General features: G+C 41.8%; 1 protein-coding gene across 1 annotated transcript; it reads left to right on the top strand.

Moving 5' to 3' along the window:
* Positions 1-12348: 12348 nt before the first annotated feature.
* Positions 12349-65558, top strand: SMC3 (structural maintenance of chromosomes 3). Its single transcript, XM_062213991.1, has 29 exons — positions 12349-12707; positions 13596-13671; positions 22332-22370; positions 30092-30159; positions 31831-31902; positions 32529-32608; positions 32848-32926; positions 34686-34803; positions 38184-38359; positions 39191-39271; positions 39484-39648; positions 39943-40064; positions 43394-43607; positions 46398-46501; positions 46666-46765; positions 47200-47360; positions 49037-49178; positions 51387-51537; positions 54711-54863; positions 56864-57015; positions 58215-58373; positions 59285-59392; positions 59877-59985; positions 60572-60819; positions 60907-61119; positions 61370-61561; positions 61715-61892; positions 63544-63650; positions 65182-65558. The coding sequence occupies exons 1-29, from the start codon at positions 12693-12695 to the stop codon at positions 65251-65253; spliced, it is 3654 nt and encodes a 1217-aa protein (XP_062069975.1). The 5' UTR covers positions 12349-12692; the 3' UTR covers positions 65254-65558.
* Positions 65559-72089: the final 6531 nt, after the last annotated feature.

Below are 72089 nucleotides of genomic sequence, written 5' to 3'. Positions count from 1 at the left end.
AGAAGCATATACATATATATATATATATATATATAGAGAGAGAGAGAGAGAGAGAGAGAGATACATCCTCCATCCGCTGGTTCACTCCACCAATGGCTACAACAGCTGTGGTGGGCCAGACCGAATGTAAGGCTGCCACAAAACACTGCAAACACCGGAGTAAGGGAAATAGTTTACTAGGGGAAACCAGACAGACCAGAGGGAAGGGCAAAAAGAGAAAAGAGGCAGAATGAGAGTGTAAGAGAGACAGAGACAGAGGTCAGGAGATGGAGAGAAAGAACAGGAACAAGTCCTTTTAAAACTTTGCCAAGGGGGCGGGCAGGGAAGTAGGAGCAGCAAATCCCATTAGGATGGGGGAGGGGCTGACACCAGTGGTTGGGCCATGTGGCCACCTGGCTTCCAGCAATGGCGACGGGGGCTACAGCCTAGGATGGTGTCAGGATTGTGCCATTTTACTAACACTGAAGCCAGGAGCCCGGAGCTTCCTCTGGGTCTCCCACATGGTTGTTGGGCCCTGAACACTTGGGCCATCCTCTGCTGCTTTCCCAGGCATATCTGCAGGGAGCTGGATAGGAAGTGGAACAGCTGTGACTTGAACCAGCGCCCATTTGGGATGTTAGGGATGCAGGCTTAACCTGCTACGCCACAGGGCCGGCCCCAACTTCTGGTTTTTTAAAACAACATTCGGGGCCGGCGCTGTGGCACAGTGGGTTAAAGCCCTGGCCTGAAGTGCCAGCATCCCATATGGGCACCAGTTCTAGTCCCAGCTGCTCCTCTTCCAATCCAGCTCTCTGCTATGGCCTGGGAAAGCAGTAGAAGATGGCCCAAATCCTTGGGCCCCTGCACCTGCATGGGAGACCTGGAAGAAGCTCCTGGCTCCTGGCTTCGGATCAGCGAAGCTCTGGCGGTTGTGGCCAGTTGGGGAGTGAACCAGCAGATGGAAGACCTCTCTTTCTCTCTCTGCTTCTCTGCAACTCTGTCTTTCAAATAAATAAAAAAGAAAACAGTATTGAAATATAAAAATAAAACAATATTCACTCTGTGCTTTATTGCATGACATGCTAAGACGGTCAAATACTTTGTTTCATTTCAGTCCTGTGACACTCTCTGAGATGCCACTGTTATTTCCACTGCACCACTGGGGAAACAGGCTGGGACACACACTTATTGTCCAAGGTCCCACAGCTACACTGAGGCTCAGCCTGTTTTAACCGAGGCTTGTTGATTCTTAAGCCAGACTCTTGCCCGTTTCCCTCTACAGCCCCCAGCAGGCCCCACAGCCCTGAGAGTGAGGACATCCTGCGTTCCTGCAGAACCGGAACAAGGCCAGGAGATGTGGGATGAGTTCCCCAGTGCGTGGGCCCCTCTTCCTTTAGATTTCAGACTCACTCCAGTGAAATTCTGTTGGCATCAAAAGGTGACGCCGAATGGACAGTTGGCCACGGCTCAGAATCCAGCCCCGGCACCTCGAGGGCCTGACTCGTTCCCCCATCTTGTTGTCAAGGCAACCCTGATCCCTCTGTGGTTCCCAGTTATGCTCCCTCTTGCATCCTTGGCTTCCTGCTGTTTCAAGAGAACTCTTCAGAGATGGCAGCTCCAATGGCCTACTTGTCCGTGACTGAGGCAGATGCTGACGACGTCAGAACAGTTCCCAGGACCTTCAGGGCCCCAGCCACAAAGGGCTCTGTTCTCTCAACACCTTGGGGGCAAGATCTGCCTGTCTCCTGCACAGCTGCACCCTGATGCCTTCCGAGGGGCCTGCAGCAGAGGGGTGCCCAGTAATTGTCAGATGAATGAATGAATGAGCTAATTATGGAAAAGCGTTCCCTAAGCCTTTGAGGGGCTGAAGACTTCGGGTAGAATAATGGGCTGAGATTTGCAATGGCAAACCAGGATAAAAGTGCATACATGTGTGGGTGTGTGTGTATGGGAGCGGTGTGTGTGCGCATGAGTGTGTGTGTGTGTGTGTGTGAGTATATGTGCACAACCCCCAGAGCAAAGGCTCCACAGCCTCATGACATATGCTGGCCTGTGTCCACATGGTGTAAACTGGAGCTGTCAGTGTAGACAGTTCCTTCCTACTCTGGGCTTTTGGCCTCAAGAGTATCTCCTTCTCCGTGTCTCTGTCTCTCCCTTCAACTGTGGTAAAATAGACATAAAATTTACCATCTCCTTCATTTTAATTTTTTATGGATTTATTTTTTAATCCTCTCTCTTTCTTCCTAGGGCAGAATGACAGAGAGAGGGAGAAGCAGAAAGGGGGTGGGGGTGGGGGAGAGAATGAAGGCAAGTGAGAGAGAGATTTGCTATCCACTCCACAAATGCCCACAACAGCCAGTTTGGGCCAGGCCTAAGCCAAGATTCTACAAGTCCATCAGGGTCTCCCACACGGGTGGCAGGAACGTAGGTAGCTAAGCCATCATCCGCATTAGCAGGAAGCTGGTTCAGAAAAGGAGGCAAGACTTGAGCTTGGGTTTTCTAATATGGGATGTGCGCATTCCAAGCAGTGCCTTAACTCTGTACCACATGGCTTGCCCTTTAACCATTTTTTAAAAAATATTTATTTATTTGAAAGGCAGAGTGATAAAGAGAGGGAGAGAGAGAGAGAGAGAGTTCCATCCACTAGTTTACTCCCCAAATGTCCCACAACAGCCAGGGCTGGGCCAGGCCAAGGCCAGAAGCCTAGAACTCCATCTTGTCTCCCACATGGATGGCAGAGACTCAAGCACTTGGACCATCATCTGCTGACTCCCAGGTCCTTAGCAAGAAGCTGAATGGGATGCATGGAGTAGCCAGGACTGGAATCAGTATTAAATACTGGGTGTGGGTGCCCCACGCAGCATCTTAACCCACTGAGCCACCAATTCACCTCTTAACCATTCTTCCATGTACAGTTCAACAGTGTTAAGTATAAAGGTATTTTAATTCATGGAAAAATGGAATTAAAGTGTATTTTGGTACAAAAAATTTGAAATCCACGCATAATTTAGATCCTTCATACGCATGAATTTCAAAACATTTTGTGTCAGAATTGACTTATTTTTTCATTTCACTTTCTACTAATTGTTCGAAGTCCCCTGGTGCTTTCATGTCACTGTGCAATCAGTCTCCAGGACTCCTCATCATGCCAAGTTGTTTCTTTCACTTTGTGTCTGTCCTACTGCCTTGGATTTTAGATACAAATATATAGACAGGGGGCTTTGTCCTCTGGATTGAACCTTGGTGTGGTAGAGCAGTTGCACTTAGGACTATTTCCTGCGTGCTTCAGTCTCTTGGTTTAAGAGCCATTTGATTTTATGCTGCGTCCCACGTTGTAAATGCTTCTTGACTGCCCTCTAGTGGGAGTGTGAAGAAGTGAAACAGAACACGCCGTTAGACTTCCCTGCTAATATTAAAAGTGGTCCTTTTCCCCCCAGTTAACTCACTGGATTTCACACAATCCAAAATTCTGGTCGTTCCAAAGCTGGCAGCCATCCCACTTTATAGATAAAGTTGACATTAGAATGATGCTTCTGAAAATGACTGGTGAAAGACCAGCTTTTAAAAAAATTTTAATCAGTTGCAAACCTGCCCATTTGGACCACAGAAGTGAATTACCAAATTATATTTAAAACAAAGACATGCAAAATGAAAGCCAAGTTTTTATAATCATATTCAACAGACAAAAATTACGATTTAAGAAACCAATTAGGATACACAGAACAGAGAAAAAAGAATCATTGCAAAATCTGTACATGCTGTTCATTGAATGTGCTTATTATGTGATTAATATGAAGAATTGCTGTTGCATTAGAAACTTATTATGTGATTAATATGAAGAATTGCTGTTGCATTAGAAACTTATTATGTGATTAATATGAAGAATTGCTGTTGCATTAGAAACTTATTCTAAAATCATAAATAAACAAAAAATCATGAGTAAAGAAACATTGGCCCACTTTGAACAGCACACATGTCAGAATTGTGGGGTTTCAATGGACAGATGTACAAATACATTCCACAGCTTACAATGAAAAACGCTTCACTGGCTGTGTTTGTTTGCGAGTTAATCTGCCCTGTCATTAGCTGGTTGCTGAATTTGTTCATCCATGAACAATGATACTTGAGCTCTCTTCCTTGCCAAAGATTTATCTATAATTTCCAAGATCTTTGACACAGTCTTGTGCTAATGTCTTTTTTTAAATCATAGAATCCCAAAGTATTGCTTTATAAGATGTTTACAAATTCTTACAAATTACTAAATAAGTATTGAACATTAGTTTCTATCAGTTTTTTCAAATTCAATATTTTTTTTCTTTCAAAGCATTCTTTAGGTTTTGAATGTATTTCGTTTTACTATGTAAATATTGCCTAAGTTCAGTGGCTTAACAGCTGTCCTAGCTAGTACAAATCTGAACTTCACATGCTGTTGTTTTAGTGCCTCAGGATCAACTCTGGCTACAAAACTGAACTATGTGAAGAATCCTACTTCCGAGCAAAACCAACACAGTCATTTGGTTTTAATTTCTTTTGAAATCACTTCTATAGCTATCCCATGTCTGCCTATTGCTGCTGCTGTGTATTGGGGGTGGGATGAGGGGGTAGGAATCTATCCTTTCTTGATTAAAAGAAGTCTTGTGGATTTTCTTTTCATAACTAAATTGTAGTTAAAAGCTTAAAAAATTTGCTTTCCTAATTTAGCTAATATTTCCCCCTGTTTATTTATTTGAAAGGCAGAGTTACAGAGAGACAGGGAGAAATAGAGAGATCTTCCATCCACTGTTTCATGCTGGTTCACTCCACAGATGGCCACAACAGCCAGGGCTGGGCCAGGCCAAAGCCAGAAAGCAGGTGCTTCTTCCAGGTCACCCACATGGGTGCAGGGGCCCAAGTACCTGGGCCATCTTCCATTGCTTTCCCAAGCACATTAGCAGGGAGCTGGATCAGAAGTGGAGCAGCCAGAACTCCAACCAGTGCTGTAATGCTGACCTGTCTGAAAATTTTAAAAAGAAGGTTTTTTAAAATTTTATTTTTTTACAGAATAAGTTGCTTTTAGTGAGTAAAAACAAATCAAAGAAAGAAACAAATGCTTTTATTTTCTCAGATATTTATGTGCCTTTGGCCAACTCACTTTAAAATCTCACACACTATGACCTGTTCCTACTGCACACACACTTCATGGACGGCCTCTGAGCTGGTCTAGGCCTCATTCAACGAGACAAGGTTCCCAATCACGCACCTGAGTGTCAAACTGCTGTAAAAGCTTCTAAACCCCTATGTATGATTCAGTATTGCTCCGCTTGTGAACTGGCACCAAACTGTTTGCACACTTCAGGGAGCCATGGAACACGCTGTGAACAGCTCTGATGACAGCCCCAGTGGCTTGCCCGAACTCCACTCATTCGTAAGTTGTGGACTACTCCCCTACCTTTCTTCTGTTCTAGTGCCCTCTTTACTTCCTATTATCACTCCGTGTTTTTTTTTCACCTACTAAGTGGATTTTTTTTTGTTTTATTTTTGACAGGCAGAGTGGACAGTAGAGGGAGACAGAGAGAAAGGTCCTCCTTTTTGCCGTTGGTTCACCCTCCAATGGCCGCTGCAGTAGGCGCGCTGCGGCCGGCGCACCGCGCTGTTCCGATGGCAGGAGCCAGGTACTTCTCCTGGTCTCCCATGGGGTGCAGGGCCCAAGGACTTGGGCCATCCTCCACTGCACTCCCTGGCCACAGCAGAGAGCTGGCCTGGAAGAGGGGCAACTGGGACAGGATCGGTGCCCCGACCGGCACTAGAACCCGGTGTGCTGGTGCTGCAAGGCAGAGGATTAGCCTACTGAGCCGCGGCACCGGCCATACTAAGTGGATTTATAAGAGGACTAAATGAGGGGCTAGTGTTGTGGCAGAGCAGGTAAGGTCACTGCTTGCAACGCCGACATCCCATATGAGTACCAGTTGTGTCCCAGCTGCCCCAATTCCAATCCAGCCCCTGCTAATGGTCTGGGTAAAGCAGCAGAAATGGCCCAAGTGTTTGGGCCCCTGCACCCACATGGGACAGCCAGATGGAGTTCTTGGCTTCTGGCTTAGGCCTGGCTCAGCCATGTGGGGTGTGAATTAACAGATACCTCTCTGTGAGTGTATGTGTGTGCTTCCCTCTCTCTGTAATTCTTTCAAATAAATGAAGAAATACTAAAAAAAAGAGGACTAAATGAGGCCGGTGCCGCGGCTCACTAGGCTAATCCTCCACTTGCGGCCCTGGCATACCGGGTTCTAGTCCTGGTCGGGGCACCGGATTCTGTCCTGGTTGCCCCTCTTCCAGGCCAGCTCTCTGCTGTGGCCCGGGAGTGCAGTGGAGGATGGCCCAAGGGCTTGGGCCCTGCACCCCATGGGAGACCAGGAGAAGCACCTGGCTCCTGGCTTCGGATCAGTGCGGTGCACAGGCCACGGCGGCCATTGGAGGGTGAACCAACAGCAAAGGAAGACCTTTCTCTCTGTCTCTCTCTCTCACTGTCCACTCTGCCTGTCAAAAAAAAAAAAAAAAAAGGACTAAATGAGATTATCCATGTGAATTGTGTGGCATAGAACCTGGTATGGAGTAGGTGCAATGACTAATTACCAGGTCACTGGTGTAAGAAGATGAGCATCTTGCTGGCCACAGATTCCCAGCTTTCATGTCTTCTTCAGGATGAAGTCATGGGGGCAGGTCAGCTAATTGGCAGTGTTCGAGAAGCACAGACATCCACCGATCTACTCTCCTTTCTCAGGCTTCTCCTGTTGGAGAAGGAGCTCCAGTCTGAGGTCCTGACCTACAGGTCTCCATATTGCACTGCTATGGGAATGCTGCAGCCAGGAACCATGCAGTCAAGTCTGCAGCCGTACCTGCTGGCATGGTCTTGAGTAGCCAGGGCCAAGCTGTGGCACTGGGGAACTGAATCACTAGCTTTTCTTCCAGGGAAGTCCTTATGGTAACGATGAAACCAGTTTAAGTGATACCATATAATCAGTGAGTTTCCTTTAGCAGCAGAACAAAGCAGTTCAGATATTTGATTTCTTTTTTTTTTTCTTTTCTTTTTTTTGACAGGCAGAGTGGACAGTGAGAGAGAGACAGAGAGAAAGGTCTTCCTTTTGCCATTGGTTCACCCTCCAATGGCCGCCGTGGCCGGCACACCGCGCTGATCCAAAGGCAGGAGCCAGGTGCTTCTCCTGGTCTCCCATGGGGTGCAGGGCCCAAGCACTTGGGCCATCCTCCACTGCACTCCCGGGCCACAGCAGAGAGCTGTACTGGAAGAGGGGCAACCGGGACAGAATCCGGTGCCCCGACCAGGACTAGAACCCAGTGTGCCGGCGCCACAAGGTGGGGGATTAGCTTATTGAGCCATGGTGCCGGCTGCAGATATTTGATTTCATGACTTTCAACTCTTTAACCCAATGAACGCTTACAACTGATGGTCACATGGATATCTGGTCCAGGGCAGATGAGATCTGCCTAGTTTTCTTTTCTGGGATGACATATACAGGGATGAAGGCAAAATTCAGTGTCTGAGAAAGAAAAGGCAATGACAGCTGGGGGTCAGTTTCAAAGTGTTTAAGCATATCTTTGTTTCTTTTTGCAGAACTATGATTATCACATTTTGTGGTTAAAGACAAAAAAAATCAGCACATGTTGAAGCCTCTATATAATTCCAACAGACTTGGTGATATGCCTTAGGTGGCCGATAGGCTGGCCTTTCAGGAGTGTGAAATCCAGGTAGGAGAGACAAGACGAAAGCACAAGAAATCATTCAAAGACAACAGAAGACTAAAGGATAACCAGAATGTCTCCATCCATGCCCTCTGTTCAGCGGGCTGACCATGCATGCTGAGAAAGTCCCTCCTTGGGCCAATGCTGTGGTTAATCCTCCACCTGCAGCGCCGGCATCTCATACGGGTGCTGGTTCGATTCCCAGATGCTCCTCTTCTGATCCAGCTCTCTGCTGTGGCCTGGGAAAGCAGCAGAAGATGGCCCAGGTCCTTGGGCCCCTGCACTCATGTAGGAGCCCCTGCAGAAACTCTTCAAATCGGCTCACCTCCAGCCATTGTGGCCATTTGGGGAGTGAACCAGCCGATAGAAGACCTTTCTCTCTGATTCTCCCTCTCTCTGTCAGTAACTCTACCTCTGAAACAAATAAATAAAATCTTAAAAAAAAAAAAAAAAAAGGAAACTCTCTCCTCAAATGCTGGTCAACACAAGCCACCTGGTTTTCAGCATCCCTTCTTTCACTAAGGCCAAAGAAGGCTACACAACCAAGTACTGGTACAAGTCCAAGCATGAGGGAGTGAAGACCTTCAGTCAATGGGAGATGGGAATTGGTGGACGAATGCCTTGGTCTCCCTATGCTTTAGTGTCAATTCCAAGTTATGTGGCACACATTTCTTCTGAAGGTTCTCCCTGGGGTTGATTCCCAGAGCCCACACAACTAACCGGTTTGATAAAGCCCAAGTTGCTGGCTTTTCTCTATTCCATGTCTCATTCTTTCCACTCCATCTCCTCTGGACCCTGGGAGCACCTTCCACATAAATCATCTGCACTGAGAAACCAGGAATTAGCAAAGCAAACAAAACATGGAGCAGAGGCCTGAATGAAGTGGGAGGTGAGTTCAGGGTCTCTGATAGAAGTATGAAGTGGTCAGGTGGAGCCGTTCATAGATACGAGTATGAATAATGGACAAGGTGCTAGCCAATGACTTCTTAGTATGACACCAAACCCATGAGCAACCAAAGAAAAAGTAGACAAATTAGAAGACATTCAAATTCAAAATAAAAAAACGCGTGGATTTGAAAGGACATGATCAAGAAGATAACATGATACTCCATAGAAATGGGAGAAAATATTGCAACTCATGTATGTCATAAGGTTATAGTATCAGCATATAAAATGAATCTTACAACTCAACAATAAAAACATAGCCAAATAAAAAAAGTGGCAAAGTATTTGAATAGTTTCTCCAAAGAAACTATACAAATGGACAGTAAACGTATCAAAAGATGCTCAATATCACCAGTCATCGTGGAAATGGATATCAACACTACAGTGAGATACCATTTTACACTCACTAGGATGGCTAAAATTAAGAAAAAGAAACTACATTCATTAAGTTTTGGCAAGGACCTGGAGAATTGGACCCCTCATACACTGCTCATCTCCATTGTGTGAATATAAAATAGTACAATCCTTTTGTATAATAGCTTGACAATTCCTCAAAAAATTAAATAAATTACCATATGACCTGGCAATTCCACACTTAGGCATCTACTCAACAGAAGTAGAAATATAAATTCACACAAGAAAAAAAAAAAAGAAAAACAAATAAACAAACAAAATTCACACAAGAACTTGTACCCAGACATTCACTTTATTCATGGTAGCTAAAAAGTGGAGACGACCCAAATGGAGATCAACCGAAGAATGCATCTACAAAGTGTGGTAAATCACTCAGCAAGAAAATGAACATCAATACAGGATACAGTATGCGTGCACCTTGGAAACAGCCTAAGTGGAAGAAGCCAGACACAAACAGCCGTGGATTACATAATTCTGTTTGTATGGATGTGAAGGTTGTGGGGACTTGGTACAAGAATATGAACTGTATAGGAAAGCCCTCCAAGGTTTATTTAGACAATTATTTTCCAATGACCAGGTTTTGCATAATGGTTGTAATTTTCCTGGTGTGACAGATTGAGTGCCTAAACTTCCTCAAAAGTTGGAGGGCTTTGTCTTCAGCTTTTAGGAAATGTTTAAGGTCCCCAAGAAGCCTTATCTCTCTTTCTCTTATTCTCAAGATCCTTATTCAGAAAAATGATGCAAAATATGAAACTAAAAAAAAAAAAAGATTCCATGTCTTTTTAATATAATGAATGACTTGGTAACAATTGATTAGGGCCCAGATGGTTTATAGTTCTGTAAAACCTAGAAAAAAAAGCCTGATGAAATATAATGAATTTCTTTTAACTGATAGAAAAGATAAACTTAAAGGTCACAGTTTATCATTCTGTAGAATATTTACCAGTTTTGTGTCTAAGTTAGGCATAATATTTCAGTGTTTTTTCAATAACCATATACATTTTGGTTTCTTACATTCTTTTAAGCCAGAGTTGTCATCTTACTGATTTCCTTCATTAACAAGTTAAACGAAATGTCAACATATACTCATGCAAGAATTGAAAATTTGAAAATTATGGAAGCATTAATGTTAAATAGAGAAGTAAAACAAAGGCTATTCAAGATTTTTTATGGCATTTTTTAAAATTAATTTTGAATGACTGGATTTTTCCAATGATGACAGTCTTCCTAGTGTTAACCGATCAGAAGATGAAGATTTGGATTCCCCAGGAGGCAGAGGGTTTGGTCTTTAGCTGTTGGGAATCATTACAGGTCTCTTCCACTTTTTCCCCTGAGGCCCTTAAAGAAGTTTTGCAGCATCTTCTATGTATCTGTGAAATATTTTGTGTTCTCCAAGCCTCATCTTCCTACAAACGCTATGCATCCATCTTGCTGGATGGCAATTTCCCAGGCTTTCTCTTAGGTAATTGGGATTTGAAGTCTGAGAAGTCACTAAGAGAAAAGTCTCATTGGGGAACTCCTCTGAGTGACAGCTCCATCTCTTGGGGACCATAAGCACTGAATAGGAACTCAGCAATAGCGAGGCATCTCCTTCCTGACCAAGGATTGAGTGGCACCGTGAAAAGTCTGTGTAGCCTAAAGATGAAAATAGACAGGGACACCATGCATAGCAAGACTGGTTCCATTTTAAGAGACACAGGTCTCTTTGATAACCAGGTCTCCAAGTCTGAAGATAAAATGCAAAATGTGCTTTCCTATGTCCACCAGAGCATAACCAGACAACACCAAGGGCATGACCAATGCACTTTGTGAACTAAACTAAATGGCCAGAGCTGCGCTGATCAGAAGCCAGGAGTCAGAAGCCAGGACCCAGGAGCTTCCTCCAGGTCTCCTATGCAGGCGTAGGGGCCCAAGTACTTGGGCTATCCTCTACTGCTTTCCCAGGCCATAGCAGAGCTGGATCGGAAGTGGAGGAGCTGGGACTTGAACCAGCGCCCAAATGGTATGCTGACACTACAGGAGGCAGCTTTACCTGCTATGCCAAAGCGCTGGCCCCTGCTCATTTTTTAAAATGTATATTTAAAAGTTTCATTCTTTATTTTCATTTTATTTGAAAGGCAGAGAAATATCTTCTGTCCCCTGGTTCACTCCCCAGATGTTGGGGCCTGGACTGGCCCAGGCTGTAGCCAGGAGCCCAGAACTCAATCCAGGTCTCTCACTTGGGTGGCAAGGACCCAGTACTTGGACCATCACCTATTGCTTCACATGTTTAACAGCAGGGAGCTGGATGGGAGGAGCTGGAACTCAAACCAAGAATTCCTATGGGGGCGGGGAGGGTGGGTCTTAACCTTTGGCCCAAGCTCCCGTGTTTTTAATTCTAAATATGAAGTGGTTTTATCATCCATAGTTCATTGACAAGGCATTGGAGGCTTAAAACTTTGAAGTTAACGATACACCCAGAATCTCAAATTGGCAGGACAGAGATGCCAATACCCAAGTGAAATGTTCGAAGATGTTATTTTATTTATTTATTTGATTACATTATTTTTAAGCCAAGGGCTGCCAAGGACTTGATCCAGGCTTTAGATAAAGGAGGCTGCAGATAAAGGACGCAGATAAAGGGAGGACTGGTTAAGAGAGCGCCAACAGGCTGTTAAAAATCGTCCAACCTGGGGACAGAGAAGCATCTGCCTCCGGGATGGGCGTCAGGATGGGTAGCGATTTTCTCCTCCCGGCTGCGGAGATCCAATCTCCAAATAATGCCTTTTCTCCTAGGGCCGACAGGGATCAGATACCCCTAGGTTTGCCACTAGTACGTAAGCTCTCTCAGGCTGTTTAAAACAAAGCCGTGTTTAACCTCATCTAAATCCCGGCTGCGACCGCACAGGGCTGCCTCGGCACGCGGCAGCAGCTCCCGGGGTGTTCACGACCCCGTTACCGAAACCGGCTTTCCAGCATCCCCGAGTTCCTGGGGAGCGGCCCTGCGCGAAGACCGCTCGGAACCAGGAGGGGGCGTGCCAGGAATGTCGAGTTCCTAGGGCGCCAGAGACAATAATGGAGCGGCAGGCTGCACGCGGCATTCCAGCCGTCACCAGCGTTCCGGGGACCGGCGCCGACGCGCGGGGTCCGCTTTTTTAAAACCAGCCCCAGACCACGTGGGCGCCGGCCGCTCCGCTATTGGTCCTCGGCACCTCCCTCTCGGCTTTGGCGCCGAACCTTTTCCCTCTTGTGGGCGTGCCCATTGGCTCCGCGCTCAGAGGGGGCGCGGCCCAATCTCACGGTCCCATTTTCTCCGCTGGAAGCTTCCGACTAAGTCTCAGGAAAGGGCCAGCCACAGCTTCTCAGAATCAAGTGAAACCGAGCCGAGAACGCTGTAGAATGCTGCTTTTTCCCACAAAGAGAGCGCAAACTTGAACCTGTCGCCCCCTACACTCAGTTGGGGCTGCGAGTGTGGTTCCGTCTGAGGCGCGGACTCCGCCTCCCCGGGAGCCGCCATTTTGTTTGGCTGGAGGGGAGCGAGCGGCGCCTTGGGGGAGGGGTCGCGTAGACGCCTCACCTGACACTGCCGCCCCTCTGTTGCAGTCCGAGGAGGAGGTCTTTTCCCCGGCTTGGGGCGCGGAACCATGTACATAAAACAGGTGAGGCCTGTGCGTCCCTTCCAGCCCTCCCGGGCCTGTGAGGACCCCTGCTTGAGGCGGGGGTGTCGCGGAGCCAGCCGCGGGCTGCACCTCGGGCTTGCGGGGGAGGGGAGGGACCCCAGCTGCACGAGCGGCGGCGCCGCGCGGGCTGCCGAGAGCTGGGGCGTTCGGAGTGCGCCCTTCTGCAGCAGGCAGGAGCCCTGAGAGGGGCCGAGGGGCCGCAGGGACCGGGCCTTCCCCGGGCGGCCGCTGGCGGGAAGGTTGTGTCGTCCACGGGCCGTTCGCGTGGCAGCTGTGGAAAGGCCCGGCCCGGCGGCGTCGCTGGCCCTGGCGCAGGTGTCCGCTGTACCCCGGGGGAGGCCCTGCGGCTCCCCGGATGCCCCGCGAGGGAGCGGGGACCGTCTTGGTGCAGGGAGCGAAGCGCGCCCACGGCCAGTTGTTTACTTCTGTCAGATGGTCTTCCCGCGCGAGGCCGCCGCACCCGTGCGCCTGCTCTCGCGGCTTGGGGGCAGCGGGCTGTTGGGTGCGCGGGGCTCCGTGCCCCTCCTCTGCAGGGTGGGCACCTTCGTGCGGGCGGGTGCGGGTCCCCGGAAGGGTCCGGGAGGCGGGACCCGTCTTCCTGCTGCGGGTCGCTAGACCGTCCAACGGCGTGGGAGCTCTGCAGCTTATCGGCTGTCGCTCAGAAAACAACTCTGCACCGGCAGCAGTTCCTGGACAAAGGGCTGCTTTTAACGGGTTTTTAATCACCATTTTCCAGCGTGAGAGTTTTGCTTATGTGAAACTGGAAGTTTTCGATCGTGCATTGGGAAGAAAGACATGCAAAAGAAAAATGTTGATGTCGCAGTGTTTCTTTGTAGGAGGGTTCTCAAAATGTCTCTTGTTTATTAGGTGATTATCCAGGGTTTTCGAAGTTACAGAGATCAAACGATTGTAGATCCCTTCAGCTCAAAACATAATGTTATTGGTAAGTGTTTGCGGCTCACTGGGTCAGATTGATCTATAACAGTGTAGAGCTTCTGTCCACCCATACTTATAGGCTTAAAGGGACAGGAATTGACTTTGAATATTAACATTTTTTTTTCCTCTGTGAAATAATTTGTGTGTCTTTAACCTGCACTGATGAATTGCTTGCTTTATAAACTTAAAATGTTTGGATAACTCAATTATAAAACTTACTCATTTGTATGTATCAACAAGTTTTAATAGCTTATAAGTTTTTAGTGACTGACACTAAATTTAGCTATTCTGTTCTTGTCATATCCTAATTAAAATGTTCACTAGTGTGTTACTTCAAAGATGAGCATTCTTTGTTTGCAAAGGTTGTTCCCAGATTTTTTTTTTAGGATTTATTTATTTGAAAGGTAGAACCTAGAGAGAGGGAGAGACACAGAAAGAGAGATCTTCCATCCATTTACTGGTTCATATAGCTAACAAAATGTTTTCTGGCATTCTGCTTTAAAGAAGAGATGAAACCAAGAGCTTCTAGACACCAGAAAGCCTTTCTGTGCTGTTGACGTAGTTCTGCTATACAGAGTCCTCAATGCAGGGTTTATTAATTTGCCAGGGCAGCTAGAACATGCCAGACTGTGGCTTAAACAACAGTTTTATTTTCTTACAGTTCCGGAGGCTAGAAGTCAGTGATCAGAATGCCAGCTCGGTTGGGTTTAGGAGAGGGCTCCCTTCTTGGCTTCCAGAAAACTGCCATTTTGCTGTGTGCTCACATGTTCCATCCTCAGGATCTCATCTAACCCTGATATGTCCCAAAGGCTGCCCATGACTTTGGAGTTGAGGATGAAAGCATATGAACCTCAGGGGGACACAAGTGAGTCCTCAGGACAGTGAGATTCCTGTAGAAAAATCAGTGAAGAAGAATGACCTTTTTTTTTTTTTTAAATTTATTTATTTGGTCCTGGCATTGTGTTGAAGTGAGTTAAGCCACTGACAATACATATGTTGCATGTGTCACATACGGGTCCTGGTTAGTGTTCTGGCTGCTCCACTTCTGATGCAGCTCTCTGCTAATGGCCTAGGAAAAGCGGTGGAAGATGGCCCAAGTGTTTGGGTGCATGCCACCCATGTGGGAGATGTGGATGAAGCTCCTGGCTCTTGGCTTCTGCCTGACTCACCTCTAGCCTTTGCAACCAGCCATCTGGGGAGTGTGTACCAGCAGATAGGAGGTACCTCTTTCTGTCTCTCCCTCTCAAATAAATAAATACAGCTTAAAATTTTTTATTTGTTTGAAAGGTAGAGCTTAGTGAAGGGGACACAAACATACACAGAGGAAGGTATCTTCTATGTACTGGTTCACTTTCCATATGCCCACAGCAGCTGAGGCTGGGCCAGGCTGAAACCAGGAACCTGGAATTCCATCCCCATCTCTCTCCTGAATGGTAGGAACTGAAGTGCTTGAGCCATCATCCTCTGCTTCCCAGGTGCATTTTCAGGGAGCTGGGTCAGAAGTGGAGAAGCCAGGAGCCAGGTGCTTCTCCTGGTCTCCCATGCGGGTGCAGGGCCCAAACACTTGGGCCATCTTCCACTGCCTTCCCGGGCCATAGCAGAGAGCTGGCCTGGAAGAGGGGCAACTGGGATAGAATCCGGCGCCCCAACTGGGACTAGAACCTGGTGTGCCGGCGCCGCAAGGCGGAGAATTAGCCTGTTAAGCCATGGCGCCGGCCAGGTTAATCAATTCTTCGAGTCTAGACATAACTTTTTCAAAATGTGCATTTTTCCAGGAGCTTTTTGAAGTTCCTTTGTATGCATGAATTTCAGAAATTGCACCAAAAAAAAAACCCTTTTAATTTCGTTTCCTATGAACTTTTAAAGATAAACCTCATGTTTACCAAATACAGCTAGCCCTCCATATCCTGTTATTCTGCATCCATGATTCCAGACAACCATGGATCCGAAGATACTCAGGAGGGATGCATCTGTGCTGAACATGTGAAGACTTTTCCTCATCCTTATTCCCTAAACAGTACAGAATAGCAGCTATGTACATGGCATTTACATTGTACTAGGTATTATAAGTAATCTAGAGATGAATATATATTTATATATTGTGCTTAGGTTGTATGCAAATACTATTTGATTTTACATAAAGGCCGTGAACATCTGCAAATTTTGGTTTCCTGGGAGGGAGCTGGAATCAGTCCCCAAGGTACCAAGGGATGTGTTCATTCTTCCCTGGGTTTTTTCTTTTCTTCTTCTTTTTCTTCTTCTTCTTCTTTTTTTTTTTGAGAGAGACAGAGGACTCCCATCTGGTGGTTTACTCCCCAAATGCCTATAATGAGTAGGTTGGTCCAGGGCTGGAGCCAAGAGCTGGGAACTCAATACTGGTTTCTCACATGGGTGACAGGGACCTACCTACTTGAGCCATCACTGTGGCCTCCCAGGGTATGCATTAACCAGAGCTGGGAATCAAATCTACACATTCTGATAAGGAATGTGGTTGTTTTAACTCCTAAGCCAAAAGTCCACTCCTTCCTTAGCCTTTTAACAAAAAAAAAAAGTTAAATTATAGAACATTATAGAAAAGAATAAAATATAAAAGAAGGAAAATTAAAACGCTGTTTTTCTACCCAGAGGTAACCAACCTACCTTTCTTTCTTTTTCTTTTCTTTCTTTCATATATTTATGTATTTGAAAGGCAGATTTACAGAGAGGCAGAGAGAGAGAGAGCAATCTTCCATCTGCCGGTTCTTCCCAAATGGCCACAATGGTCAGAGCTAGGCAGATCCAGAGCCAGGAGCTTCTTCTGGGTCTCCCACCTGGGGGCTGGGGCCCAAGGACTTTGGCCATCTTCCGCTGCTTTCCCAGGCCATAGGAGACAGCTGGATCACAAGTGGAGCAGCTGGGGCTTGAATTAGTGCCCGTATGGGATGCTGACACTGCGGCATTTTTTTTAATAACTTAAACTAATTTTTGTAAGATTTATTTATTTGAAAGGCAAAGTTACACAGAGAAGGAGAGGCAGAGAGAGAGAGAGGTCTTCTATCCGCTGGTTCACTCCCCAATTGGCCGCAGTGGCTGGAGCTGCGCTGATCTGAAGCCAGGAGCCAGGAGCTGCTTTTGGATCTCCCACACTGCTGCAGGGGCCCAAGGACTTGGGCCATCTTCTACTGCTTTCCCAGGCCATAGCAGAGAGCTGGATCAGAAGTGAAGCAGCTGGGACTCGAACTGGAGCCCATATGGGATGTCGGCACTGCAGATGGCTTTAACCGCTGTGCCACAGCATTGGCCCTGGTAACCTTCTTAATAACAACAATCTCTCATTTAGCTCTGGTTTCCTAGAAAACAGTGGTCAGGCTTAGTTGCTAAGGCTTTAATGAGAGGTATATTCTGAGGGCAAAAGTGAGGGGAAAGCTGATCACAGCTTTGTGAAAAAGACACAGGTGGTTTGTGGTCCTGTTAGATAACTTCCAGGCGGACTTTAGACCCCTGCCATACCTTAGAAATGTCAGATTAGAAGAGAAATGGAGAGGGATTTCTGTGCTGCACTTGTCTTTCGTCGATCAAAGTTTACGTTGAGCAGTAATTCTCCCATGCTTTTGGATTGTTGCTCAGGGAGCTGACCTCCCTGAAGTTGTAAGGCAGTTAAAGGCTTCCTTTGGGTCTTCAGGGATCTGACCTGAGTACCCCCAGAGTAGTCTGAAACAACCAGAGATAGCAGGAGACGCCTCTCCAACAATTGGCAACCAATGCCTAGGCTGGGGCAGGTTAATCTTGGGACACATATAAACTGAGTCTATCTCAGTATCCCTCTGGTCTTTATATCTGTAATTATGCCTCTATTAATAAAAGTGGGCTCATTGTATGACTTGTTAGTAATCTGCTGTTTTTCATCCTTCAGGATAAATTTTTTTTATTATTTTTTATTTTTTTATTTTTGACAGGCAGAGTGGACAGTAGAGAGAGACAGAGAGAAAGGTCTTCCTTTTTTTGCCGTTGGTTCACCCTCCAATGGCCGCCGCGGTAGGCGTGCTGCGGCCGGCGCACCGCGCTGTTCTGATGGCAGGAGCCAGGTGCTTCTCCTGGTCTCCCATGGGGTGCAGAGCCCAAGAACTTGGGCCATCCTCCACTGCACTCCCTGGCCACAGCAGAGAGCTGGCCTGGAAGAGGGGCAACTGGGACAGGATCGGTGACCCGACCGGGACTAGAACCCGGTGTGCCGGTGCCGCAAGGCGGAGGATTAGCCTAGTGAGCCGTGGCGCCGGCTCATAAATCTTGAATATCTTAAACATTTCAGCATGCTTTAAAATTGCTGTATAGTGTTCTGCTGTTAGAATAGGAGCACTCTTATGGAGAGATTTTAAAGATTTTGCTTATTTGTAAATGGATTATGGTTCAAAGTATTTATATTCAGTTAGTAATAAATTGTGTGTTTGGATTTATTTAGAAATAGCTTCAACTTTACAGAAAACTTTGCCTAGGAAGAATAATGCACGAGTCTCTGATACCTTTTACCTGCTAAGTTTCCCCCACTTTATCATTTGTATTTGCACGCGTACTTTTTTAGAATAAGTTATGTACATGACAATCCTTTACATCTGACTTCGGTGTTTAGTTTTTTTTTTTTTTTTTTTAAAGATTTTCATTTATTTATTTGAAGAGTTGAGTTACAGACAGTGAGAGAGAGAGAGGGAGAGAGAGAGAAAGGTCTTCCTTCCACTGGTTCACTCCCCAAGTGACCACAACGGCTGGAGCTGCGCCGATCTGAAGCCAGGAGCCAGGTGCTTCCTCCCATTCTCCCAAATGGGTGCAGGGGCCGAAGCACTTGGGCCATCCTCCACTGCTTTCCCTGGCCACAGTAGAGAGCTAGACTGGAAGAGAAGCATCTGGGACTAGAACCCCGTGTCCATATGGGATGCCAGTGCCGCAGGTGGAGGATTAACCTAGTGCGCCACGGTGCTGGCCCCACTTTTTTTTTTTTTTTAGGATTTATTTATTTATTTGAAAGGCAGAGTTAGAGAGGGAGGGAGAGGTAGAGAGATCTTCCATTTGCTGGTTCACTCTCCAAATGTCCGCAACGGCTGGAGGCGGGCAGATCTGAAGCTAGGAGCCAGGAGCTTCTTTCAGGTCTCCCATGTTTGTGCATGGGCCCAAGAACTTGGGCCATCTTCCACTGGTTTCCCAGGTGCATCAGCAGGGAGCTGGATTGGAAGTGGAGTAGCTGGGGCTCAAACTGGTGTGCATATGGGATGCCAGCTCTGCAGGTGGCGGCTTTACCTGCTATGCCACAGCACTGGCCCCTCAATGTGTACTTTCTAAGAATAGGGATATTCTCTTTAAAAATCACATTAGCTATCAACAAGTAAATTGAACATTAATACCATAATCTGTCCATTTTCCAGTTCATTGACCCACAAATGTTAATTAAAACATTTTTTCATTCTAATACAGAATCTAATATAGGGTCAGTTATTACATTTAGTTGTGTTTATTTAGCCTCCTTTAATCTGGATATTTCCACAGCCTTTCTTTGTCTTTGTTAATGTTTTTGAGAAGTATGTATTATTTAAGTAATGTGTCCTTCTCAGGCTTATCACATCTAGTCACATGTGGTCTATGTACTTCTTACTGGTGCTGTTACTTTTCCTGTCTTTTGTTAGGTTTTAGGACTTTTAGCATTCAAAGAAGATGAGGAGGTGGCCAGTTAAAATACAAAGACTTTTAGATGGGCAGAAGCAAGTAAAGAGAGTGGGCTTTTAGCCTGCCCAGAGAGAGGGCAGGGGGCTTGAAGCCAGGCTTGATTCCTGGTGCTGTTACTTTTGATCGCTTAGTCAAGGTGATTCCAATGTTTCCACTTCCAGGTACTTTTTTTTCCTTGCAACTAAAATAATATGAGGAGATGCTTTGGAGTCATGCAACCATTGGGCTCCTTAGCTAACATGCCCCTAGATTTAGAATCCAGTGGTGATTCCTGCCTTTATTGTGATGATTACATAGGATGATTTTTCATTTCCAGAGTTCCTTTTACTTTTATCATGTGGCACTCGGTATTCTCCTGTAAGCAAGAACTTTATTTATTTATCTTCCTGTTATTGATTTGGTGTTATTAATTTTTTCTCCCACCATTCTTTTTTTTTTTTTTTAAGATTTATGTTACTTATTTGAAAGAGTTACAGAGAGAGGTAGAGCCAGAGAGAAAGTAAGATCTTCCATCCGCTGGTGCACTCCCCAAATGACCACAACAGCCAGGGTTGAGCTGATCTGAAGCCAGGAGCCAGGAGTTTCTTCTGGGTTTCCCACGTGGGTACAGGGGCCCAAGGACTTGGGTCATCTTACTGCTTTCCCAGGTGCACTAGCAGGGAGCTGGATTGGAAGTGGTGCAGCTGGGACTTGAACAGGTGCCCATATGGGATGCTGGCACTGTAGGCCAGGGCTTTAACCCGCTACACCACAGTACCAGCCCCTCCCCCACCATTCTTAATTCATCTTGTTATTTTGGGACTTAGATTGTCCTAGATTTAGCCAGAAATTCCCCCCCCCCCTTTAGAAAATCTCTTTCAGACTGGCTGTCTTGTTTGTTTTATTTTAAATAAAATTTTAAAAAAGATAAAAAGGCAGAGTGACAGAGATCTTCCATCTATTGATTTACTCCTCAAATGCCCACAACAACAAGGGTGGGGCCAGACTGAAGCCAGGAACCAGGAACTCCGCCTGGGTCTCCCATGTGGATGGCAGTGATCCAAGCAAGTACTTGAGCCATCTGTTGCTGCTTCCCAAGGTGCATTAACAAGAAGCAGAACAGCCCAGGGCTCGAACTGGCGCTTGGGTATGGGAAACTGGTGTTGCAAGTGGTAACTTAATCAGTTGTGCCAAAACAGTAGACCCTGTTTTTTTAAGTTTTTATTTCTTGGGGCTGGTGCTGTGGCGTAGTGGGTAAAGCTTCCACCTGCAGTATTGGCATCCATATGGGTGCTGGTTCGAGTCCTGGCTGCTCCACTTCCAATCCAGCTCTCTGCTGTGGCCTGGGAAAGCAGTGGAAGATGGCCCAAGTCCTTGGGCCCCTGCACCCATGTGGGAGACCCAGCAGAAGCTCCTGACTCCTGACTTCGGATTGGCACAGCATCGGCCATTGCAGCTAATTGGGGAGTGAACCAGCAGATGGAAGACCTCTCTCTGCCTCTCATTCTCTCTGTAAATCTGATTTTCAAATAAAATAAATAAATCTTAAAAGATTTATTTCTTTATTTGGAAGGCAAAGCAACATTTAGAGAGGGAAAGAGATCTTGATCCAATTCTATAAATGGCTGCAGCAGCCAAGTCTAGATCATACCAAGGCCAGGAACCAGGAATGTTTTCCTGGTGTCCCTCGTTGATGGCAAGGGCTCTAGTACTTGGACCATTCTCTGTTTCCTTCCCAAATATATTAGCTGGAAGCTGGATTGGAAGTGGAGTAGTGGGGATTTAAACCAGACACCTCCTTAATGGATGATGGTGCCACCAACTGTGCCACAATGCTGGCCCCTCACCCAGCATAAATCTCTGTGGGATTTATTTGTGTTAAAATAACTTTTTGGCTCATTTGCTCAGGATTTTTTTGTTAACATGGTAGAGCTTGATGTAGTTATTCCTGACTTTTTAACCTTGAAAATTTTACTAAACTCGTTCAGCATCATTTGTATTCTTGTATAGAAATAATTTGCTTATATCTGCGGTCAGGTAGTAAATTAAAGTACCTTGTAATTGTACTTTATGGTTCTGTGAAGCTAAACATGATACATAGGGTTGACTGTGAATAGTGTAATGGGAGAACATTTTGAGAATTTAAGACAAAGCATTTTAGAATGTTAGCAATATATGAATCTTCAAATTATTACTGCTAGTATATGTAATTAGGTAGAATTATACATAAATATCATTACAATTATAAATTTTGGAAGTTAGGTATATAATTATTAATTTTAAACTATTATAAACAGCAAAAGAATCATCAGTGAAATATCTGTTTTTAAAAAACTATATGGGGGCCAGCGCTGTGGCATAGCGGATAAAGCTGCTGCCTGCAGTGCCATTATCCATATGGGCACAGTCCCAGCTGCTCCACTTCCAATCCAGCTCTCTACTATGGCCTGGGAAGGCAGTAGAAGATAGCCCGAGTCTTTGGGGCCCCTTCCCCCACATGGGAGACCCAGAAGAAGCCATGGGAGCCCCAACCTGGGACACTAGTATCCGATATGGGTGCCGGTTCGAGTCCCAGCTGGTGCTCTTCTGATCTAGCTCTTTGCTTTGGCTTGGGAAAGCAGTAGAAGATGGCTCAAGTGCTTGGCCACTGCACTCACATGGGAGACCCAGAGGAGGCTCCTGGTTCCTGGCTTTAGATTGGTGCAGCTCCGGCTGTTGTGGCCATTTGGGGAGTGAATTAGCAGATGGAAAACTTTTTTGTCTTTTTCTGCTGCCTTTCAAATAAATAAATAATCTTAAAAAAAAAAAAAAACTTGTATGAACTACAAAAATTGCATTCATTTGGTGGTTAAAACTGTTGTGTTCATTGGTTTCTTTTGTTCAGTCAATTTCAAATATTAATAATTTAGAAAATTTGATATAAAAATCTGAATACTTTTAGTAAATGATTTTACTGGTTTTTATATAAAATAACTTGTACCTTTTTAATTTTTATAGTGGGAAGAAATGGATCTGGAAAAAGTAACTTTTTTTATGGTAGGTACTGTTTTTGAATTCTAAATATGTTAAAGTCTACATGTATTTAGGTAGTTTATTAAAGTCATTAGTTTTTTGAGATTATATTTGCATGAAATACAAAAAATAATTTATATAGGAGTGCAGTATAATATAGTGAGCTTATAGTGTAAAGATCTGAATTTTGTGATTTACCTAATGATTAAATAGCCATATGAGACTGGGTACGAACTCTTTAAGTTCTCAAATTATTTTTTTCACTTAAAAAATGAGATGTTTGCCTTGTCTACCTTTGTATTTTAAGAATCAAATTAGATAGTATGTGTTAAATAATATGTGTTCAAGTACTTCTTAAACTTGAATACAATATGTGAATATTATAAATGTGTATGTAAAAATGTAAATGCAATAGAGTAGTTGTTAGCATTTTTTTGGAAAATCTTTATTCACCACTTAAAAACATCTTCTAATTCAATCATTTTATAAAGAATGGAGTGGTATAGAAAATTTGACTTGGAGTCTTGTCAGTTTGATGATAGTAAATAGAGCTTTGAAAATTTTCTCTAAGGATAAAACACATTTAAATGTAATAATGTCTCCAACAAGTTTTTGGAGAAAATAAACATCTGAACAGAATTAGACTGTGCCAGGAGTAGATTGAAAAAATTTTGAACTCCTGGCTGGCGCTGTGGCTTAACAGGCTAATCCTCCACCTTGCGGCGCCGGCACACCGGGTTCTAGTCCCGGTTGGGGCACAGGATTCTATCCCGGTTGCCCCTCTTCCAGGCCAGCTCTCTGCTATGGCCCGGGAAGGCAGTGGAGGATGGCCCAAGTCTTTGGGCCCTGCACCCGCATGGGAGACCAGGAGAAGCACCTGGCTCCTGGCTTCGGATCAGCATGGTGCGCCGGCCGCAGTGGCCATTGGAGGGTGAACCAATGGCAAAGGAAGACCTTTCTCTCTGTCTCTCTCTCTCTCACTGTCCACTCTGCCTGTCAAAAAAAAAAAAAATTTTTTTTTTAACTCCTTAGTTGAGTAGTGCTTGATCAGAGGAGTTTATGATGGATTGGTGAGTTCATAGCAAAGGTCTATCCTTTCTGTGCATCCAAATTGGAAAGGTCCTCAATACCCTGTGTCCCCTTCAGTGGTTGTAATTTGCCAGTGGTGAGAATGGTTTGGAGTGGAAATGTGTATTTTAGAGTCTAAAGGGATGAGGGCATTTTGAATCTAACCCCCTTCTCCAGGTGATTGTGAGAGACAGCCATCCCCACCCCCAGCACACACATTAACTTAATACCTGCGAACACCTCTCACTCTGTTTTTCCCTCCCACTACTGTGATCTCCCTCTGTTCAACCCCTCACCCCAACCCTCACCGGACTCTAACACAGAATATCAGGGATCTCTTTTGGGTCGATTGGAACCAGGACAGCTGAATAAAGAGTTCTGTTTCTTGGCCAGGGTAGTTCAGTTAGGAATTCTTTGTGGAAGTAGGAATGGCTTCTCCTTAGTAAAGGTAAGTCATGCAAAAGTTGGGAATCTGAAACCTTTCCGTGTATTTCCTTAGTTTACTTCTTTTTAAAATTGTATTTACTTTTTCATTTTATTTGAGAGACAGAGATAGTGAGAGATGTTCCATCTGCTGATTCACTGCACCAGGAGTTGGACTGGGCCAAATCCAGGAGCTGGAACTCAATCTAGGTTTTCCACCTGGGTGGCAGGGACCCAAGCACATGGGCTGTCATGTGATGCTTCTTGCACATTAGCAGGAAGCTGGACTTGGAAGCAGAGCCAGGACTCAACCCCACTCTGATAGGATATGCCAGTGTCTCAGGCAGTGTCTTTTTTTTTTTAAAAAAAACTTTTATTTAATAAATATAAATTTCAAAAGTACAACTTTTGGATCATAGGGGTTTTTCCCTCCATAACCTGCCTTCACCTGCAACCATCCCATTTCCTACTCCCTCTCCCATCCCATTCTTCATTAAGATTCATTTTTAATTATCCTTATATACAGAAGATCAATTTAGTGTATACTAAGTAAAGATTTCAACAGTTTGCACCCACACAGATACACAAAGTATAAAGTACTGCTTGAAGACTAGTTTTACCGTTAGTTCACATAGTACAACACATTAAGGACAGAGATCCTACGTGGGGAGTAGGTGCACAGTGACTCCTGTTGTTGAAATCAAACAATTGACACTCTTATTTATGATGTTAGTAATCACCAGAGGCTCTTGCCATGAGCTTCCAAGGCTGTGGAAGCCTCTTGAGTTCACAAACTCTGACCTTATTTAGACAAGGCCATAATCAAAGTGGAAGTTCTCACCTCCCTTCAGAGAAAGGTACCTCCTTTGATGGCCCATTCTTTCTGTTGGGATCTCACTCACAGAGATCTTTCATTTAGGTAATTTTTTTTTCCACAGTGTCTTGGCTTTCCATGCCTGAGAAACTCTCATGGGCTTTTGAGCCAGATCTGAATGCCTTAAGGGCTGATTCTGAGGCCAGGGTGCTGTTTAGGGCATATGCCATTCTGAGTCTGCTGTGAATCCTGCTCCCATGTTCCATCATTCTCTCCTTTTTAATTCTATCAGCTATTATTGGCAGGCACTGGTCTTGTTTATGTGATCCCTTTGACAGTTAATCCTGTCTTATTTGCACTTAAACTGATTACTTTGACGACTAGTATGATGGCATTGGTACATGCCATCTTAATAGGATTGATTTGGAATCCCATGGCATGTTTCTAGCTCTACCATTAGGGTAAGTCCAAGTGAGCATGTCCCAAACTGTACATCTCCTCCCTCTCTTATTCCCACTCTTATATTTAACAGGGATCAATTTTCAGTTAAATTTAAACACCTAAGAATAATTGTGTGTTAATTAAAGAGTTCAACCAATGATGTTAAGTAGAACAAAATAATAGTAAAAGGAATAAAATAGTAAGCTGTTCCTCAACAGTCAGGACAAATGCTGATCAAGTCATTGTTTCTCATAGTGTCAGTTTTACTTCTACAGGTTTTCTTTTAGGTGCTCAGTTAGTTGTCACAGATCAGGGAGAGCATATGATATTTGTCTCTTTGGGACTGACTTATTTCACTCAACATGATGTTTTCCAGATTCCTCCATTTTGTTGCAAATGACAGGATTTCATTTTTTTTTTTTTACCACTATAGTATTCTATAGAGTATATATCCCATAATTTCTTTATCCAGTCTTCTGTTGAGGGGCATTTAGGTTGATTCCATGTCTTAGCTATTGTGAATTGAGCTGCAATAAACATTGAGGTGTAGACAGCTCTTTTATTTATCAATTTAATTTCCTTTGGGTAAATTCCAAGGAGTGGGATGGCTGGGTCATGTGGTAGGGCTATATTCAGGTTTCTGAGGAATCTCCAAACTGTCTTCCATAGTGGCTTTACCAGTTTGTGTGCCCACCAACAGCGGATTAGTATGCCTTTTTCCCTACATCCTCACCAGCATCTTTTCTTTTTCTTTTTTTTTTTAAGTTTTTTTTTTTAAATTTTTTAATTTTTTTTTTGACAGGCAGAGTGGACAGTGAGAGAGAGAGACAGAGAAAGGTCTTCCTTTGCCGTTGGTTCACCCTCCAGTGGCCGCCGCGGCTGGCGCGCTGCGGCCGGCGCACCGCGCTGATCCGATGGCAGGAGCCAGGTGCTTCTCCTGGTCTCCCATGGGGTGCAGGGCCCAAGCACTTGGGCCATCCTCCACTGCCTTCCCTGGCCACAGCAGAGAGCTGGCCTGGAGGAGGAGCAACCGGGACAGAATCCGGTGCCCTGACCGGGACTAGAACCTGGTGTGCCGGTGCTGCAAGGAGAAGGATTAGCCTAGTGAGCCACAGCGCTGGCCGTTAGTTGATTTCTATATGTAAGCCATTCTAACTGGAGTTAGGTGAAACCTCATTGTGGTTTTGATTTGCATTTCCCTCATGGCTGGTGATCCTGAACATTTTTCCATGTGTCTGTTGGCCGTTTGAATTTCCTCTTTTGAAGAGTGTTGGGGCCAGTGCTGTGGTGCAGTGGGTTAAAGCCCTGGCCTGAAGTGCCAGCGTCCCAAATGGGCATTGGTTCTAGTCCTGGCTGCCCCTCTTCTGATCCGGCTCTCTGCTGTAGCCTGGGAAAGCAGTAGAGGATGGCCCAAGTCCTTGGACCCCTGCACCCACATGGGAGACCAGGAAGAAGCTCCTGGCTTCTGGCTTCAGATCGGTGCTAGGCATCTGGGGGGTGAACCAGCGGATGGAAGACCTTTCTCTACGTCTCGACCTCTCTCTGTAACTCTGTCTTTCAAATAGATAAAATAATAAATCTTAAAAAAACAAAACAAAACAAAACAAAAGAGAAAAGTGTCTATTTAGGTCCTTGGCCCTTCTGTTAAGTGGGTTGTTTGTTTTGTTGTTGTGGAGTTTCTTGATCTCTTTGTAGATTCTGGTTATTAATCCTTTATCAGCTGCATAATTTGCAAATATTTTTTCCCATTCTGTTGGTTGTCTCTTCTTTCCTGTTTCTTTTGCAGTACAGAAACTTCTCAATTTGATGTAATCCCAATTGTTAATTCTGGCTTTGACTGCCTATGCCTCTGGGATCTTTTCCAAGAAGTTTTTGCCTATGCCTATATCTTGCAGGGTTTCTCCAATGTTGTCTAATAATTTGATGGTGTCAGATCGTATGTTTAGATCTTTAATCCATGTTGAGTGGATTTTTGTGTAAGGTGTAAGGTAGGGGCCTTGCTTCATACTTCTGCATGTGGAGCATCTGTCCTTGCTCCAGGAATTGGTTTTAGATCCTTGATTAAATATAAGTTGGCTGTAGATGTTTGGATTGATTTCTGGTGTTTCTATTCTGTTCTATTGGTCTATCCATCTGTTTCTGTACCAGTACCATGCTGTTTTGATAACTACTGCCCTGTAGTATGTCTTGAAATCTGGTATTGTGATGCCTCCGGCTTTGTTTTTGTTGTACTAGATTGCTTTAGCTATTCAAGGTCTCCTCTGCCTCCATATGAATTTCAGCATAATTTTTTCTAGATCTGAGAAGAATGTCTTTGGTTTTGATTGGTATCGCATTGAATCTATAAATTGCTTTTGGGAGAATGGACATTTTGAGAATGGACATTTTGATGATACTGATTCTTCCAATCCAGGAATATGGAACATTTTTCCATTTTTTGGTATCCTCTTCTATTTCTTTCTTTAAGGTTTTGTAATTCTCATCGTAGAGATCTTTGACATCCTTGGTTAAGTTTATTCCAAGGTATTTGTATTTGTGGCTATTGTGAATGGTATTGATCTTAGAAGTTCTTTCTCAGCCGTGGCATTGTCTGTATATGGCTGATGATGTTTGTGCATTGATTTTATTTCCTGCTACTTTGTCAAACTCTTCTATGAGTTCCAATAGTCTCTTAGTAGAGTTCTTTGGATCCCCTAAATAAAGAATCATATCATCTGCAAAGAGGGATAGTTTGACTTCTTCCTTCCTAATATGTATCCCCTTAATTTCTTTTTCTTGCCTATTGGCTCTGGCTAAAACTTCCAATACCATATTGAATAGCAGTGGTGAGAGTGGGCATCCCTGTCTGGTGCTCAGATCTCAGTGGAAATGCTTTCAACTTTTCCCCATTCAATATGATGCTGGCCGTGGGTTTTTCATAAATTGTCAAGGCAATGTCTTAGTCCCTGTTCCAAAAACTCACAAGAGTTTTCTATTGAAAAATATCCAATGTAGTGTATTGTCAGAATACATACATATTTTGTTAAAAAAAAGAATTTATATCATGTCTAGTGGGGAAAAAAATTCAAGTCATGGGCTGCTTAATGACAGGAATACATTCTGAAAAATGCATCATTAGGTGATTTCATCCCTGTGTGACCATCATAGAGTATACTTAAACCTAGGTTGTGTTAAGTCAGTGGACAGGGCCTCTTGATGCAGTTTAGAGCATAATAAACATGGGATATATGAGCTGCTACTGGTAAAACTATTTTTTGTGTGTGTGTACACATTTAGTTTTATTGTAACAAAGCAACTTGTACACTTTTAACGTTTAAAACTGAGCATCTTTCTTTTCCAGTGAAACAAAAAGAAAATTTAAAAATAAACAGGAACAAAATTACAATAGAGAATGTCAACTCCAAATAAGATCTTACAGGTTCTGCTGATTCTCCCATTAAGTGGCAGGGCTCAAGTCATCATTAGGAGAGAATTTTATTTAAAAGTGTCATCTTCAACTGCAAGGATGTCCGTTAAACATCACAATTAAACATACCAAAGGAGAAGCCATGTTGTCAAAATGCCCACTTAACCCACCCAAACATCTCAAACCCACCCTTTGCTGACCTTCTATAACCCCATTTTTTTAAGGTTTTTTTTTTTTCTTTTTTTTAAACAAGAGAAAGTAGACAGATACATGTTGGTAAATGCTAACTGTCCGTATTCACATAGAGACACAGTGTAATCTCTGAGCCCAGTATACAGAGAAAGGAGGAGAAAAGCTAGAATTCTATGTACTACTACACAGGGGCCTGGCACCCTCCAGCTTCCAGCAGAGCCAGGAGCAGGAGGGTTTCTTTTTCCCGCAGAGCATGGTAGTGTTGATTCCATACAGTTTTTGTTGAGACAAGAGGGATAAAATGAATTTGGAACAGAAAGGGGTAGAGATGCTTTTCCCATTGTATTTTGCTTCAGGTATTTTCCCCACAATAAGGTGAGAACCATGGTGTAGAGAAAAGAGACCTCAAAAACAGGGAGACTGAGCACAAGAGGGAAAAAATAAAAAGACGGCAATTTGCTCCCAGGGACTGGAGAAAATTAAAAAAAAAAAGTTGGAATCCATCAGTGTTTTCTATTAGTCATCTTCTCCTTCATCCTCCTCTCCTTCTTCCCCTTCCCCTTCATCATCATCTTCATCTTCCTCCCCTTCATCCTTGTCGCCTTCCTCATCAATGTCTTCCAAGCCTTCTTCTTCTTCTTCATCATCATCATCATCATCTTCTCCTTCCCCTTCTTCATCATCCATATCAGGAACCAAGTAGTACTGTAATGGATTCGGCCAGATATCATCCTTGATGACCTCTCCTAACTCATCCGCATACTGGTAAAACTATTACAAAGTAAATGTTTTTCTATAAGTAGGAATACATTCCACAATAGTGGTAAAAAGTGTCTATACATAAACCAGTAGTGTTTATTATCAAGTATTATTATTTACAGTATATCATTGTATACTTGTGTAAGACTGGCTATGTACATGTGTGTTTAACTGGCAGCACCATAGACATTTGACGTATTGTGCTACAACATTACAATGAGTGTGATGTCACTAGGCAAGAGGAATGGTTCAGCTCCCTTGCAGTGTTCCAGAACCACTGTTGTGGATTATGATTTGTTGTTGACTGAAATGTTATTCTGTAGCTCATGACTGTATAGTTAAGATCAGTCAGCATGTAATGCTTTGATCAGTAGACAGGCCTTAGTTCTGCTTGTCTTCTTTAGTGTTTTTATTTTCTTTTCTTAAATGTTTCAATGAAAACTTCTTAGTATTTTTCTTGTATCATTGTTTCCTGTCTGCTTGTTCTGATATGCAGTCAGATTTTACCTTTATGAAAGATAATTCACTTTATCTGTAGTATTTATTGCCTGACATACTGTAATCTATTAAGGTATGGGATGTTAGGAATAAGTTATAAATTCTTTGTTAGACTGTACTAATCATTTTGTTTTATCTTTCTAGCAATTCAGTTTGTTCTCAGTGATGAGTTTAGTCATCTCCGTCCAGAACAGCGATTGGCTTTGTTGCATGTGAGTGAGACTGCTTTAAGACACTGTTATGTACTTTAAAAAATACATAATCAGTCCTGGTTTAAAAATATAATTTGTTCAAATTTCTTTGAACTTTACGTAATCTTTATTAAGTGTGCTAGTCTGCTGTGTAATGTAATCTTCTATATTAATGCCAGACAAAGCCTTAATTTGTACATAATGGTAGAAGGAAGTGGTACGATTTGCCTGTGGATATGTTTGTCTTCCATATCAGTTTCCATACCTGGTCGGGTTCTGGAAACAGGTTTGCTGGGAGAAAGAATTTGATATTGGAGATTAGGAACTTGAGGATGCAGAATCAGAAGTTAATTAGGGGCATAGAGAAACAGTTGCAAACTAATTTAACAGCTATGTTTATACTTAGTAGCAACATTTTTAAATATAAAAAAACATTTTTACAGTAAGGTGAGTTCAAATTTTCCATTAATTATGAATGATAAACTAAAGTGATTTGGGGTAAAAATTATAAAAGGCCATATTAAGTGATAACATTGATCTTTTTAGTTTGAGTATTACTTATAGTTAACACTAAGATCGGAAAGTGAGATTTCTCAATATATCATAAGTGTCTTTCAAGGAAGTTCTGATTGTTTAAACCATTGCCTTTTTTCCTTCTTTTTTTTTTTTTTTGACAGGCAGCGTGGACAGTGAGAGAGAGAGACAGAGAGAAAGGTCTTCCTTTTTGCCGTTGGTTCACCCTCCAGTGGCCACCACGGTAGGCGCGCTGCGGCCGGCGCACCGCGCTGATCCAAAGGCAGGAGCCAGGGGCTTCTCCTGGTCTCCCATGGGGTGCAGGGCCCAAGCACTTGGGCCATCCTCCACTGCACTCCCTGGCCACAGCAGAGAGCTGGCCTGGAAGAGGGGCAACTGGGACAGGATCGGTGCCCCGACCGGGACTAGAACCCGGTGTGCCGGCGCCGCAAGGCGGAGGATTAGCCTAGTGAGCCGCGGCGCCGGCGCCTTTTTTCCTTCTTGAGTTTGAATTGGTAGCTCAGTAATCAGTACTGAACCTCTGTATTAGAGTTCTTTTAAGAACTTTTAAGTTCTCAGATTAGCATTAAAAGAACTAATAATCTCTTTAGGTATTGTTCTTTACTGTATTAAACCAGTATATAATACTGGTTTCTAGATTCTGGACACTATCTGAACTTTGTATATACTTATTATGTCATAGATTAATCTAATGTGACATGATTTAAATATATTTTTATAACATTTAAAACTATTCAGAATGTCTTAAATGTTTTTAAAAAAATTTTCCAGTAATTATCATATAATTTCTTAGGGCTCCTTTCTAGCATTACTTGACTACAAGAGAACTTCAAGATACAATAGTAGCAAATAAGTAGTTAGAAGATTATGGGGTTTTGTGGCCTAATAAGGTAGTTTGCAGAATAAAACTTAATTGTATCCAACTTTGACATCTCTTGCATAGTTCTTGTTTTTATATTCCTGATAATAACCTACCTTGTTGAACTTTTGTTATTTTTATTCAAGGTCTGCTATTTGGCAAGAAGGCTATATACTAGTCTGGTAGAAATGTTTCTCCTTTTGAAACAGACTTTTAACCATGCACTGGACTGTAAAATGTTTAAAGAATATGAAACTACCACTTAAATGACAGGTATCCTATTTTTCTCATGTTTTCAGGAGGGTACTGGTCCTCGTGTTATTTCTGCTTTTGTGGAAATTATTTTTGACAATTCAGACAACCGGTTACCAGTAAGTAACTTTTTTTCTTTTTAGTAATAATGTTGAAGATTTTATTGATGTGGCTAATTTGTTTCATACTTTGATTTCTCTGTTGGCTTCTATAAGATTTATTTGAAAGGCAGAATGACAGAGAGGCAGACACAGAGAAAGAGATCTTCCATCCCCTGTTTCATTCCTCAAATCACTGCAACTGTTGGGGCTGGGCCAGGCTGAAGCTTGGAGCCTTAGAACTCCATCCAGGTCTCCTACATGGGTGCCAGAGTCCCAAGTACATAAGCCGTCTTTTGCAGGGAGCTGGATCTGAAGTGGAGTGGCCAGGACTGGAACCCATGCTCAAATATGGACTGCCAATGATGCAGATAGTGACTTAACCCTCTGTGCCATAATGCTGGCCCCTACATAATAATTTTTGTCTTAAAATTATGAATATTTTGGCAAGCAACAAATGGAATAGTGCAAGCTTTTGTGAAAAAATGTCTTTGTCCTGAGGAGTGAATATTCATTGTATATTTTTTGGTAAAGTAATTGAAATTTTAAAACAAGTAGTTGTGGTCAGGAACTTTAAAATAACTTTATTAACTAGGAAGTTTTCTTCTTTACATTTAAGTTATTGTTGGACTTTACATTTTTCTTAGATTGACAAAGAGGAAGTATCACTTCGAAGAGTTATTGGTGCCAAAAAGGATCAGTATTTCTTAGATAAGAAGATGGTCACGTAAGCATTTTTCTTTACATTTATAATATCTTTGCAAAAATTAATTTATTTGCCTCATATTCAACAAATCAGGATTCAGAGCATAAATATAAGAATTAAAATGTTCTCTGAGGCTGATTCAACAAATGGTTTAATGGTTAGACTATATAGCATAGTAATACTTAACCTGGGAGCTAGTCTGCTCATTCTTTGTTTATTATTGCATGTTATCAGAAAATAATTGAAGTGTTTTTCAACAGGAAAAATGATGTGATGAATCTCCTTGAAAGTGCTGGTTTTTCCCGAAGCAATCCTTACTATATTGTTAAACAAGGAAAGGTAAAAATATGTCCTTTTTTAAATAAAATTTATTTTCTGAGTATATTCTTCATTTGATTGATGAATTTGGTTTATTGGTTCTAATGGTTAATCTGAAGTGAAAGTGGACCTTACTATCTTTTGTTTTTATTGATTTATTTTGTATTAAGGTTTATAGTTTCTTTGACAAATGATCATAAATAATACCAAATGGATCCATTGCATGTTGGTGTAGAAATATTTCAGTAGATTGTGTTAAGTAGATTTTTTTTTATCTTAGTGACCTGTATTACTTACTGAGATGCAGTATACTGGAAGATATTACTGGTTGGTCTAAATAGCAGTGGTCATATTTTAAAATATTGAATATTTATAAAAATTAACATTTGAAAAAGTTAACTTTCTTAAATTAATATTCTGTTGGTTTATCACAGAATCAAGATACTGTGAAGCTTATATTATCGGAATCTACGATAGTACTATGCACATGTTTATGTATACTTTTCCCTTTTATAGATTGTTTTTTTACCAGCTAAACTATAAACATTAACATTAGTTAATGCTGCTTCCCCTTACATACTTTTTTTTTTTTTTTTTTAAGATTTTATTTATTTATTTGAAAGAGTTACACAGAGAGAGCAGAGGCAGAGAGAGAGAGAGAGAGAGAGAGGTCTTCCATCCGATGGTTCACCCCCCCAGATGGCCACAATGGCCAGAGCTGTGCTGATCCAAAGTCAGGAACCAGGAGCTTCTTCCGGGTCTCCCACGTGGGTGCAGGGGTCCAAGGACTTGGGCCATCTTCTACTGCTTTCCTGGGCTATAGCAGAGAGCTGGACGGGAAGTGGAGCAGACAGGTCTCGAACTGGCACTGATATGGGATGCCGGTGCTTCAGGCCAGGGCGTTAACCCACTGTGCCACAGCACCGGTCCCCCCTTATATACTTTTCAACTATATCTAAGATAATTTATTTTTTTTGAATTTTACCCTGTGGTGTTCTAATAGTTTTGTTTTGTTTTTGGGCTAGGGTATTCTTTTGTATATACTTTTCAGCTCAGAGCTTGTTCTCTTTTTATGTGAAACTGTTCTAGTAACTATCACTTTAGTTTTTTTTAATACAGGGTAGCATTTTTGACTTGTACTTGTTAAGTCACATGACACTTAAGATTGTACATTCTCCCTATATTCAAACTATACCATTTTTGTTATACTCCTAATATAACTTTTTTTTTTTTTTAAGATTTATTTATTTATTTGAAAGAGTTAAACAGAGAAGGAAAGGCAGAGAGGGAAGTCTTTCATCCGCTGGTTCACTCCCCAGTTGGCAACAACGGCCGGAGCTGCACCAATCCGAAACCAGGAGCCAGGAGCTTCTTCCTGGTCTCCCACGTGTGTTCAGGAGCCCAAACACTTGAGCCATCTTCTACTGCTTTCCCAGGCCATAGCAAGAGAGCTGGATCAGAACAGGACCAGCTGGGACTCAAACCGGCACCCATATGGGATACTAGTGCTTCAAGCTGGGGCTTTAACCTGCTGTGCTACAGTGCTGGCCCCTCCTTCATTTTTAGTATTGTTCATAACACTTAAAATTTGAATTCTATTTGTTACATTTCATTTTAAGTGAAGGAGACATTTTAATATATGTACTATACAAATTCTGTTAGATCATAGCTTAATGTACTTAGAGCTCAGGGTGTGAATGTGTATATTGAGGAGTTCTTGGTTTTTTGTTTTTCTTTTTTGAAGAGCTATGTAATCATTTATTTTTCTAAAAATATTTAGATCAACCAGATGGCAACAGCACCAGATTCACAGAGACTAAAGCTATTAAGAGAAGTAGCTGGTACTAGAGTATATGATGAACGAAAAGAAGAAAGTATCTCTCTAATGAAAGAAACAGGTACAATAAATGTGATTCTGTCTTATTTATTTTTGTTAAAAATTACTTTGTCGTTGTGTTATGCTAGGGGAAAGTTAAATTTTTCTTAGGAGTATGTTGTATGGTAACTTACCTGTGTACTGAATGGAGAAACAAGTCATTTGAGGTGGTTTAAAGCTCGAGGTTTTGAATAATTTTACCTCTGTAATGAAAGTTGAAGATTAGTAATACCAATGGTGTTAGATGTTTTTGTAGGAAGGTACACTTTTTTTTTTCTCCAAAAAAACTTTGTATTTAAGGAATACAAACTTCATGCATTTCATAAGTACAACTTTAAGAATATAGTGATTCTTCCCACTATACCCATCTTCCCACCCACACTCCCACCACTGCTCCTCCCTCTCCCATTCTCAGTCCCATTCTCCACTAAGATCCGTATTCTTTTCTTTTCTTTTCTTTTCTTTTCTTTTCTTTTCTTTTCTTTTCTTTTCTTTTCTTTCTTTCTTTCTTTTTTTTTTTAAGATTTATTTATTTTACTTGAAAGTCAGAGTTACACAGAGAGAGAGAGTGAGTCTTCCATCCACTGGCTCATTCCCCAACCAGCCACAATGGCCAGAGCTGCGTTGATCTGAAGTTAGGAGCCAGGAGCTTCTTCTGGGTCTTCCAAGGACCTGGGCCATCCTCCACTGCTTCCCCAGGCCACAACAGAGAGCTGGATCAGAAGTGGAGCAGCCCGTTCTTGAACCAGTGCCTATATGGGACACCGGCACTGCAGGCTGTGGCCCCACCCGCCACTCCACAGCGCTGGCTCCGAAGATCCATTTTCTTTTCTTTTTTTAAAATTTATTTTATTTGAAAGTCTGAGTTACACAGAGAGGAGAGGCAGAGAGAGAGAGAAAGAGGGGTCTTCCATCTGATGGTTCACTCCCTAGATGGCCACAACGGGCAGAGCTGCGCCGATCCGAAGCCAGGAGCTTCTTCTGGGTTTCCCATGTGGGTGCAGGGGCCCAAGGACTTGGGCCATCTTGTACTGCTTTCCCAGGCCATAGCAGAGAGCTGGACCGGAAGAGGAGCAGCTGGGACTAGAACCAACACCCGGGTATATGGAATGCTGGTGCTTCAGGCCAGGGCGTTAACCCGCGGCACCACAGTGCCGGCCCCTGATCCATTTTCAATTAACTTTATACATAGAAGAACAATGCTATACTAAGTAAAGAGTTCAACAATTAGGCACACTGACTTTTTTTTTTTTAAAGATTCATTTTATTTATTAGAAAGACTTACAGAGAGAGGTCTTCTATTCTGCTGGTTCACTCCCCAAATGACCACAACGGCTAGAGCTGAGCTGATCCGAAGCCAGGAGCCAGGAGCTTCTTCCGGGTCTCCTACATGGGTGCAGGGGCCCAAGGAGTTAGGCTATCTTCTGCTGCTTTCCCAGGCCATAGCAGAGAGCTGGATAGGAAGTTGAGAAGCCAGGACTCGAACTGGTGGCCATATGGGAAGCCAGCACTGCAGGCTGGGATTTTAACTGCTGTGCCACAGCACTGGCCCCTGGCACACTGACTTTTAAGAAGGAAGTTCAGACTGAAGTCCTTATCACTGTAACATAAGAATTAATGTCGGCCAGCGCCTTGGTTCACTAGGCTAATCCTCTGCTGGCACCCTGGGTTCTAGTCCCAGTTGGGGCGCTGGATTCTGTCCTGGTTGCTCCTCTTCCAGTCCAGCTCTCTGCTGTGGCCCTGGAAGGCAGTGGAGGATGGCCCAAGTCTTTGGGCCCTGCACCCACCTGGGAGACCAGGAGGAAGCTCCTGGCTCCTGGCTTCGGATTGGCACAGCTTGGCGACTGTGGCGGCCATTTGAGGGGTGAACCAACAGAAGGAAGACCTTTGTCTCTCTCTCTCTATGTCACTAATAATAGAATTAAAAAGGAAGGAAACATCAACATGGGAAGCAGTCCACACAGCAGACTCCTAGAATGACATTCTCTGTAAATAACCCTCTGACTTCAGAATCAACCCTTAAGGCTTACTGGTCAGGCTGAAAGGCCTGAGAGAGCATTTCAGGCATGGAAGGCCAAGATTCTGTGACAAAAAAAAATATCCTACACAGAGGATCTCTGTGAGACCTCAGAGGACAGAAAGGGTCGTCAAAGAAGGATGTACTCTTTGAAGGGAGGAGAGAACATCCACTATGCTTGTGGCCGTGTCCAAATACCAATGGAGTCTATAGTCACAAAAGGTTTCTAGGCCAGCGCTGTGGCTCAGTTGGCTAATCCTCTGCCTGTGGCGCTGGCACCCTGGGTTCTAGTCCCGATTGGGGCGCCGGATTCTGTCCCTGTTGCTCCTCTTCCAGTCCAGCTCTCTGCTGTGGCCCGAGAGGGCAGTGGAGGATGGCCCAAGTGCATGGACCCTGCACCCGCATGGGAGACCAGGAGGAAGCACCTGGCTCCTAGCGTCGGATCGGTGTAGCGTGCCGGCCGTAACGGCCATTTAGGGGTGAACCAACAGAAAAAGGAAGACCTTTCTCTCTGTCTCTCTCTTTCTCACTAACTCTGCTTGTCAAAAAAAAAAAAAAAAAAAAAAAAGGCTTCCATAGCCTTGGCAGCCTATGGCAAGAGCCTCGGATGATCACTGATGTCATAAAAAAGAGTATTAATTGTTAAAGGAACAACAGTAGTCACTGTGCACTTGCTAATCATGTAGGACCTCTGTCCCTAATGAATTGTAATATGAGAATCGACTGCAAATTTTTTTCCCAAACTGTTATATATGTTCCAAACTGTTTATATGTTGTTTGTGTGCGTAGATACAAATTGTTGAAGTCTATGCTTGGCATGGAGTTGGTCCTCTGTATATAAAGTCATACTAAAAGTGAACCATAATGAAGGAGATGGGAGAGGGAGAGGGAGAGGGAAATGGGATGAGAACTTGGGGGGTGGATATGGGGGAAAGAACCACTATATTCCTAAAGTTGTATCTATGAAAAAAATGCAGTCATTAAATAAAAACTAAAAAAAGAAAAAAGAAAAGAATATATTCCCAATTAAAAAGGTTACAACTAAATTACTGGCCTTTGAATATTTTAATAAGAACTGTAAAATGTAAATATACAAAAGAAGAAAGGGTAAAGGATTTTGACAGCATTAAGTCATGAAATAAAGTACAGTGCTTGAAATAAAAAAAAATTAATGTCACTATGTGTACATTTGTTCTCTGATGCTTTTCATAAAAAGACATCTTAATTTCCATTTTAGTACATTAGATTTGGTTACCACATAATATCAAAGAAATAATGCTTGCAGTTCTTAGAGTAAATTTAATTTGTGATGCGTTTTGAGAAGTTATATTATTACATTAAAAATTTATTCAATTCCTTCATCCCTCTCCCCATTTTTTTTTAAGAGGGCAAACGAGAAAAAATCAATGAGTTGTTAAAATACATTGAAGAGAGATTACATACTTTAGAGGAAGAAAAGGAAGAACTAGCTCAGTATCAGAAGTGGGATAAGATGAGACGAGCCCTGGAATATACCATTTACAATCAGGAACTTAACGAGACTCGTGCTAAACTTGATGAGGTAAAATATTTACCTTTGGCAATTAAAATCAGATTTTATTTTTATGAATATGTTAAGCTCATCCTGTATTTATACATTTCAGTGATTTTATTTTGTTATTATTTTTTAAAGATTTATTTTGTTCATTTGGAAGAATTAGAGAGGCAGAGAGAAAGAGAGAGGGGTCTTCCATCCTCTGGTTCACTCCCCAGATGGCTGTAACAGCCAGAGTTTAGCCGATCCAAAGGCAGGAGCCATGAGCTTCTTCTGGATCTCCTACGTGGGTGCAGGGGCCCAAGGACTTGGGCCATCTTCTGCTGCTTCCCCAGGCCATAGCAGAGAGCTGAATCGGAAGAGGAACAGCCAGGAGTAGAACTGGCGCCCATATTGGATGTTGGCGCTTCAGGCCAGGGCTTTAACCTGCTGCTCCACAGCACCGGCCTCCTTCAGTGATTTTTAAATAGAAGCTCAGTCTAAGGAAAATGACTAAACCTATGTGGTCTTTGATATAGTTGTGTCTGAAATATAATCAAATGATGGTATCATGCAGAATAGATGAGAAATGCTACTTTTAAACCTTTGTGATTTTTTTCCTTGGCTTTTTGAATGTATTTTGTAATTAGTATTGCGATAATTTTGCACAAAGATTTGTTTTAGGTAATGCTTAAGTTTTCTATTTATGAAGAAAAGCATTTAAGAATTTTTAAATTTTAAAAACGAATAGAATCACTTCTCAGCCTTTTGGCTAAGATCAAGTGTAAAAATGAATGGATATGTTTATTTTAGCAGATATAAGATTATGAAATATTAACAAATACAAAATGAGTTAGAAATTGTTTTTTCTTTTTTAAGCTTTCTGCTAAACGAGAGACTAGTGGAGAAAAATCCAGACAATTAAGGGATGCTCAGCAGGATGCCAGAGATAAAATGGAGGTAAGATTATAAGCAAGGGTAGGTTAGTGACTTGCACAGTGTGTTTGAGTAGTAAACCCTTTTGTGCCTGAATTGTAGATTGGTAACTGTAGAGGGAAGTCTCAGGAATAGTACCAAAAGTGTAAATGAAAGACAGGACAGAATTAATGTCACAGTTCTGCTGTTGTATTTCTGATTTCCTAACTGGTTTTTCTTCAATACTTTTTGAATAGGATATTGAGCGCCAAGTTAGAGAATTGAAAACAAAAATTTCAGCCATGAAAGAAGAAAAAGAACAGCTCAGTGCTGAAAGACAAGAACAAATTAAGCAGAGGACAAAGTTGGAGCTTAAAGCCAAGGATTTACAAGATGAGTTGGCAGGCAATAGTGAACAAAGGGTAAGTGACAATGCTGAAATTGAATGGCATAAATATTCAGTAGGCATTGCAGAAGACAGTCTGTCCTGTGACGGGATGCATTCTTGAGGTTTTTATAAGAAGTTTACCACATTAAAATAATTTTCTTTCAAGTAGTAACTTATTCCTATTACTTTGTTTCTTACATTTAGGGGAAAAATAGTTTTATTAGCAGGATCAATTTTCTTGTCATTTTTTTCCACAAGAAAACATTTTATGCCAAACTTAAAAAATTTTAAGCAGATTACATTTTTACTTCTTTTGTTTTATTTACAGAAACGGTTATTAAAAGAGAGGCAAAAGCTGCTTGAAAAAATAGAAGAAAAACAGAAAGAACTGGCAGAAACAGAACCAAAATTCAACAGCGTAAAAGAAAAAGAAGAGCGAGGAATTGCTAGGTCTGGAAGTTTTCACCAGCACTTTAACTTTCTACATAGTTTCATGTTAACCACCCTATCACAGTAACTAAGAGCAGGAGTTAAGTGCTACCTTTTAAATAGTAGCAGCCAATGTTAGACAGTTACTATGGGTCAGAGTGCTACTGTGTACATACTACTCAAGCCCTAGGAAATAGACATTGTTCCCTCTTTAACTATGAAAAATTTGCCAAAGGTTATAAAGGTGAATGTTGGGCTTTTTAAAAAGAGGCATCATTTTTTAAACCCACGTAGCATCTTTATTTATGTTTTCATAACTTTTTTTTTTATTTGACAGAGTTAGACACAGAGAGAGATAGAGAGAAAGGTCTACCTTCCATTGGTTCACCCCCCAAATGGCTGCCACGGCTGGTGCGCTGCGCCGATCTGAAGCCAGGAGCCAGGTGCTTCCTCCTGGTCTCCCCTGCTGGTGCAGGGGCCCAAGCACTTGGGCCATCCTCCACTGCCTTCCCGGGCCATAGCAGAGAGCTGGGCTGGAAGAGGAGCAACCAGGACTAGAACCTAGCACCCACATGGGATGCCGGTGTCGCAGGCAGAGGATTAACCAAGTGAACCACGGCGCCGGCCATAACTTTATTTTATTTATTTTTTTAATTAAATTAAATTAATTAATTTTTTTTTTTTTTTTTGACAGGCAGAGTGGACAGTGAGAGAGAGACAGACAGACAGAGAAAGGTCTTCCTTTGCCGTTGGTTCACCCTCCAATGGCTGCTGCAGCCAGCACGCTGCAGCCGGCACACTGCGCTGATCCAAAGGCAGGAGCCAGGTGCTTATCCTGGTCTCCCATGGGGTGCAGGGCCCAAGCACTTGGGCCATCCTCCACTGCCTTCCCAGGCCACAGCAGAGAGTTGGCCTGGAAGAGGGGCAACCGGGACAGAATCCGGCGCCCCGACTGGAACTAGAACCTGGTGTGCCGGCGCCGCTAGGCGGAGGATTAGCCTGTTGAGCCACGGTGCCGGCCATAACTTTATTTTTTTAAGATTTATTTGAAAGAGTTACCCGGGGGGGGGTGTCTTCCATCTGTTGGTTCTCTCCCCAATTGGCCGCAGTGGCCTGAGCTGCGCCAATCCGAAGCCAGGAGCCAGGAGCTTCTTCCAGGTCTCCCACATGGGTGAAGGGGCCCAAGGACTTGGGCCATCTTCTACTGCTTTCCCAGGCCGTAGCAGAGAGCTGGATGGGAAGTGGAGCAGTGGGTCTTGAACCGGCGCCCATATGGGATGCCAGCGCTTCAGGCCAGGATGTTAACCCACTGTGCCACAGCACCGGCCCCTCATAACTTTATTTTTGCACTCAGTCTTTTTTAAACATTTGAACATTTTAATGTCTATCCCTAGATTGGACTTGTCAGTGTTTTCTTTAAGATTTATTTTATGTATTTGGCAGTTACAGAGAGAGGTTAAAGACAGAGAGAGAGGTCTCCACCCACTGGTTCACTCCCCAAATGGCTGCAGTGGCCATAGTTGAGCCAATCCAAAGTCAGGAGCCAGGAGCTTTTTCCAGGTCTCCCATGTGGCTGTCGGGGCTCAGGACTAGTATCATCTTCATTATCAGGGAGCTGGATCAGAAGCTGGTTGAACCAACTTGGGCCTGCAGGCCAGGGCTTTAACCCATTGTGCCACAGAACAGACCATACTTGTCAGTGTTTGACAATGATTTCACATGACTTAGTATAGTACCATATTTTTATACCAGTTATATTTGTAATTCTTTTAGTGAATTGCTTGTTACATCCTTTGCCCACTTTTTTCCTGAGGATTTTTTCCTTTGTTATTTTTTGGAATGATGTTTTATGTCACTGGGACATGAGTGTTCTATGTATTATAAATGTTTCGTCTTTCTCTCTTGCTTGTTAAATTTTCTCTCTTGCTTTGAAAGGTCTTATTTTAAGGAGTTGAATATGTTATCTATAGTTGAAACATACTTGAAAGTTCTTGAGATAGAGTTCTAGAATTGGGAGTGAGTGTTTCACATACACTTGGGATACCACGTGACAGTGCCTGTGTCCCATATTGGAGTAGTTGGTTTCAAGTCCCTGGTTTCAAGTCCCTGCTGCACCTTAAGTCCAGCTTCATGCTGATGTGCACTGTCAAAGGCAGCAGATAATGGTTTTGGGAATTGAGTCCCTGCTACTCGTGTGGGAGTAATGGTTTGGATTCCTGGCTCCTGGCTCCTGGCTCCTGACTCCTGGCTCCTGACTCCTGACTCTCGACTCCCAGTTGGCCCAGTGCTGCATGTTGTAGGCCTTTGGAGGATGAGCCATTGGAAGGAATATTTCTATGTCTGCATCTCTCTCTCTCTCTGCCCATCAAATAGATTAAATAAGAAGGAAAATAGACTTATTAACTAAGATCTGGAGTAAGCACAAGGTCTGCCTGAAGTCTTTATGATTCGAGGTATTCTACTTTAGTTGTGTTTTCAAAGTAAAAATCAATATTATATAAAATTAGCTAGTCAGATCTCTTGTTTGGCAGTTGCTTATTACACTTAATTTTTTTAAGGATTACACTTTTTTGGTATTTTTTTAGCTATTTATTTATTCTGAAAGGTAGAGTTAGAGAAAGAGATGGAAAGAAAGAAGAGATCTTCTGTTTGCTGGTTGACTCCCCTCCCCACATAGCAATAACAGCCAGTGCTAGACCAGACTGGAGCCAGGATCCTGGAACTCCGTAGAGGTCTCCTTTATTTGTGGTAGGGACCCAAACACTTCGGCCATCTTCCACTGCTTTCCCAGATGCATTAGCAGGGAGATGGATTGGAAGCTGAGAAACTAGGACTTGAGCCAGCATTCATGTGGAATGCCAGTGTTGCAGGTGGCAGGTTAACCCACTGTGCCACAATTCCAGCCCCCTAATTAATTTTAAGATTAAAAAAAAAAATTTATTTGGAAGGCAGAGTGATGGAGGGAAAGAAGGAGTGAGAGAGAGAAAAATAACTTCCTTTGACTGGTTTACTCTCCAAATGGTCACAGTGTTGGGCTGGCCAGGGCAAAGCCAAAGAGCCAGGAATGACATCTGGGTCTCCTACATAGGTGGTGGGCCATCATCTGCTGCTTCACTTGGATCATTAACAGGGAGCTGGGTTGAAGTGGGTAGCTAGAACTCAAACCAACACTCAGATATGGCATGCCTTTGCAAGCATACTGCCCCACAGTGCCCACCCCAGTCAGTTCCATTTTAAAAGTAACTTTTTGAAAAGTGAATTTTTGTTTATGTACAGGTGATGTTATTGATTGTAATTATACTTGGTCATTTCCTATTCTCCTTTACAACTCATCCTTCTACTTTGTATAGATTGGCTCAAGCTACCCAGGAAAGAACGGATCTTTATGCAAAGCAAGGTCGAGGAAGCCAGTTTACATCAAAGGAAGAAAGGGACAAGTGGATTAAAAAAGAGCTCAAGTCTTTAGATCAAGCTATTAATGACAAGAAAAGACAGATTGCTGCTATACATAAAGATTTGGAGGACACTGAGGCAAATAAAGAGAAAAATCTGGAGCAGTATAATGTAAGAACTTTTATATCTGCCTTATGAAAATCTTTCAGAAGTATACAGTTTTATCTATTTTGTTGTTAAACACACGACTCTTAAGCATGTATATATGTATACACACACACACACACCTGTAAAAGATATGTAGAAAAGGCCAATAACTTTAATATATACATAATAGTTTTTTTTTTTTCCAATTTTAATTTATTTGAAAGAGTTACAGAGAGAGAAGGAGAGAGATCTTCCATCTGCTGGTTCACTCCCCAGATGCCCCACAGCAGCCAGAGTACAGAAACTGGGATTTGAACTCGTATACAGTATGGGTTGTTGGTGTCCTGACTTAACCTGCTTCGCATAATGCCAGCCCTTGATTTCAAGATTTAATATATACTGACCACTTTATTCCTGGTCCTGAGTATCATATGATGGTCTCAGAAAGGAAACCATTAATATTCACATACCACTGAAAAATAATATGGGACTTCAGAAACACTATAAGCTGTAATGTTAGTTACTAACACAATAGTGTTTCAATTGTTTAGACCTATAAAAGATGAAACATTAATTTAGAAAACAGACTCTTCAAGGACTGCACTCTTTCGCTAGCATGTAATCAGGTATCTTGGGGACTAATTAAGCCACTGCTGCTGAAGAGTTGAATTTTGTAAAAGGAATTTGTTTACTCTTTAATTAAAGTTTCAAATACCACGAAGTCTTAAATTCCTCCTGTGTGTAATAAAAGGGTTACTCTGATTATCAAATATGTTAAGAGTCATTCTAATTACCCAAGATTTTATGAGCTAATTGAAAATTTGAGAAAGATTTGATTGTGTTTTCATCTGATCAAAGGATAGAAATCATGACTAATTTTATGTTTAATTGAATGTATAAAATGTGTATATATTTTACATAATCTAGACTCTAGTGTGTTTTAATCTCTAATTCTATTTAATTTTGTTGACATAAAAAGCCCTCATAAATAAATTGATTCATGCCCCCACTCACCATTATGTTATCACTTATCCTTTCGCAGAGATTTTAACTGAATAAAAGATAGTAAGAATAAGATTGACTCAGTGAGTTGACAGAAAAAGATAAAAAATAATATATATAAGTAGTTATGTCACATTGCTACTTAGGTACTTATGTCATATTAAGGACTCTAGTGTTACTTTTTATTACTCTGGAGTATTTTGAGATTTATAATTGGTTATGAATAGAAAAGATATGATTTTCTCATGAAGCACAATTTGAAGTTCCCCACCCAGTGGTTGATCTTGAGATTTATATTATGGCTGCCTAAGAAGACAAGGATTTATTGTTTGTTTTGATAGATGATGATTCTCAGGTCTTAGAAACAACCATGCTTAGCAAATAGTGGGCTTTTGTATAAAGTGTCAGCTTCCTTAAACTTGAAAGGCTATGTTGGATTTAAGTTCAACATAATGCACTAAGATACTGAATATAGTTAGCATTAAGGAAATAACACCGCAACTTTCTTAAATGTTTTACCTGTTAATATTTTCTGACCCATTGTTCTTTTTTATGATTTATTATTTATTTGAAAGAGTTACACAGAGAGGGAAGGAGAGGCAGAGAGAGAGAGAGAGAGAGAGAGAGGTCTTTCATTCACTGATTTATTTCCCAGTTGGCTGCAATGGCAGGAGCTGTACTGATCCAAAGCCAGAAGCCAAGAGTTCCTCCGGGTCTTCCCGTGCAGGTGCAGGGGCCCAAGGACTTGGGCCATCTTCCACTGCTTTCCCAGGCCACAGCAGAGAGCTGGATTGGAAGTGGTGCAGGTGGGACTGGAACTGATGCCCATATAGGATGCCGGCACTGCAAGAGGTTTTACTTGATATGCCACAGCCACAGTGCTGCGAACCCCCCCCACCCCCCATTTTTTTTTTAAATAATACACACTTTCTTTTTTTTTTTTTTTCTTTAAAGATCTATTTTTAATTGAAAGGCAGAGTTACAGAGAGGCGGCGGGGGGTGGGGGGTGTCTTCAATTCACTGGTTCATTCCCCAGATGACCGCAATGGCAGGAGCTGCACCGTTCCGAAGCTGGGAGCTTCTTTCAGGTCTCCCATGCGGGTGCAGGGACCCGAGAACCTGGGCCATCTTCTGCTGCTTTCCCAGGCCATAGCAGAGAGCTGGATTGGAAGTGGAGCAGCCAGGACTCCAGCTGGTGCCCATATAGGATGCCGGCACTGCAGGCGGAGGTTTTAACTGCTATGCCACAGCACCGCCCCTCCCCGCCAACTGTTCTTGATTGTGTCCTAGTGAATGAGTTCAGTAGAAGAGGCAGCGTGAAAATGTTCACTGCACTGTTTCAGAATTTATGAATGTATTTTTTCCCCTAGAACTATGGAATATATGTTATAGTAGAAACAATTTGGATCACTAGTGAAGAAGTTAATTTTGTTTTATCAGTGTTTTCTAAAGTGATTCATGTTGTGGTTTGTGGTTTCAGGTGATATGGTCTTTTCCCTAAAGACAACTTTTAAGCATTGAAATTGAATTTTTCAACAGCTTCAGTGAATATAATTGATATATAATAAGTTACGCATACTTAAATGTATCATTTGATGAATTTTTCACATGTATACTCCTGTGAGTATACATGTTCATCACAATGAATGTGTTCATCCCTCAAAAATGTTTCCCATATCCCTTGATGATTATTATTTTCTCCTTCATCTTTTGCCCCTTTCTTCTATCCATTTGCGGCCACTGATCTGCATTCTGTCAATATGGATTAATTTGATGAAACTAAGTTTTGAATTTGAATTTTTATTTCCTTAGAAACTGGATCAAGATCTTAATGAAGTCAAAGCTCGAGTAGAGGAATTGGACAGAAAATACTATGAAGTAAAAAATAAGAAGGATGAATTGCAAAGTGAAAGAAAGTTAGTATAAACTGAATTATGCTAGTTACTGGCTGTTATATGGTCTTTCAGTTACAAAAATGAACTGTTCAAGTTTGATTCCAGTATTCTGTTTTAGGCTCTATATTGTTAGTGCATCTTCTTATGTGTTTAAAATTAAAGGCTGTTTAATTTTTATTGATTAGTTACTTGTGGAGAGAGGAGAATGCAGAACAGCAAGCACTTGCTGCTAAAAGAGAAGATCTTGAAAAGAAGCAACAACTTCTCAGAGCAGCAACAGGAAAGGTGAGAAAGTTTTTGTTTATTTTCAGTTGACAGTGAGTCATTGAGTCAAGTTATTATCATACAAAAACTTACTAACTGTAGGTCATTCATTAGTCCCAGGTAATATATGAGTGAGTAGAGTCCACATCACCAGTCCTGTAAATATGGAATGATAGGGGTTATATAAGCAGCCCTAACAACTTTTTTTAAAGCAGTCTTAACTTCTACTTATGCAATTAAGGACTAATGATGGCACTTTTGATTTGTAGATGAGCCCATTTTTAGTGCTGGTATCATTGAAAGGAACCCATAATAAAACTGTTTTTCCATATGTAGTTGGCATGTTTCACAGAGGTGATGTGTTTGTTGGAGAAGTTGTTTAATTTCTGGTATTTCTTCCCAGTGGGCATAGCATTGGTAGTATTTTAATATTTTTCACTTCTAACAATTTACAGGCCATTTTAAATGGAATCGACAGCATAAACAAAGTATTAGACCACTTCCGTAGAAAAGGAATAAATCAGCATGTTCAAAATGGCTATCATGGCATTGTGATGAATAACTTTGAATGTGAACCAGCTTTCTACACATGTGTGGAAGTCACTGCTGGGAACAGGTGAATTTTTTTGCTTGATACGCAGGGTTTTTGAAAAAAGAAATAAGAATAACTTAAACAACTCTTTATAGTTTCAGAACAGTACATCTTTCATTGCTTTTTTTGTGTATCATTTGTTCCTTGTGTAACTTTTTTTTTTTTTAAAGATTTGTTTATTTATTTGAAAGGCAGAATTATAGACAGAGGCAGAGAGAGAGAGAGAGAGAGAGAGAGAGGTCTTCCATCTGTAACAGCCTGAGCTGGGCTATTTGAAGCTAGGAGCCTGGAGCATCTTCCAGGTCTCCCATGCAGGTGCAGGGGTCCAAGGACTTGGGCCATCTTTTGCTGCTTCCCCAGGTGCGTTAGCTGGGAGCTGGATTGGAAGTGGAGCAGCTGGTACTGGAACCAGTGCCCATATGGGATGCTGGCACTGCAGGCAGCAGCTTTACCCACTATGTTGCAATGCCAGCCGCACAACCCCCCCCCCCCCCCCCGGCTTATGTAACACTCTAAATAAAGAAGCAAATGCTGGTCGGCGCCGTGTCTCAATAGGCTAATCTTCCACCTGCGGCAACAGCACACCGGGTTCTAGTCCCGGTCAGGGCGCTGGATTCTATCCCAGTTGCTCCTCTTCCAGGACAGCTCTCTGCTGTGGCCGGGAGTGCAGTGGAGGATGGCCCAAGTTCTTGGGCCCTGCACCCGCATGGGAGACCAGGAGAAGCACCTGGCTCCTGCCTTTGGATCAGCGCGGTGTGCCGGCCACGGCGGCCATTGGAGGGTGAACCAACGGAAGAAAGACCTCTCTCTTTCTCTCTCTCTCTCTCTGTCCACTTTGCCTGTCAAGAAAAAAAAGCAAATGCTAAATATTTCTTTTCTAATTACAGAAAACAGAACTGGGGTGGTTGTTTAGCATAGTGGTTTCTGTACTGCTTGGGTTGCCTGCATCCCTTATCAGAATGCCTGGATTCAAGTCTCTGCTCTGCTTCCTATCCAGCTTTCTGCTAATGTATAGCCTGAAGGTATCAGGTGGTGGCTGAAGTAGTTGGGACCCTGCCACAAAACTACATGAGTTCTGTCTCCTGGGTTCAGCCTGGCCCAGCTCTGGCTGTTGTAGGCATTTCAGAAGTGAACCAGTGAATGAAAGATCTCTGTGTTTCTCTTCTCTCTGCCTTTCAGTGGGGAGAAGAAACTAAATTACCTCATTTGGGGTTTTCTCTCTTCTCCCACTAGGATTTTCTAAGTAGGTTTTTTATCTCCATACCATTTGGGTTTCATTGTTTTTTGCTTCAGTGTTTAAAAACACTCTTTAGGGCCGGCGCCGCAGCTCAATAGGCTAATCCTCCACCTGCGGCACCGGCACTTCAGGTTCTAGTCCTGGTCGGGGCGCCGGATTCTGTCCCGGTTGCCCCTATTCCTGTCCAGCTCTCTGCTGTGGCCCGGGAGGGCAGTGGAGGGTGGCCCAAGTGCTTGGGCCCTGCACCCGCATGGGAGACCAGGAGAAGCACCTGGCTCCTGGCTTCAGATCAGCGCGGTGTGCTGGCCGCGGCAGCCATTGGAGGGTGAACCAATGGAAAAGGAAGACCTTTTTGTCTGTCTCTTTCACTGTCCACTCTGCCTGTCAAAAAAACAAAAAACAAAAAACAAAAAAACACTCTGTAGTCTATAGTAAAGATGTGTCTTACTCTGTTTATTTGTAGGTTGTTTTATCACATTGTTGATTCAGATGAAGTCAGCACGAAGATTTTAATGGAGTTTAATAAAATGAATCTTCCTGGAGAGGTTACTTTTCTGCCTCTTAACAAGTTAGATGTTAGAGATACTGCCTATCCTGAAACCAATGTGAGTCAATTTGTGTTAAGATCTACATTTCATTAAGTTGCTGTTTGTCATATAGTCTATTTAACACGTATTAGTGTCCAGGTGGTATACATTGGAATTCACTGAACGATGAAGTAAACATGCCTTTCTGCCCTTGAAGTTAGTGCTAGGTAGAATTGAAAAGGGAGACAAGGTCACAGCCAATACCTAAAACAAATTTCAAACCTGTAAAGTGTTAAAATGCATAAATATAGGATACTTTGTAACATAACCAGGGGTGGCAGAGTTAAGGTTAGGCAGTTTTAAAATTCCCTGAGCAGTTGTCATTTGAAGTATTTTTCATGTTTTTTGGGTAGGCTTTTAAAATTTTTAAATCTTAGATTAACATGAAATAACATGTACTGGATATACTTCTAAAATAGCTTATAAATAAAAGTGGTTAGCAAGATTATAGACGTCTATAATGCCTGTAATGTGGTTCCATTTACACTACAAAAACAAAAATGGAAGTGATTAAAACAAAGGCACTGCCTGTGGCAGGTAATCTCTGTGATTACAAAAGGGACATACTCATGGCTTCTGTGATGTCCTCAGTGTTCAGTTTATTGTGCTGTGTGGTGGTTGTGTTGATGTTCTTTATTAGTTTACAGTTAACATTTATTGCATATATGTATTTCACAATTTTATAATTATCAGAAATCCTGTTCTGTTAGAAGAGTAGGAACAATGAAAATAAATTTATCTGAAAGAATATTTTCTGAATATATTTCAGGTATAATAAATAAAATTAAAATATTTTGAAGAAGTACTGTTAGGTTACACTTCACCCTTCTATGTGAAAGATAATACCCTGGCCGGTGCCGCGGCTCACTAGGCTAATCCTCCGCCTTGCGGCGCCGGCACACCGGGTTCTAGTCCCGGTCGGGGTACCGGATTCTGTCCCGGTTGCCTCTCTTCCAGGCCAGCTCTCTGCTGTGGCCAGGGAGTGCAGTGGAGGATGGCCCAAGTGCTTGGGCCCTGCACCCCATGGGAGACTAGGATAAGCACCTGGCTCCTGCCATTGGATCAGCGCGGTGCGCCAGCTGTTGGAGGGTGAACCAATGGCAAAAGGAAGACCTTTCTCTCTGTCTCTCTCTCTCTCTCTCTCTCTCACTGTCCCCTCTGCCTGTCAAAATAATAATAAAAATAAAAAAAATAAAAAAAAGAAAGATAATACCCTAAGTGTTTTGCATATTAAAAAAATTCTTAAGGCCACCATTGTGGCACAGCAGATTAAGCTGCAACAGTGGCATCCTATTTGAGTGCTATTTCTAGTCTCCACTGCTCAGCTTCCAATCCACCTCCCTGCTATTGTATCTTGGAAAGCAGCAGAACATGGCTCAAATCCTTGGACTCCTGCCAACCACCTGGGAGATCCAGATGAAGTTCTAGGATCTTAGTTTTGGCCTGGCCAGCCCTGGACATTGCAACCATTTAGGAGGTGAACCAGCAGATGGAAGGTCTCTCCCCTTCTCTGTAACTCTGCCTGTCAAATAAATAAATCATATTCATATACATACACACACACATACGTACTTAGGAGAGGCAGAAAGAGAGACAGAGTGTTCCCATCCACTGGTTCACTCACCAGATGCCCACAATGTCCCAGCCTGAGCCAGGACCTGGAGCTGGGAGCTAAATCCAGGTCTCCTGCATGGGTGGCAAGAACCTAATTACTGAAGCCATCACCTGCTACTTTCTGAGGTCTACATCAACAGGAAGCTGGAGTCAGGAGCCAGAGCTGGGAATCGAACTCAGGTAGTTCAGTATGGGATGTGGTTGTCCTAACTTCTAGGCCAACCGTTTGTCCCCTGCATACATAAACTTAACGTAGCCTTCACAACTTTCTAAGAAAGGTACTATTATTGGCACAGTTTTGTGATAAAGGAACATTGAAAATTGAGCAACTTTTCTGGAGCACATATGTATCATGGAACCAGGATTTGGATTTGGGCAGTCTGGCTTCCTAGCCAAGTGCTGTTTAGCACTGGACTGTACTATTGAAAATTTTGGAGTACATGAGCAAAGTTTTCAGGATATGTCAGCAGTATGACATTTTTCAGTATGAAAACCAGTAGTTCTGAAATGCAAATGCATTTTTGTTTGTTTTTCGTACAGACTCATAATTCTCTGAACAGTTTCTAATTAACTGTGTTGTGATTGCCTTTGCTGCAAAATATTCATTTTTAGGATGCTATTCCTATGATCAGTAAACTGAGGTACAATCCCAGATTTGATAAGGCTTTCAAACATGTGTTTGGAAAGACTCTCATTTGTCGGAGCATGGAAGTTTCAACCCAGCTAGCCCGTGCTTTCACTATGGACTGCATAACCTTGGAAGGTTTGTGATACTAATTCTTATATTTGGACAGATAAGTTCTAATGAATCATTTAACACAACGTTAAGTTGTGTAGGAATATATCACTTGAGCTGTATATATACCTGATGAGTATATCTTACATAATAATTCAGAATCATAGTCTTTTAAGAGTATTTGAAAATTTATATCCAGTTACTTCACCAGAATAGTGGATTGGATCCAGAAAAGCTGGATTGGAAGAGGAGCAGCCAAGACACGAACTGGTGCCCATATGGGATGCCGGTGCTGCAGGTGGAGGCTTAGCCAACTACACCACAGCACTGGCCCCCTCAAAATTTTTAAATGCATAAAATAAAATGCTCTAGGTCACAAAGGAAGCTATATTGGTATAGTTACCACAGTGTTTCTTAATTATGAAATAGTGACTTTAATTTAGTCAAAACAAAGATTTAGTAGTGAGTGTAGCAAATTGCCATAATTTTGAAATACTGATACATATAAATAATCTCTTAAGATCTGTGACAAATATGATATGATAAAAATCATTGTAAATTCTCTTGGTAACAATTCAAAGGTAATAATACTACTGTGGTTCTTATTATGAAGGAAATACTAAATTTCATTTTGAGATTATTAAAAATAAAGATGTAAATTTTTTCTCATCCAAGTCATAGATGTGAATTTCATCTGTAGAATTCAGGTTAAGAAGCCCTGGTATTATAGGTTCACTTGCGCTTATTTTTGTTTTTTTTTCTGGTTTTTAATTTATTGAAGGCAGAAGGTAACCTTCCCTCTTGGCTGTACATATTTATATGTTGTTAAACCATCTGAGAATAAATTGTAAGCATCAGGACCCTTTATCTTTAAAGCGTAAACATGTATCTCCTTAGGAATAAAGATATTCTCCTGTGTAATCATAATATAATTATTATACCCAAGAAATTGAACATTAACTATAATATTTAAAAGTGTCTACATTCAAATTTTCTCAATAGTGCTAAAATTTTCTTATCCAGCATCCAATCAGTGATATATGCAGTGTCTTCTGTTTAGACTCTTTAATTATATAATTATATGGGTACTTTAAAAAGTTCATGAGAAAATGAAATTAAAAGAAGTTTTTGTTTGGCCGGTGCTGCAGCTCACTAAGCTAATCCTCCACCTGCGGTGCTGGCACCCAGGTTCTAGTCCCGGTTGGGATGCCAGATTCTGTCCCGGTTGCTCCTCTTCCAGTCCAGCTCTCTGCTGTGGCCCGGGAAGGCAGTGGAGGATGGCCCAAGTGCTTGGGCCCTGCACACGCATGGGAGACCAGGAGGAAGCGCCTGGCTCTCCTGGCTTTGGATTGGCGCAGTGTATTGGCCGTAGCGGCCATTTGGGGGGTGAACCAACGGAAGGAAGACCTTTCTCTCTGTCTTTCTCTCTCACTGTCTAACTCTGCCAAAGAAAAAAAAAATTTTTTGTTCTAGAAAATTTTGAAATCCATGCAATTTTTTCATGTAAGTATTTTTCATGAACTTTTGGAGGACCTCATGTATAGGACCATAACACCTCTCTTTGCTTCTTGTGCTCTTCCCATAAAATACCCGGTTTCCTGGATTTGTCTTGTTACTTCAGCATTGCTAGGGTCAGGTTAAATATTCTTGGCATGAGTATTATATAAGTGATGTAGACCTCATCAAATCATGATGTCTGCTACTGTGAATGATATTATTAGCAGATATCTCAGTATAAAGATGATTTCCCATTTGCTATTAAGTGGTATATGAGATTATCCCTTTAGGCCGTGTTAAATCAGGGGCCTGTATTACGCAGCATGTCAAGCTGCCATGGATATGCCATCATCCCATATTGGAGTGCTGGTTTGTGTTCTGGTACCAGGCTTCAGACTCAGCTTTCTGCTAACATTCCTAGAAGGCAGCAGAAGATGGCTCAAGTCCTTGGGCCCTTGCATACCCATGTGAGAGGCAAGGATTGGGTTCCTGGCTTCCAGTGTTAGCTAGACCTTGCTGTTGTGGCCATCTGGGGGAGTGAACCAGCAAGTAGGGCATCTCTCCCCCTTTCTTTGGCACTCTGCCTTTCAAATACTTTTTTTTTTTTTTGACAGGCAGAGTGGATAGTGAGAGAGAGAGAGAAAGGTCTTCCTTTTTGCCGTTGGTTCACCCTCCAATGGCCGCTACGGCCAGCGCATTTCGCTGATCTGAAGCCAGGAGCCAGGTGCTTCTCCTGGTCTCCCACGTGGGTGCAGGGCCCAAGCACCTGGGCCATAGCAGAGAGTTGGCCTGGAAGAGGGGCAACCGGGATAGAATCCGGCGCCCCAACCGGGACTAGAACCCAGTGTGCCGGTGCCATAAAGTGGAGGATTAGCCTGTTAAGCCACGGCGCCGGCCTCAAATACTTTTTTTTTTCTTCAAGTGTGTCTTTTTGTAACCCAGAGACTCTTTAAAATTGTATTTATTTGAGAGAAAAGAAAGTCCTAACCCTTGATTCATTCCTCAAATGCCTACAGTGGCCCCAGGCTGGGCCATGGACTTAAGCCAGGAGCCTGAAATTCAGTCTAGGTGGCAGGAACCAAAACATCACTGCTTCTTCGCAGGATCTGCATTAGTAGAAATCGGGAGTTGGGGCTGGAATTGGATATCAAAAACCTATGCACTCCAATCTGCAGATTAACACCTGCCTCCCAGTGCCTGTTTTTTACCAACAGTTTTAAATGTCCTTTGTTGACCTTTGCCTGGATCGTCAATTACCCTAGGGGTTTCTAAGATGAGTATTCTGTCATCGCCTTGACATTTATTAATTTTTATTAATCTGTAGAGAATAGCCTTTTCATTTCTGTGTCCCTATGATTCATGGATTTATGTTTATTATATGTCTTAGTACATTGCCATTACTTTTATACTCAGTATTCCCCAAATATTGCCAGTAGGAATTCAAGCTACTGACTTGTCCTTATTAATCTTAAACGCTTGCTTTCTGGCCAATGTTTGGGCTATTCTGAAAGGTACATTTTTTTTAAGACTTAAAATTTCAGCATTGGAAAGGAAAATTTCTTCAGAGCAGCTTGAATTCTTTCCCTTTTAAATTTTATGATGTCGTAACTAAGCCTTCAAATGAGTATTTTTGGTTATATATCAGTTTCTCATTGAATAAAGAAACATATAGAGTTACTGTTTTTCCTACATGTTGTTTATAGGTGACCAAGTCAGTCATCGGGGTGCTTTAACTGGAGGTTATTATGACACAAGAAAGTCTCGACTTGAATTACAGAAAGATGTTAGAAAAGCAGAAGAAGAACTAGGTGAGCTTGAAGCAAAGCTCAATGAAAACCTGCGCAGAAATATTGAAAATATCTTTTTGTTTTGTGCTTGATGGTTGCTGTGGAGAAAGAACATTTTGGTTGCAGTATATAATCTTTTGCTTATTTACAGTGGGAGAAATTTAATGTATTTCACTTTGGCCTTTATTTAATAGGATTGCTTATGTTTGTTTATTTAACTTCTGAAGAGTAAGGGGAAAAAACTAAGAATTCTTAATGTTGATCCTTTACTTAACTGTTAAATAGTTAATACCATTGCATCTTCTTTAGGGAGAGAAGAGCCTAACAGACTCAGAATTTAAGGTTATCATACAGAGAACAGAAACTGAGAGGCCTGGTCAATGAATTGTAGAAGGGAAAATTGAGTAGTGTTTTAAGGAGGAGGGTAAAAGACATCAGTAATGCCTCGTGTTGCATAGAAGTCAGGTATACCAGAATTGAAAAGTGTCCATTACAACTGAAACATGTCCATGTATCCTTAGATGATTCAGTGCAGATTTAGTGTTAACAGAGAAAATGACTGTCAAATACCCAACTCTGGATAACTGTAGATAAAATTTGTTTTCTTTCAGGTAAAAATGATGTTACATGAGGAGTGGCTTGTTCAGCTCACAACTGACACAGTTGTACAGTTGTGAGCAGAAAAAGAAATATTTGAAAGAGTGGCAGAAAAAGATTTCATCTGCTGGATCACTCCCCAAATGCTCATCACAACATCAGGGGCTGAGTCGGGTTGGAGCCAAGAGCTCAAAACTGCATCTGGGTCTTTCTTGTGGGTGGCAGATACCCAACAACTTGAGCCATCTGCTTCCTTCCTAAGCACATTAAGAAGAAGCTGGATCTGAAGACTTAGGAGCTGGGACTTGAGCCAGCAGTCCAGTGTGGGATGTAGGTTTTCCAAGCAGTGTCTTAACCTACTGCACTGTGATGCCTTGCCTCTACATTTTCTTAAAATCACAAGATGCTTTGGTATCAGACAGAAGTATTTTATGTTTGCTTATCATTTTGTCAGACTGTATTACAAATACAGACTCTTGAACATTGAGAATAAAGTTCATTTTTACTGCTTCAAGGACATTATTAAGTGAAACACAACTTTTTAAAACTTAAGTTTATGGCTTCTGTGCTATCAATGCAAGTAATGACAGAGGAAAAAAATATTAGCATCTTAGCTTTGACTTTTACATGGCTCCTCGTATCACTCTGAGAGAGCTCCTGAATTTGGCAAAGAACATGAGAAAAGGGATGGGAGTTGTGGTGCAGTGAATTAAGCTGATACTCAGAATGCCTGCATCTCATGTTAATAGTGCCTGTTCAAGTCCAGGCTCATCTGCTTCTGATCCTGACATCCTGCTGATGTGCTTGAGAGGGAGGCAGATGAAGTTCCAAGTGGTTGAGTCCCTGCCACTTCGATGGGAAACCCAGATACTACTGGTTCCTACTCAGGCCTGAACTGACTCTGGGTATTGCGGCTGTTTAGGGAGTGAATCAGCAGATGGAAGATCTCATTTTTACTTGCTCTTTCTATCTGTCATTCTGCCTTTCAAATAATTTTTTAGTATTAAGAAATATAAGAAAAAGGAAGACTGCATTTGATAATTCAGCTAAACTGAATTATTCTTTCACGTTGGGCAAAGCCTACATAACTCTTTGAAGTAGTGATTTTATCATACTACATTACATATTAAATATTTATTGGGTTAAAAGGTATTTTAAAATATATGATACTGTTAGGTTTCACTGAGCTTCCTTTAGGAATTTTCAAGAACGTGTGTGTGTGTAGTTGCAAATGAAATAGTATATATGTTATTTTGAGAGTGAAGTGACAGGCTAAAATGTTTTATAGTTGGATACATTTAATAATTAGCATTTTTATGGTTATGAATTTGAGGAAATAACCATTATCTAGGGTTAAAGAAAAGGGGGAGGGATAAATGTTTACATGGTATTGTGTTTTTAAGAACTAATGAGAATTTAGAACTTACTGATGTATTTATAATCTGGAGAGAATTTTCCTTAGCCTTGTATATGGATTAATAATGAAATTGATCAGTTGATGAACCAAATGCAGCAGATAGAGACCCAGCAAAGGAAATTTAAAGCATCCAGAGATAGCATATTATCAGAAATGAAGATGCTAAAAGAAAAGAGGCAGCAGTCAGAGAAAACTTTTATGCCTAAGGTTCGTAAGTATGTCTTTTGTTAGAGATTTGGGTGGGTCATATATTATATAGGTTATCTTTGAATTGAATTTTTTTCATTTTTGAGTTGACCCATTTGTCTGAATCTCTTCATCTATTCTGTACTAACAACATTGGGCACCCAGAGTCTTCTATTAGAGGCTGCATTTAAATTTTCCGTCTTCATTGGATTGATAGGGAGTTTGAGCTGTGGCATAATAGTACTGTCTGATTGTCAGTATTTAATTTGTCAGTAACCACTTTTGCCCAGAAGTACTAAGGAGTTATTTGAATTCATTTGATTATATTTTGTTAAAAATATTAAAATGAATAGAAAGCAAACTCTTACTACAGGTGATACTTTATGTATATTATTATCTCTTAAACTTAAAGCAGTTTTCACAAAAACTGTTTGTACACCATCCCAACATTAACTGGCAACTTTTTGTTGTTATGAATATGGATGAAAAGTAATGTAATGTAACCATGGAACATGATCTGTTTTATGGTGCTTCTCCCACTACCATCCTGTAGTTTTGGCATCCTATTTTTCCTTCTTTTTTTTCCTTTTTGAAATTTTTTTTCTTCTCTTTTTTTTTTTTTTTTTTTTTATTTGAGAAATGGAGTTACTGACAGAGATAAAGACAGAGAGAAAGGTCTTCCATCTGTTGTTTCACTCCCCAAATGGTCATAACAGCCGGAGCTGAGCTGATTAGAAGTCAGGAGCCAGGAGCCTCCTCCAGGCTTTCCCTGCTGGTACAGGGGCCCAAACACTTGGGCCTTTTTCCCACTGTTGTCCCTGGCCATTAGCAGAGAGCTGAATTGGAAGAGGAGCAGCTGGGACTAGAACCAGTGCTGATATGGGATGCCAACACTGCAGCCGGAGGATTTAACCCACTGCACCACAGCATCGGCCCCCATATTTTTCTTGTTACATAGTCTTAATTTCAATTTAGTGGGTGAGATAATCTTCAACATATAATGAAGTTGCTTCCCAGTAAACCCATCATAAATTGAAAATAAGGTGAGAAAAATATGGACTTAATACTAACTTAATGAACACCATAGTAACACTTAATATTGAGTTAATTTGATGTGATTACTTTAATATCAAATACATTCAAGTTGTTAGCTTATCAGTATTATAGTGCTTTGGTAATAGAGTGACTAATACTCTTATTAATTGGATTGTCTCATACAGCAACGTAGCTTACAAAGTTTGGAGGCAAGTTTGCATGCAATGGAGTCCACCAGAGAATCATTGAAAGCAGAACTGGGAACTGATTTGCTTTCTCAGCTTAGTCTGGAAGATCAGAAGAGAGTAGATGCGCTGAATGATGAAATTCGTCAACTTCAGCAGGCAAGTATACTTCACAGAAAAAATTCAGTTCTAATTTGTTATGAAAAATGTCTTTCTTGCTAAAGAGAGGAATGTGAAAGGAATATTGAAAAAATTTATAAAAATGAGACTTGGATTCCTCATACCTGTAACAGTAAATAAGGCTTTAAGAATTTTTTTCTGCACTGTCTATATATGTTAGGATTATACAAGAAATCTTCATTTTCTTCCATCTTAACGTACATTTATCATTAAGATTGAACTTGTTAGGTAAAACCACACACAAGTATGTTGATCTCATCATTCTCTACATATTTAATAGTTTTGATTAAGCATTTTAATAACATTTTTTTAAAGATTTATTTATTTGAAAGAATTACAGAGAGCGAGGTCTTCCATCCATTGGTTCACTCCCCAAGTGGCTGCAACAGCTGGAGCTGAGCCAATCAGGAGTCAGGAGCTTCCTGTGGTCTTTTATCTGGACGTAGGGGCCCAGGGACTTGGACCATCCTTTGCTGCTTTCCCAGGCACATTTGCAGGGACCCGGATCTGCAGTGGAGTAGCCAGGACTTGAACTGGCACCTATATGGGATGCTTGTGCTGCAGACCAAGGCTTTAATGTGCTTCGCCACAGCTCCAGCTCCATAACATTTGAATTTTCTAGATATGAACAGCATTGAGTCCAAAAATAGAGGAAGAAGGAAAAGAAAACCATTTTCTGTGCATACTTCACAAAAAGAATCAGGCACAAAAGTTTGAAAATCTGAATAGATAAAGAGAAAATATGGGGCTTTTTTGGGAGGGAATATAATATAAAACCCCATTTCAGTACTTTTGAGGACAAGTAATAGAAAAGACAGTAGACTAACACATTTCTGTGTGTGAAATGTGCATGCTTATTTAGGCAACTAATTTCCCTTTCTAAATTCTAGGAAAATAGGCAGTTGCTAAATGAAAGAATTAAATTAGAAGGTATTATTACTCGAGTAGAAACTTACCTCAATGAGAATCTGAGAAAACGCTTGGACCAAGTAGAACAGGTACGTTGTTCCTTTTTAGGGGTTCCTTGATGACCGTAATCTATTTGAAAGTGGTTATATGAGAGACTGAAAGCATAGGCTTTGGGGACAGAAACACATAACTGACTGACCTAAGGGACCTAGATTGGAGTTCTAGCACTGCCACCTGGTGTGCAGTTTTGGGTAATTCTCATTTATTATTTCTTAGCCAGTGTTTCTTATGTAAAGTCAGCATTAGTGTTAGTACCTATTTTGCATGGTCACTATCATGGCACATTCTAAGTGCTCAGTAAATGCTAATTAATAATATTTTCTCAGTAGTACTCAGATGCTGAGAAATTTTCTAGTATTAATCTCCCTACTCCCATTGTATTCATGTATTTTTGATTTTGTTAGATTCAAACGTAACAGCTGTAGAAACTGTTAGCAGACATACCATTTTGAAGTTAACAAAATTTGTATTACTTGATTTAATGCTAATGCTCATAGGTGCTTTTGTGTTTAGGAACTTAATGAACTGAGAGAGACAGAAGGGGGTACTGTCCTCACAGCCACAACATCAGAACTTGAAGCCATCAATAAAAGAGTAAAAGATACTATGGCACGATCAGAAGGTGAATTTTTATGTAGTAAAAGTGTTTTTGATTATTTACAGTTAGCCTTATTTGTTTTATGAGATTGTTTTACTACAAAATGAAATACCTTAAAAAAAAATGAAATACCTTAAAAGGCAAAAAGCATGTGCTAATAAGTTTTTGTGTCTTCTGTTATTTGTAAACAATTTATGGTGAGTGGTGTTTAAGTTGATTATAAATAGTAACAAATAGTTACTTGTTTTATTGAGGTGTTTGTAACAATTTTATTAGAAATTATAAAGTAAAATATTATGGGAAAAAAGATAAAAAGCACCTTCATTAAGGTTCTTGTCACTTAGTTGGTTAGAAGAAAATCAGTTTCTTAGTTTTTTATATAAACATAAGTATTAAGTAATAAAAACTATATTGGAGTGACCGATTTACAAGTACAATTTTGTCCTAAGTAGTTTATGTATTTTCACAGCAAAATTTAAACAAACACTGGAAAAAAACCTAACACCTATTTAGTTTGGTAAATTTGGCCATTAAAATAAAATCTTTGCTCAAATAACATTTGGCTTTAAAATAGATTTTATAGCCTAATTTTGTTTTTTCCCCACCTTAGATTTGGACAATTCCATTGATAAAACAGAAGCTGGAATTAAGGAGCTTCAGAAGAGTATGGAACGCTGGAAAAATATGGAAAAAGAACACATGGATGCTATAAATCATGACACTAAAGAACTGGAAAAGATGACAAATCGACAGGGCATGCTACTGAAGAAGAAAGAAGAGTGTATGAAGAAGATTCGAGAACTTGGATCATTACCCCAGGAAGCATTTGAAAAATACCAGACACTGAGCCTCAAACAGGTAAATCTTACTGGCTTTAAATTTGAAGTCTCATTGCAAATCTCCCTGCATGTGAATTTATTTATACCTTTTTTTCCCTCCTTATAGTTGTTTCGAAAACTTGAACAGTGCAACACAGAATTAAAGAAGTACAGCCATGTTAACAAAAAAGCTTTGGATCAGTTTGTAAACTTTTCTGAGCAGAAAGAAAAGTTAATAAAGCGACAAGAAGAGTTGGATAGGGGGTACAAATCAATCATGGAACTGATGAATGTACTTGAACTTCGAAAATACGAAGCTATTCAGTTAACTTTCAAGCAGGTGTGTTTCTACTTATAGTTAAAACGCACAGGCACACAGAGCAAAAATTCAGCTGTTACTCAATTTGTAAAGCTTCCCACCCATTGACACGGAGAATGGATCCAACATAGGCTCTTGAAAGGATCCAATATTTCATTTCTGTTTTTAAGATTAAAAAACACTTCTGATTGCTTTAAAATAATTGTTTTAAGCAAAATTTATATTTCAGCTGACAGGGTTCTTTTTTGTTTTGTTTTGTTTTGTTTTTAAGGTATCCAAGAACTTTAGTGAAGTATTCCAGAAGCTAGTGCCTGGAGGCAAAGCTACTTTGGTGATGAAGAAAGGAGACGTGGAAGGCAGTCAGTCTCAGGATGAAGGAGAAGGGAGTGGTGAAAGTGAGAGGGGTTCTGGGTCACAAAGCAGTGTCCCATCAGTTGATCAGTTCACTGGTGTTGGAATCAGGGTAAAGTACCTTTACTTTCTGTTTTCTTTAGAATATCACCATGGCAGAATTCGGTGGATCTTTTGCAAATCTAAATTGGCACACTGTAGGCGACTTAAGAGATACTAGTGATTTTTTTCTCTAAGATACAAACGCATAACATGTTTTTTTTAGGTGTCATTTACAGGAAAACAAGGTGAAATGAGAGAAATGCAGCAGCTTTCAGGTGGACAGAAATCCCTGGTAGCCCTTGCTCTGATTTTTGCCATTCAGAAATGTGACCCAGCTCCTTTTTACTTGTTTGATGAGATCGACCAGGCTCTGGATGCTCAGCACAGAAAGGCTGTGTCAGGTACAATTTAGGTTTTGTAGTTAGTCCTGAAAAGATGATAGTTCACCTCCTTTTTAGTGATTTCTTGTTGCCTGGGAATATAGTGAGTAGATAATTTCTCTTTTAGTAGTATTTAATAGTATTTGTTAAATAGTTTAACAAAGTTTAGTTTTGTATGAGAAATAGATGTAATTCTGTTTTTTTTTTTTTTTTTTAAAGATTTATTTATTTATTTGAAAGAGTTACACAGAGAGAGGAGAGGCAGAGAGAGAGAGGTCTTCCATTTGATGGTTCACTCCCCAATTGGTCCCAAAGGCCAGAGCTATGCTGATCCGGAGCCAGGAGCCAGGAGCTTCTTCCGGGTCTCCCACGTGGGTGCAGGGGCCCAAGGGCTTGGGCCATTTTCTACTGCTTTCCCATGCCATAGCAGAGAGTTGTGTTGGAAGTGGAGCAGCGGGTCTCGAACCGGTGCCCATATGGGATGCCAGCGCTTTAGGCCAGAGCGTTAACCTGCTGTGCCACAACTCTGGCCCCGATGTAATTCTTTAAATCAGTAAAACTGGGGCCGGCGCTGTGGTGTAATGGGTTATAATGGGTAGGGCCACCGCCTGCAGTGAAGGCATCCCATATGGGTGCCGGTTTGAGTCCCGGCTGCTCCACTTCTGATCCAGCTCTCTGCTGTGGCCTGGGAACACAGTGGAGGATGGCCCAAGTCCTTGGGCCCCTGCACCTGTGTGGGAGACCCAGAGGAAGCTCCTGGCTCCTGGCTCCTGGCTTCAGATCAGTGCACCTCTGGCCATTGCAGCCAACTGGGGAGTGAACCATTGGATGGAAGACCTCTGTCTCTCTCTCTCTCTCTCTCTCTCTCTGCCTCTTCTTCCCTCTCTGTGTAACTCTTTCAAATAAATAAATATTTTAAAAAATCTTTTAAATCAGTAAAAACTCTGTTCCAGTTAAATTTATGTACAAAAGTCACTTTTTCAAAAATTTAATTTTTTTTTTTATTTCTTGAGAGAGAGAGAGAGAGGACTCTGTTGGTGGGTTCCCATATGCCCACAATGACCAGGGCTGGGTCTGGGCCAGAACCAGGAATGGGAATGCAGTCTAGGTCTCCTACGTGGGTGGCAAGAACCCAGTTAGTTCAGCCATCACCACTGCTTCCCAGGTGGGAAGCTGGAGTTAGAAGCCAGAGTTGGGAATCAAACCTAGGCACTCTGATATAAGACCCAGGGCGTAAGTGCTAGGCTAAATGCCCACTACCCACCCAAGAGTCTCTGTTTTTCTTGATGTTAGAATAGTACAAAAATAGTGTTGATTCTGTATAGAATCAGTAAGTTCCAAAAGTCTTTGATTAAGTGGGTAGCATAGGGAAGATTCTTTTTTCTTCATTGTGTGAAGAGACTTAACATTGCTCTGGTATCTCCAATTAAAAAGTTTCTTCTTCTTTATATTAAATAAAACTATATATTCTATAATTTTAAGATGGTGGAGTTAAAAGATTTCTATATAATTTAAGAAGGCAGATTGGTGGTTTTTATACCTGAGTATTTGAAAAATAAATCACAAGCTATTTAAAACAGTTTTGAATTCTAGGTAAAAGTGAAAATAGATGCTTTTTAAATGTTTAGACTTATCCCCAAAAAGGAACTTAATAAATTATTCCTTTTCACAGATATGATTATGGAACTTGCTGTACATGCTCAATTTATTACAACTACTTTTAGGCCTGAACTGCTTGAATCAGCTGACAAATTCTATGGTGTAAAGTTCAGAAATAAGGTAACTTTATTTTACATGGAATTTAAGTTTGTATTTATTATGTTTGTTGAATTTTGGCTTTATGTTATTTAAACACTGAAAGAGAACTTAGAAAGTTACTGGTTATCTGAATCTTTCTTTATGAAGAAAAAACCTACTTGATATACCTATGAATTTACCTATTTTTTTGTAGTATTCCTTGCATTGGTTTTTATTTTCAGTGATATTAAGAGATTGTATCTTTCTGATCTAGCCAGTATTTCTTTAATGAATAGTTTAACAATTGAATACATTTGTTTTAATTTGATTAGACCTGGTGTCTTCCAGCACAGGTTCTTTGATGAAATAGCAAAATAATATAAACTGAACAAAAAGGTGTAACTATTTAACTATTTCTTCAGAGCACGTTAAAATGCAAAACAGTTTTTAAATTAAAAAAATTTTTTCTTAAGATTTATTTATTTATTTGAAAGGCAGAGTTACAGAGAATCAGAGGCAGAGAGAGAAAAAGTCTTCCATCCACTGGTTCCCTTCCCAAATGACCGCAACAGCCAGAGCTGGGCTGATCCAAAGCCAGGAGCTAGGAGCCTCCTCTGGGTTTCCCATGTGGATGCAGGGGCTCAAGCCCTTGGGCCATCTTCTGCTGCTTTCCCAGGCCAAAGCAGAGAGCTGAATCGGAAGTGGAGCAGCTGGGAGTCGAATCGGTGCCCATATGTGATGCCAGCACTTCAGGCAGTGGCTTTACCCGCTATGCCATAGCGCTGGCCTCTAAAAAGAATGTTTTTAATTTGAGAGAGACAAAGCCCCCATTTGCTGGTTCAGCTCCCAAATGCCTGCATCGGTGGGGTCTAGGAGCTGGGAACTCAATCCAGGTCTTCCATGTGGGTGGCAGGAATCCAGTTACCATTGCTTCCCATGGTTTGCACTGCAAGGAGGCTTGAGTCAGAAGCCAGAGAGGGTATCATGCCCAGGTATTCTACTATAGGATACAGATTTCTTAACTACTAGGCCAAATGTCCGCCTTCAGTGTTTTTTTAAACACATACCTTGATCAGTCACCATTGATCAAGGGTTTTTTTCTCTCAGTATTTCAGAATCATTTGACTTGATGTGTAAAATTTATAGATGTTAAGATTTATATTTTAGGCTGGCGCCGTGGCTTAACAGGCTAATCCACCTTGCGGTGCCAGCACACCGGGTTCTAGTCCTGGTTGGGGCGCCGGATTCTATCCCGGTTGCCCCTCTTCCAGGCCAGCTCTCTACTATGGCCCGGGAAGGCAGTGGAGGATGGCCCAGGTCCTTGGGCCCTGCACCCGCATGGGAGACCAGGAGAAGCACCTGGCTCCTGGCTTCAGATCAGCGAGATGCGCTGGCCACAGCGGCCATTGGAGGGTGAACCAACGGCAAAAAGGAAGACCTTTCTCTCTGTCTCTCTCACTATCCACTCTGCTTGTTAAAAAAAGATTTATATTTTGAATGCTAACCCTGTACAGTGTAACTGATATGTTTATTTAAAATTGAACAGATTTTTTTTCAACTTTCATTCTTTCAGGTTAGTCATATTGATGTGATCACAGCAGAGATGGCCAAAGACTTTGTAGAAGATGATACCACGCATGGTTAATTGGAAAATATAGTCTTCCTTTTGAAAGTTGTATATAGTAATATGATTCTTCTACCAAGGAACTGTAAATTTAAACTAAATATTTGGTCATTATTAATAATTTTCAGGCTTAGAGCATACATAGTCCTTTTATATTTCTGTCTGTGTATTTTATAAGATACTCTGTAATGTTACATTTCTACTTATAGTTTAAGAATTTCATTTGCCACACACCTTTTTGTAAAGTGTCCTGCTCCTATTTTAAATCTTTTGAAACATGCTAAATATTCTTTCCTAATTAAATTGTCAACTATACTGCCTCTTTTTTATAGCTTCAAATAAATGATTTTATGACTAATTTAGTGTTTTATGTGACTTTTCATTAATTGTTATACTGACTAGAAACAGATATTTTTTTCTTTTTTCTTTTTTTTTAAGGATTTTGTTTTTTTGAGAGGTAGAGTTACAGAGGAAAGGAGGGACAGAGAGAGGTCTTCCATCTGCTGGTTCACTCCCCAAAATGGCTGCAATGACTGGAGCTGGGCCAATCGAAGCCAGGAGCCAAGAGCTTCTTCTGGGTCTCCACACGGCTGCAGGGGCCCAGGCACTTGGGCCATCCTCTGCTGCTTTCTGAGGCCATTGCAGAGAGCTGGATCAGAAGAGGAGCAGCCAGGACTTGAACTGGCACCATATGGGATGCCAGTGCCACAAGTGGAGGCTTAGCTTACTACGCCACAGTGCCAGCCCCCAGATTTTTTTAAAATACTTTTTATTTTACCTAAGAAAGTGTTACTTTCACATAAAAGAATATTTAAAAACACAGTTCTGTATTTTGATTGTTAGATTAGTGATTGTCAAATCCTGGCTGCCTGCTTGAATCTGGGAAACTTCAAAAAAGGTGCTGCTAAGGTCTTGCCTAGGCCAGTTGAATCAAGATCCTAGGGGATGGGGTTCTACTCATCGCTATTTCTAAAGTTTCCCGAGGTGACGCTCGCTTTCACCGAGGATTAGAGTCCCTGGTGTAACTCAAGGTAACGGTCCTTTAAAATTATTTTCTTTAAGATTTTTTTATTTGAAAGATAAGAGTTGCAGAGAGATAGAGACAGATAGCTGCAAAAGCCGGAGCTGTGCCGATCTGGAGCCAGGAGCTTCTTCCAGGTCTCCCACGTGGTTGCAGGGGCCCAAGGACCTGGGCCGTCTTCTACTGCTTTCCCAGGCCTCAGCAGAGAGCTGGATTGGAGGTGGAGCAGCTGGGACTCAAACCAATGCCCATATGAGATGCCAATGCTGCAGAACAGGGCTTTAACCAGCTGTGCCACAGTGTTGTCCCCTAAAATTTATTTTCAATTTAGGATGGCAATTTTACATTAGAATTTGTGTTTGAGAAGTTAGTTTCAAGTGACTGAGAACATTAAAACCAGCACATTGCATGCATCCTATAATTTCCTTGTTTTCGTGGATAAGTAGTTTCAGAAGGCTTTGAAATAGTGGGTTCCCTCTCCCCAGTCCTGTTGAAGTCTGGGACTTTTTATTGTGTTTTTAAAATGGCTTTCTTGAAAGATAATTCATACCATAAAATTTACTAACATGCGCTTTTGTGCATTCCAGTGTTAGTATATTCACAGAATTGGGTGGCCATTTCTAGTCTATTTAGAACTTTTCATTATCCCCACAGAAATCCTGTACTTGGTAGCAGCCACTCCGCAGTTCCCCTTTGTGCAGCCCACAACTACAAACCTATTTTCCATCATTAATAGATTGGCCTTTTGTAGACATTATGTACATGAAACCATGCAGTAGGTGCACTGGCTGTTTTCACTTAGCTTAGTGTTTTTAATTTCATTTATATTGTTGTATGTGCAGTAGTTCTAATTTTGCTAAATCGTATCTCATTATATGGATATATACTATGCAGTTATTTTATCTGTTCATCACTTGGATCTTTTGGTTGTTGCCACCCATGGTGTTATAAAAAGTGCTGCCATCAACATTGGCATTTGTGAACCAACTTCTTGTGTGGACATGTTTTCCTCTCTTGGGTATATCAAGGAAAGGAATTGTTTGGTCATACAGCTACTCTGTGTTTAATGCTTTGGGGAGTTATACAGGTTTTCCAAAGGAGTTGACCATTTTACATTCCCCCAGGTAGTGTATGAGTGAAGATTTTTCTGTGTCGTCACCAACACTTTTTTTTTTAATAGTCATTCTTGTGAATTTGGTTTGTGTGTGTGTGTGACAGGCAGAGTGGACAGTGAGAGAGAGAGAAAAAGGTCTTCCTTTGCCGTTGGTTCACCCTCCAATGGCCGCCGTGGCCGGTGCACCGCGCTGATCCAATGGCAGGAGCCAGGTGCTTCTCCTAGTCTCCCATGGGGTGCAGGGCCCAAGCACTTGGGCCATCCTCCACTGCACTCCCGGGTCACAGCAGAGAGCTGGCCTGGAAGAGGGGCAGCTGGGACAGAATCCGGCGCCCCGACCGGGACTAGAACCCGGTGTGCCGGCGCCGCAGGTGGAGGATTAGCCTAGTGAGCCTCGGTGCTGGCCGTGAATTTGGTTTTAATTTGCATTTCCCTGTGACTAAAGATGTTAAGCATCTTTTCATGTGTTTGTCATTTGTGTCTGTTATTTGTGTTCTTTGTTATTTGTATTCTTAGGGAGTTAAAAGAGTTCACATGTTTTAGATTCAAGTCCCTTAATCAGGTATAAAATTTGCAAGTATACTCTCCCAAATTGTAACTTGTCTGTTTTCTTACTGGTGTCTTTTGAAGCACACCTTAAAAAAAAATTGTTTATTTGAAAGGCAGAATGACGGAGATATCTTCCACCCACAGGTTCACTCCCAGAATGACAACAAAATCTGGGGTGCGCCAGAGTGAAGCCAGGAACCTGGAACTCCATCCAGGTGACTATGTGGGTGCCAGTGATCCAAATATTTACCCAATCTTCTGCTTTCCCAGGTGCACTAGCAGAAGGCTGCATCAGAAGCTCCAACCAGTACTGATGTATACTGGTGTTGTAAGCAGTGGCTTAATCCGTGGTGCTACATGCCAACCCCCAAAGCATACATTTAAATAGACAAGTGTTAGAAGTTCCAGTGAGAATACCAATCAGATTGGATTTAAGGCCTCATGTTAACTTCATCACTTCTTTTAAGGTTTATTTGAAAAGCAGAGTAGTAAGGAGTGGAAGAGAGAACTTCAGTCTGCTGGTTTACTCCCCAAATAACTGCAATAGCCAGGGCTGGGCCAGGCCAAAGCCAGGAGCCAGAAGTCAATCTTGGTCTTCTTGGGCCAACCTCTGCTGGTTTCCCAGGCACATGAGCAGGAAGCTGGGTTGGAATCAGTGCACTTGGAACTTAAACTGGCACTCCAGTGTGGGATGCTGGCGTGGCAAGCAGCAGTGTAACCCACTGCGCCACAGTGCTGGCCCCTTAACTACCCCTTTAAAGCCCTGTCTCCAAATATACACTCTGAGATATTGAGGGTTAAGGCTTCAATGTGATGATTCCATATAGGGTATATTATTCAGTGTTGGTGTGTTACTGTCAACTAACCTCCAGGTCTTACTCAGGTCTCACTAGTATTTCCACTGTATCCTATATCTTCCTAGGCTCTTGTAGAGGATACTGCATTATATCTAGTTGTCTTGTCTCCTCAGTTCTGTGACAGTTTCTCAGTCTTGCTTTTATACCATGACAATTTTGAGGAATTCAGATATTTTGTAGAAAATCCCTCCATTTGGGCTTGTCTGATAATACTCTGGTATTAAGTATACCCCAGAAGTGAAGTATCCTTGTGACATGTCAAGATTATATCAGCAGTGCATATTATTTTTCTTTTAAAGATTTATTTATTTGAAAGAACATCACAGGGCCAATGTTATGGCATAGTGCTGGTTCATGTCCCGGCTGCTCCACTTCTGATCCAGCTCCCTGCCAATGGCCTGGGAAAAGCAGTAGCAGATGGCCCAAGTGTTTGGGCCCCTGCATCTGTGGGAGACCTGGAATAAGCTCTCCAGGAATCAAACAGCAGATGAAAGATCTCTGTCTCTGCCTCTCTGTAACTCTGGCTTTAAATAAATAAATAAATAAATAAAAGTCTTGGGGAAAAAAAAAAAAGGGGGGGAGAAAGAGATCTTTGATCTGCTGGTTTACTCCCCACATGGTGGCAATGGCTGGGTCTGAGCCAGGCTGAAGCTAGGAGTCAGGAGCTCCAGGTATGCCCCATTAGGTGGCAGGAGTCCAAGTACTTGTGCTGCCCTCTGCTGCTTTCCCAGGTGCGTTAGCAGGAAGCCAGCTGGGAAGCAGAGTGCTCGGGACTCAAACGAACTGCAGTGTGCAGTCATGCATATATCCTAAGTGGACTCTGAACCCGGTGCTAATCATTCACCCCAAATCTGAAACTTAGAGACCAACATGACACTCACAAAGTTTGAGTTTGGACTATTTTAGATTTTCAGATTAGGAATGCTTTTTCAGGGAGGTCTTTAAAAATATTCCAAACTGAAAAATTCCCAAATCCAAAACATTTCCGGTTCCGAGCATCTAGGATAAGGGAAACTCATATAAGCTATGTTCTAGCTAAGACTCCGTTTAGGGAAAATGCTGATGTTCAGAAAGAGCAGTGTTAAGATGTCACCGTTACCCAACAAATGATCTTTTCACAGGGCCCAGGAACCTGTGACAGAGATGCTTTTCTGGAATATGTGCTGGCCTATGATTTGTTATAGCAGAAGCAGTATTCGTTCTTGTTCTTTACCTTTACATGACACCTCTGGCCCTGGAGCACTAGTAAACAATCCCGGTTTGCCAACCTCGGCTGTGTCTGATGCGCTAGACAGGGGAGAGTAAAGGGAAACCAGTGCACATTTTCACAGTTAATGGTGACAGCAAAGGATTAACCTGCTGCCTAGAAATGGAGTGTCTCTCCTGTACGCGGAGATTTTTGCACTTTTTGATTACTAGTAATTAGCTAGAACTGTTCTCTACTTTTATATGAGGATTAATAGTGATGCCCTTGTTCTCTTAGTTTCATACTGATTTTGGGAGAAACAGACTTCCAGTGGTAAAAGTAATAGGCCACGGTCAATTTCAACTGTCTTGCCTTTGGCCACATTAAGTAATCCTTGATAAAACTGATTGATTGAATATTTCTAGATGGAGTGTTGGTTTGGCCAGAGCTCGGATTTTGCGAAGCCTGTCCTCTTAAATACAGCTTTCTTGTCTGCACTTTGTCTAAGCTAAAAATACCGGGACATTGCAGTTTGGATATATTTAGACCCAGAGATACACTCTTATTTTAGTTTCATACTTTAATTTACAGATGAGGAAAGTTAGATTAGGTAAGTGACCCAAATGGGTAAGAACACACAGAGTTTAGTAACTGACAAAGCCAGAAACAAGACTTGGTTTTCTGCTGCAGCAGAGAACACTTTCTAATGCCTTAGCTCTGTTTCTCCCAAGTTCACTGTGAAGAGGGGGAGATGTCACCTGTCTGTACACTGAGAATGGATATTAAGGACACGCATTGCCACCATCTTGTGTTCTTTGCCATTCCCTTTCCCACGACTGCCATTTTCTTGCGATCTCGCCTATTTAGGAACACTGATCACTGGTCTGTGTCCTGGGGGACTGGGTTACTCCTGGCTGCCAGTCTTGTGCATGGAAGATGCCAATGCTGTTCCATAAATCTGCCACCGTGTGGCTCCCAGCTGCCCCTTCCTAGAGACAGAGAGTCTCCTGGGTGTAAGAGCGCTTGTGGCAGCCAGTGACTGCACAGGGACCCGAGGCAACACAGATTAGGTTTGCAAAGAGAGCCTGGATATATTTACTCTCTCAAGTCATCACATTGGTTCGTATAAGTCTATTGCGAGAGACGTCAGCGTTTGAATGTTGCCTTTTGTGGATTCTGTATGGTTCAGTGTAGTGCCTGGCAAGTTCATACCAAACATGAACACCAGTGGGTGCAGAGAGTGAGCTTTAGCCTTATGATTTCAGCCTGATGTTACTCAGCCATTGTATGCGATGGTCTGGAAATGTGAGAGTACTTGTGACGGTGCTTTGAGAAGTTTGAGGAAAGTGGCATCAAAAAAACTAATTTGGTCCCCATAATTTTGAAGTCCATAGTCTGAAAACCTGTGAAAGGCACAGTTGTTACATGTTGTGCATTTACCATGAATTTTTGATGACCTCCTCATATAGTGGAGTAAAAAAAAAAGATGAAATGGCAAAGGGCCTCACCGTTCGTGCCTGAGAGGCAGTTATGTTTAATGTATTAAAGGTGCACGGAAGCCAGGAGAGGTTTTCAAACCCGAAAATCCGCCTTGCCACCTCAGAAACAAATGATGGCTACAAACGATGCTAACCTTGTCCTTGCTGCCACCGCTTCTCCCAGTATCCTAAATCCCAAATGGTTTCATTTTATCCCAGAACCACTAGAGGGGGCCCTTGGCACATGCCAAGCTCTCCATTTTTTTCAGTGTAGTTTTTCAAACTGGACTTCCTTATTAGTAGAGTCCCCGGAGCAGTAGGAAGGTCAGGGTGCGATGTTCTCTGGTGCGGGAGTTTATGAGCTCGGTGTGGGCTGCTTGTAGCTCCGTGATAACTGGATGCTTTCAGCAAAGTTCCTGATGCTCGCAACAGGTTGGATTGCTGTTCAGAAAGCGATGGGACCTTGTTAAAATGGCCCTGCTTGCTCCTCCTTGGAGCAGTTTTTTGTTTTGTTTTGTTTGCCTGTTCCTGCTGACCGCTCATTTAGACCTGTGAGGGGTCACTTTGCTTTTCCTCATTTTCTGTCTCCGTCTCACCTGTAACACCTCCACCTGGCCTGCTTTTCAGTTTACCATTGTACGTCGTCTCCCAA

The sequence above is a fragment of the Lepus europaeus genome, chromosome 17 (assembly GCF_033115175.1).
Source record: "Lepus europaeus isolate LE1 chromosome 17, mLepTim1.pri, whole genome shotgun sequence".
Taxonomy (NCBI): Eukaryota; Metazoa; Chordata; class Mammalia; order Lagomorpha; family Leporidae; genus Lepus; species Lepus europaeus.
This window is presented reverse-complemented; position numbering and strand designations above follow the sequence as displayed.

Excerpts from the sequence above, each read along its gene's own strand:
- SMC3 (XM_062213991.1), top strand. Across the intron at positions 39,649-39,942 it reads CAGGCAATAGTGAACAAAGG|AAACGGTTATTAAAAGAGAG; the intron begins GTAAGTGACAAT and ends TTTTATTTACAG. Across the intron at positions 61,893-63,543 it reads GCACAGAAAGGCTGTGTCAG|ATATGATTATGGAACTTGCT; the intron begins GTACAATTTAGG and ends TCCTTTTCACAG.